At 42.9% G+C, this 72,089-nt stretch overlaps 1 protein-coding gene across 2 annotated transcripts; it reads left to right on the top strand.

Annotated features, from left to right (window-relative positions):
- Window positions 1–17,065: 17,065 nt before the first annotated feature.
- On the top strand, window positions 17,066–50,614 carry IP6K2 (inositol hexakisphosphate kinase 2). Of its 2 annotated transcripts, none has more exons than XM_084634014.1 (6): window positions 17,066–17,152; window positions 41,623–41,922; window positions 44,139–44,361; window positions 45,296–45,471; window positions 47,656–47,831; window positions 49,824–50,614. In XM_084634014.1, exons 2-6 carry the CDS (start codon window positions 41,721–41,723, stop codon window positions 50,319–50,321), a joined length of 1,275 nt encoding a protein of 424 aa, XP_084490140.1. In that variant the 5' UTR covers window positions 17,066–17,152; window positions 41,623–41,720; the 3' UTR covers window positions 50,322–50,614. The 2 variants fall into 2 exon arrangements, with proteins under 2 accessions (XP_084490140.1, XP_084490141.1); XM_084634015.1 differs by lacking the exon at window positions 17,066–17,152 and adding an exon at window positions 41,456–41,470.
- The last annotated feature ends 21,475 nt before the right edge of the window (window positions 50,615–72,089 follow it).

Below are 72,089 nucleotides of genomic sequence, written 5' to 3'. Positions count from 1 at the left end.
CTTTTTGTTTCATAAAATGACTGCATTTTACTTCTAGCTTTCACTAAGGGATCTCAGCTCCTGCTGATTTCTGTCCGTGGAATCTTAGTGCTTTGAAGCTACACAGAGGTGACCTGCAAAGGATTTGTTTAATACAAACAAATATTTATGTCCATTTTGCTTCTTTCTAATGGATGAATAGGCCTGTCATGATTGGGGGATGATATTTTTTCCACAAAGAAGTTTTTCCTGCTTGTTTTTTTACCTTTGAAATGTCAAGTCCTCATTTCACTACTTCTCCAACCACCATAAAATCTACCTGGATAGAAAAGATGTGAATTTGTAATGTAAAAAATGGAAGACTCTTTCAGGGCTTCTCTGCTCACAAGATAAGAAGCAAGGGGCGGGGGGAAGCAGCATGAACCCTTTTCTTATCCTTTGCAGGCCACCTTTTGACGACAAAGCTCCCTTTGAGATACCATAGTTAATACACAAAACTTTGTGGGTCATCTTCCCCGTCACATATAGTAGGATTTTCTTTTCATGCTTCCATGGGCCCCTCTTACGCTGGTGCCTACACAGCAGCTTCAGAGAGAGAGAGAGAGAGAGAAAGTTGCGTTTTTAGCCTTTGGACATGTTTACCATTGCAAATGCATCAGCAGCTGATAGCGAAATGAGGAAATGAGCATCCTAGCTGGTAGAAATGAGGCAGCCTCAAGCTGTCAAGTGCAGCAGGCTCTGTGAGTGGATGAATGCACACCAGACAGATATACTTGAGCTGCTGCCTGTTTGTCTAGTGGCATCAGTGCATGCTGTTGCGTTGCACTAACGTGGCGTTGTTATGTGATGATGTCCCACACTGATGCAGCATTATGAGGTGAGGCTGCTATATCACAACACAGCTCTGCATCGCCAGTTACTCACTTGCTTTAATTGCCCTGCAAGCGACAGTTGGGGGCATAGCACTCTCGCCTGTATTCTGGGATGGCTGTAGCCATCACTGAGCACTGCCGTGCCTGTCTCTGCAGGTTAATAGAGATTATTAATAATACTCCTTTATCCTCTGTTACTACTTTGCATTGAGAAGCTCCATGTGGTTTACAAACGTGAAAGAATTAAGCCTCTTGACTCCGTTATGAGAATGGAGAAACCCAATGTCAGTCCTTCACCACTTGCTCATGTAAGGATCTGTGCACATGCCAGCTGCTTTGCCCATCCCGTGCTGTCATGACCCCGTTTCTCGCATGGACTCAACTGCTGTGGTTGGCGGGATTTTCGTGGGCTTTCTAGTTAACCTTGGCCCAGCTGCAGTGAAGGCAGTTTGGTTTAATAATCTCTACACAAATTGCTCAGAGGAGGGATGCTTGCTGCAGCTCTGGGAATTGTGAAGAGAAATCCTCATGACTGATATTGGAATTCCCTGCATAGCTTTAGTGCCACTACAATAAAACAGATAATTAGTCATATGATTGTTCTTGCTGATAGATTCAGTCTAACAAGAAGGTCAGCTGCACTTGCTCTCGCAATGGGGGCTGTGTGTACGTGTGTGCGCACATGTGCTTGCTTGTCCTATTTTAATCAGGAGCAGAATATCTTCTCATAGGTCAGTGATGGCTGCTAGCAGCACCATCCCCACTCTGGGTTTTCGACTTAAAGAGAAAATAAACAGATTGCAGTAATTGGAAGGCCTTTGACTATTCATTGTTGCCACTTTGGCCTCAGTAATTTAGGAGGAATCAGTTGAGAGCTTGGTAATAAACAATGGGTCAGATCCTCAACTGGTGTAAATTGGCATAGCTCTGTTGAATTCAGTGTAGCTATCCCAATTTACACCAGCTGAGGATCTGGCCCTGATGATTGAATCCTGAATTTGGCTTTTGCTGAGCCCTAAACTAATATGTGCTTTCATTCTGTATGTATATATAACCCTCACCTTCCTTCCTTCCTTTTCCTCCGGGCTGCCCTATTGAGCCTCCCCTGGCAGTGGCCTTGTGCATCTCATTTCCCCCCTGTGGATGTGCGAGCAATGCATTTTTTGGCTCATAGCTTCCAACCTGTTCTCCGTGCATCCTGCTGACATGACAATGGAACTTTGAAGCCATCATGAGCTTATTTTCTACCGCTCAGACCCTTCGACTCCCTAACGTTTCAAACACCTTGATTTTTGGTAGGCCCCTCAGGGTATGTCTATGCTGCAATTAGACACCCTTGGCTGGCCCAGGCCAGCTGATTCAGGCTCAGGCTAAGGGGCTATTTAATTATGGTGTCGATGTTTGGGGTCAGGATGGAGTCTGGGTTCTAGGAACGTGCAAGGTGGGAGGGTCCTAGAGTCTGGGCTCCATTCTGACCCCAAACATCTACACCACAGATAAACAGCCCCTTACCTGCAAGCCTGAGTCAGCTGGCACACGCCAGCTGCTAGTTTTTAACTGAACTGTAGACATATGCTAAGTGCATAGGCACCGCAGTGATGGGTGGTTAGGAATACGTAGACAGAAAGACATCACTTTTCTGCTATGAACATGGAACATTCCATTTTTATAGTGATGTGGGAGGTTGGAAGTCAATAAAGATGTACCAGAACCTACTTTGGGGAAAGTTGGCTTTATACGACCTTTACACCTCTGGGATTCTGGAACCCAATTCAAGCCCCATCATAAGCTAGAGCAGCTCTGGGTTTGCTCTAATTTACACCCTCTCTGAGGGATCTCATCTAGCAGCCCAGGAGAGCCAGACTGTAGAGGTGCCCTACTATAGTGCACCCTTTCCTCCTTAATACAATCTTGAGCTCAAGGGGAGGATTGGTGTAGGGCCTTGATGCTGGCTCTGTGCCACAGGGGGAATCCCACTGTACCAGGGGCAGTCAGGTGAGAAGATTTAGCTGCTAAAACCCAGAATCAAGTCACTATTTCCCAATTCCTATTGTTCTCTCTGTACACAGTTCTGTAGCTGCAGTTAGAGCAGGGTGTGGCTGGGAGAGGGAGAGCAAAGGAATAAAACTCATACCAGCTCAAAATGAAAAGCAGTCCCAAAGGGATCTGTAGGGTTACATAACTGAGTGTAACAGCATTACGGTAACCAGCGAGGAATTCTAAACTCTGTCAGATTAATGGGCATCCAGTGGGCCTGCAATGAAGATCCACTGGCTGTCCTGACTCTGATTCGGAAATTGTATCCATTACACTTTGTGAGCTGTGCCAGAGCCCTCCTAACATGAGGAATGGGGGCTTTAGTTAGTGACTGACAGGATTCCCAGGCATGTAGACAAGGCACTTGATGAAAATATACACCCAGCATTCCATACTGATTAGGGATGTCTGTGGAAACCTACTGACCTTGGGGAGTTCTCTTTGCCTCCAGCACCAAACGGGCCCCAAAATACCAATATGTAACATCTTCCCAAAGGGGCAAAATGTAATCCCTTTCCACTTGGCTGTGCTTGCTGTCTCACAACCAAAACAATCCTTACATGTGTCCAGTGAGTTAGAATATACATTGCCATGGCCCAATAGTCAGAATCTGTCACTAACCTATGTTTTACTGGCTGAGGTTGTGTAACCCGACATGTAACCTCCTCTCCTACAAAGCCCGTGTTCCTGAGCTATTGTGTTCCTCTTTCACTCACTACAGTTGTTATTCCATAGTGTATTGCATATTAATAACAATAATTAGTACTTTCTACAGAAATCCTCCTTCTTCCAGGATCTCAAAGCACTTTGCAAACCTCACAATCGCCCTGTGAAGGAGGTCCCATTACCTTCCTTTTAAAGAGAACAAACAAAGGCTTGGAGAGGTTAGCTAACTTGCCCAGTGTCTCACAGCAAAGCAATTGTAATATTTGTGAAATTACAGTTTTCCTGACTCCTAGTCCCTTGCTCTCACCACTGGACAGCAGTACCTCCTTCTTCTGTGTATTGGCATTATCAAGATATTCTTTGTTTGTTCCTACATCTATTCCATGTGTTCCTCTCCTGTGGCAGATGTAGCATATTTAATATCTGGAAAGAGAATCCTACTCATTCTAGTCCCTATCAATCCTTGCCAGATGATGCATGGAGCAGCCACAATGCTAATCCGCTTGCTTAACCATTTAGGCCTGGATGGGAAAGTGCCACCAAGGTGGTCAGCCAGGGTGAATATCCCAAAGGAAAGGGATGGGGCTTTGCAAAAGTACAGGTGCACACGTCCCCCTAGCTATTGGCAAAAGCAGAACATTAAAACAGAGCATACCCCACGGGGGCAGAGAGGGGTTTGGGGAAAGTAACTAGCCTTGTACCATGAGTTGATGGCACCAGCAATCATACAGCAATTTCTGGTGGCCTGTACAGCCACATTCTACCTTGGGAAGAGAATACCCACATTTCCATTTCTTCATCCCAGATACACAAGAAGATGATGTCCTGCAAAACAAATGAGGAACTTGCACTTGCTGGCAGGTCAGTATTGAGAATTATTCATCCCTGTCTCCTCTCTTTAAATAGCACTGACATCCTCAGATGATCAGTGGGGAGTGGTCTACTTTGATGGAAGTCCAAGCTTTCCACAAGCAAGTGGAAGGGCTTCCTGAGTCAACCTGCCCTTTTTCATTCATTAGTGTCTGGCAGAGCTTTTCCATTAAAATTGGACGGGGAGAGGGAACCAAAAAACCTAAACCCTGCAAAGGTAAAATAAATGCGGTAGCTATTGTGATGTCAAAATGCTGCAGTCATATGCTTTCCCTGGTGGCTGAATCAAGGATCAGCATTATTGGTGGCCAGTCTGGAGGGAACTAGAAACAGCAGAGGACAAGATAAAAAAACTAGGAGGAAAAACCTGTCCAGAGGGAAGAGAGAGGAGGCTCTGTCCATAGAAGACACAACAGCAGGTTGACAGAGCCCATCTGCAACAAAGAGTACAGAGTGATCTAGTTAGTAACTGCGGGGAGAGCTGGGTCTGTGCATGCTGGAATGTCTCTTTCACTGGTTCTGAACATCAGCGTCACAAACACTTTGTCTGTGGCTGGTTGGCTGCTGAAGGGTTGGGTTAAATAGGGTACAGTATTGTCAAAAAATGTCTATTGTTGTGAATGGGAGTTACATTTAATTTCTATAAACAGAGACCACATGCTGCATCAGGGAAGATGTAACATACATATCTCAACACAAATGGGTTGTGTACTTGTCTTTGCAAGTGAGTTGTCATGAACGAAGATAAATGTCCTGTGGGACCAAAACTCTTCTGTAATGTGTGCAACTTGTGCAATTTTAGCTCCTTCCACATTTTTGCAGGGATATATTTCTCATTTATTTTATTTATTGGATCAAAATCTTACAACCCTTAAATTGGCTTAACGGGGAATGGAAAGGTTTTCAGTGGAATCCAGGACTTCACCATTGGTGAACCTGAAATGATTCTGGGAGTCTGATAAACAGACAAATGTTCAAATGCTGCTGGTGGTCCAAATCATTTGAACTTTTATTGATCTGGAAAATGGGCTGAAAAACTTGCAAGAAATGTCTCTCTCATCAGATTTCTTGCTGGATGAACTGTTCTGCAGGAACAGCCTCACTCTTGGGATTTTGGTGCATCCGCTTCAGGACGAAACCAGGATGTGCCATGAAAATGACTCTACCTGGTGCTGCTTTGTGACCAGGAATAGCATTGATTGGCCCTGTCTTGAAGAGCTTATAGTCAGTGTCTCTGTGTTTGTACACTGCCTAGCACAATGGTTGTTCCTTATCCACTACTGTAATAAATGTAAGACTAATAATGCCTCATATGGCCTGATGGTTCATTCCAATGAAGAGACATTCACTTAAATTGCTGTCCATGTGTACATGGCCATGCAGCATGGAAGGGCATTCAATATCTTCATAAATGATCTGGAGGATGGTGTGGATTGCACTCTCAGCAAATTTGCGGATGATACTAAACTGGGAGGAGTGGTAGATACGCTGGAGGGGAGGGATAGGATACAGAAGGACCTAGACCAATTGGAAGATTGGGCCAAAAGGAATCTGATGAGGTTCAATAAGGATAAGTGCAGGGTCCTGCACTTAGGACGGAAGAACCCAATGCACAGCTACAGACTAGGGACCGAATGGCTAGGCAGCAGTTCTGCGGAAAAGGACCTAGGGGTGACAGTGGACGAGAAGCTGGATATGAGTCAGCAGGGTGCCCTTGTTGCCAAGAAGGCCAATGGCATTTTGGGATGTATAAGTAGGGGCATAGCGAGCAGATCGAGGGACGTGATCGTTCCCCTCTATTCGACATTGGTGAGGCCTCATCTGGAGTACTGTGTCCAGTTTTGGGCCCCACACTTCAAGAAGGATGTGGATAAATTGGAGAGAGTCCAGCGAAGGGCAACAAAAATGATTAGGGGACTGGAACACATGAGTTATGAGGAGAGGCTGAGGGAGCTGGGATTGTTTAGCCTGCAGAAGAGAAGAATGAGGGGGGATTTGATAGCTGCTTTCAACTACCTGAAAGGGGGTTCCAAAGAGGATGGCTCTAGACTGTTCTCAATGGTAGCAGATGACAGAACGAGGAGTAATGGTCTCAAGTTGCAGTGGGGGAGGTTTAGATTGGATATTAGGAAAAACTTTTTCACTAAGAGGGTGGTGAAACACTGGAATGCGTTACCTAGGGAGGTGGTAGAATCTCCTTCCTTAGAGGTTTTTAAGGTCAGGCTTGACAAAGCCCTGGCTGGGATGATTTAACTGGGAATTGGTCCTGCTTTGAGCAGGGGGTTGGACTAGATGACCTTCTGGGGTCCCTTCCAACCCTGATATTCTATGATTCTATGATTCTAAGGGGTAAACCTGAAAAGGCCTGCATTCTGCCTCTCAAAAATCTGTGTGCTCCACCAGATTTCAGGCTATCTGCCTTCTGAAAAGACAGCAAGTTTTGGTCCCTGGGTTTTATATATTTATATTTGTCTTCAATGGGACTGTCTGGGATAATCTCGTGGCAGTGCAGTGGAAAACACAGATGGAGTCACAAGATCACTCCTGGATGGAAGGTGCTGGAGCGGGAGTGTATTCAAAGCCTAGACAGGGAGTGAGCCTCTGCTTTCCAGAGGTTCTTTCAGCCCACTGAAGAAGCCAGGTTGATGCTGAGCTCTGGAGGAAGCAAAGTCCAGACCAGCCCTGCTGGGTTGGAGAATCTCCAAAACATGGAGCTTTGAAGGGCGTTTGGAGGATCATTATAGGCGGAGCTTGCGGTGTCCTTTATGGCTCCTATGTCTGTAAACCTGCAAAGGAAACGAAGCATGTTTGCAGAGGTGGTACTGCTCAGGTCTGTTAGTGAGAGAGACAGAGCGTGCTTTTTAGCCCATCATAAGAGTAAATCCAACACTGGGTGGAACACTCATTCTTCTGTTATTAAAGAGCAGGTAAACGGTGCTGAACTGACAGCCCTGAAAAATTAAGTCTTCTAGGCCATGGAGCAGACACAGTGCAGGCAACAGAAGGGGAAGGTAAGTTTTCCCCATTCTGCCACCTGCAGATCTCCACCAGAGGGAGCCTCTTCAGGGCAAGAGGAGAGTATAGTTGTCAAGTTCGGAATGAACCAGGCCTTCTTGTCGGGAACCTTCACTATGAAAAGTGGGAAAAGCTGAAAACTCAAAAATCAAAATCAAGAAGCAAAGTCCTAGTGAGCCAGGAAGCACGCTCAGGGGTGTGCTGCAGCGGAGGTGTGAGGAGCAACAACAGGAAGCTCAGCCTGGTTGCTCTTTCCTGCTTCAACAAAGCCGTAGATGCTGTTCTGTTAACTCTTTCTCATTTCACTAAGCAAAAGCACCAAGCCGAGAGGAATGAACAAAGCTGTTCCCAAGAGGAAACAATAAATTTGTAGATTTTCTAGTTTTTTTCCCCTATTATTATGTATTCATTTATTACACTGTGGAGGAGAGTTGTGACTTCCCAGCTCTGTTCAGGCTGCAACAATGGTGCTTGCTGGGTTGGGAACATCTGCCCACTGGTAGCTGGACTGACCCCCACATTAACAGGGTACCAGCCTAACACCCTGTATAGGAATGTTGAGCTCTTCTGTTCAGTCATCCTAGGCTTGGATGCTAAAACACTGTTAACATTTGGGGTAATTACTGCTGATCATTGCCGACAAGTGAGTGGAGTTAGCTACAGCCAGGGTACAAGGGGAGCAGGGCATGTCTCTTTGGATCAGAGGAGGAAGCTTAGATTTAGATTTTGTTAGTAGTTTTGATTTACCAATAAAGCCAAATCCCAGGAAGAGGGTGAGTTTGGACACTAAACGCAAGGTCTGTTGAAGCTGGGCTAGGGATTCAGACAAAACAGCTAGTAGATGGTAACTATTATAGAGGAAGTCGGAAGCCACCCCTCTGTTAGGTTGTCTAACACTTTACATTATAAAAGATTCTTGCAGCCTTTTTTAGAGAAGCTCCTGTCACAGTTCAGGGCAACTGCACCTGTATTTCCCCACAGTGGCCCAGCAAGGGCACCCACTCTTTGGCTTCCGGCTTCCCTGACTGTCACCTCTTGAGTGGATGTTTGCGTCTCTCTCTCCCTTCGTGACTGGAGTATCTCCAGGCTGAACAGTTCCCTGCCTTCCCTGTGTATTTCCCAGCAAAAGACAGACTGCCTATGCAGATCTGCTTGCTTTCTCCTCAGACATTAATAACTGCCAACAGTTAAGCTGCCACACAGCTCTTTCCAGGAATGCTTATTTAGTCTTAAGGTGTAGCCTGATCTATAGATTATGAATAAAAAATCCGTTATCACTTTGAGGGCTGACAGGTTCTTGTTCCAAGCTCAGGCCTAGTATTATTAAAATTATTATATAGTTGTGAACCCCGATGTGCACAGGTGCAACACACACATACTATAGGAACACTTTTATATTTACAGATAAATAATTTATTAATACATTTAGCAAAGTCACACACATACTCTAACTCAGTAAGGTAGATAGAGATAATACAGAAAGTACATCCGAACATTCATACTCACACCATCCCTTGCGGAACAAATTGAAATGTTAGCCATCATCTTCCTCATCACTGTCACCTTCCTCATCTTCACCAGTGACCATCATCCTGGGCCCTCCCAAGGGCTACATCTCTTTCCTACTGCCCCCAGGCTGGGATGCCACTTTTATAATATGTTACGCTGACGTTACCATGTCGAATGCATATTCAGTAGTGGTTTCTCCTCTCTTTCTTAGTAGTATTTCTTCCCCTTACCAATGTCCTTCTATAGGTTAATGTATTTATGATTTCACCCCATTATCATTTACGTCAATTCGTTGCCATGGCACTCTTGCGGTCGGATGTTCCTTCCAAAAACTTCCAGAAGCTGGTGTTAGTTCATGCTCTGTGGTTGACTGATGTCATTATGGACAAAATTCCTTCCTACACTCTACTTCCAGTTTCCCAAAACTTATGATTTACCTAAGTTTATCTATGCCAAAGTTCGTAGGCCTCAAGTCTCATGCTAACTGCTGAAGCCAATGTCTTGCAGGATACAAGCCTGTAGGTTCCTTGCATTACTGCTGAATATAATAAAGCAGAATATAATGTAAAGCAGAGAATAGAATAGAGGCAAGCAAACCCACTGGACTACAAAGGTAAAAGCATTACAGAGAAACATCAAAAACAATATAAGAACCTATATGCATGCTAATAAGCTTACCAGAGATCACCCCAATTCCAACATGGGCTCTGGGAGGTGATTGGTCCTTCAAATCCCACAAAGGGGTCTCTTCTGTGATCACAAGTTCATAACAGCCTTAGCTCAGAACTAACACACTCAGGAAAAGTTTAGTCAATCCTTTGTATAGGTCAGGAGTCTCCGATCTGGAATCTTCAGGAGCTAGGTGAGTAGACAAGGTTTTTTTCCCCTCCAGGGTGTAGTTTCAAGAGGCTTCCCAACTACTTTACATGTATTGTCCCAAACAGTTCTCTGAAGTTTCTAACATTTCCCCAAGGTTTACATTAGTCAGTCTCCTGGAAAAATTACATTCAATCCTACAACAGTACACAAACACTTGCATTTTTAATACAGTGGACCCCAATGATATTAAAGTTAATTCAATAATGTTTAACTTAATTCAGTAAGTTTTATCCAAGATATTGCAGGAAATTGCCTTCTGTCAACACCTCCATTGTTTGCCATGGGCCAGATAGGTGCTTTTTTTTTCTCCTACCAAATTCTCTTTCAATCAAATCTGAACAGAAACTTCTGAAAATCACTATTTCCCTTCTGTTGCTTGTGTTGGCAGTAAAATGTTGGCAGCATGCATTCTAATCTAAGGGCTTGTGTACCTGGGGAAACTGAATGGCAGAATTATAGCAGCATAATTACACCACTGTAGTTACACCAGTATAACTGTCCATATAAATATTGTATTTTGGAATAAAAATGATTTTATTTCACTCTAATTATTTTGCTTTGGAAGTCAGTTTCCTCATGTGGACAAAATCCTAAGATTGAGCGCATGCACTGGCCCAAGCAGCAGCGCACCTGGTACTGGGACCCCTAGGAGCAGATAGCTTCCTTCAAGTAGAGAGAACCAGATCAGGTTCCCCTTGCCTACCAGCATGTGTCCCATCCTCCCCTCTCCCCGGGACACCACATGCGGAAGGAGCTCCCCTTACACTAGGGGGTGGGGAGCGGGACAGCAAGCACCAGGCTGGGCTCCCCATGACCACCCTTTCCACCCGGTATAATAGTCTTCTTCTGCTGCCCAGCTAATGTAGCTAGTCTTGTTCAAGTTGTGCTGAAGGTTCAGGGTTCACGCCCTACTAGTTGATGCAGGCTGGGGAGTTGCTACAGTTGCAATAACAGAATTTGTTTTTATCTTTTTAGTTTAAGAAAAATGCCCTAGGAAATTCCATAAAACAAACAAAAACCCTATGTTAAAAGAATGTTATTTAATGAGGCAAGGATCCTGGGGCAGAAATAGTGTGCGATCATGGAGCTGAAGACTACCCTTGTACAGAGGGGGGTTGAATTAAGATGCATGAGACACTTAATTCTGACATTTCCTAACTTTGGTGTGTGCTTGACTTTGCAATCTAAATAATGTTCTTTTAACACATTTTTATATGTAATTATTCTTCATATTATAGTAGCACCTTGGGCCAACACTGTGACAGGCATTGTACAAACACTCAGTAAGAGAAAATCCCTCCCTTAAAAAGCTTGCGTCATAAATAGACAAAATTTGGAGAAAGGAAGTTGTATTCTCCCCATTTTACAGATGGGGAACTGAGGCACACAAAGACTTTCACATATGAGCAGGCTGGGTTGGTGTCATGGGCTGGCTGGTCCTTCAGGCAATCTGGGCTCAGCCTTCCTATGCCTTAGCAGCTATCCAATGGAAGTTGGTCCAGTAAAAGAGATCACCTCATCCACCTTGTCTCTTTAGAAGCTATCCCTCAGCCTCAGTCTTGAGCTGGCAACATAAGGGCTAATTAGTGACCCTATTTTGGTATAAGGGGACTTAATTAGAAAGAATGATCCCAAGTCTGGTGGTGAAGCAGGGAGTGTGCTACTTAAATAGAGCTGGGAACTCAGCAGATAAAGGAAAACTCTGGCTGGAGGAATAAGGAGCCATGCTCTCTGGGAAGAGCTTGAGGAAGTCAGGCTGAGTCATCCACTGGAGTAGAGTAAGATCAAGTGGAAGGGAAGCCCTGAGATAGGGCCTAAAAGGAATAAGGAGATCCTCCAGCAGAGTCCCTGGTGAAGGGAAATAGTAGGGGAATCCAGCTGGGGAAGAAGCAAGATAAGAGAAACTCTGCAGGTCCAGGAGAAGGGGCCACGAAGCAAAGAACTTTAGTGGAGTCTGAGAGCAGTAGAAGATCTATTAGTTTGGGCATTTGATTTAGACGTTAAACTGGATCTTTTGTTACTCTGGAAGGAGAGTGAACTGTTAACCTGATTTGGCTGGAAGGCTGAGCCACAGAAAACCCAGGAAGGGAGTCAGGGGAAGACACCAGCAGGGACTGGCTATCACAGCCAAGGAAGTGGCCACCAGGACAGGGAGGGGTACAAAAGGTGAAGTTCCCTGCAATGCTGCATCCAGGCATGAGGAGGCACCCTAAAACTGAGGACATTTCCTCTTACAGCTTGATATTAATTAGTGAGCAAGAGAACCAAGGCTCCATAGTTCAGTACTCTGCTCAGTCAGCCAGTCTTTCTATAACCGCCTTCAAAAGCGGTGTAGACTTGAGGCCTCCAAGCTTTTCTGGATCATAGCTGACAAAATAAACTCTTAAATTGCACATTATGGATTTATTAGTGATTCCCTAGATCAGATCGCCACAATTAAAATGAGCTTAGAGTGGAGTACATATTATCCATTAATTACAGCTCCTGGCAGAAATGATTCACCTGTGATTCCTCCATGCCCTACCTCATTAAAATGGCAGCTGTCTGCCCACCCACTTCTGCAGCTTTAGAGAAATCCCAGTAAACAAAGGCCTGATGTGCACCATCCACAACTCATTCATTAGGTTGTCATTGCCCAGGCAGCTGTCTTTGCTTCTGATTTGAAGAGAAATTAGTCTTTCAGTCATTATTCTTTTTCCAGTGGTTTTGTTATAATTATTATTTCATGACTCTGCCAGGGTTGAGAATAGACTTGAGTGCATTTCTACCACACTCCATTCTAAACTGCCTCTTTACAGCACATTAGAGAGACAAGGTAGGTGAGGTAGTATCTTTTTAGTGACCCAACTTCTATTGGTGAAAGACGAGCTTTCGAGCTACACAGAGCTCTTCTTGACAGCATGGCACTGTCAATCTGTCCTGGTGACTAAAACATGTGCTGTGCTCCTTTTGTGTAGTGAATCAAACACAGCCCAATTAACCCTCTCATATCTAAGAAGAATTTGTTTGGAAAACAACACAATGTGCATCAATCCAAGCCCCAGAGAGCAAATCACCATGAATGTTGTGCTAGCCACACCCTGTAGCTAGAATAAGGGTTTTTGGGAGACAGGGAGGATCACATGATTAGGAAAGCACCATAACAACATTGATTTGGTGAGCAGGTCCATGTATTTTATTAAGGCTGCCATCTTGTGTTGCAGAATCTCAGATTTCATTTTAAAAAAGGCTTTAAACCTAAGGTCTGGTCTACACTTAAAGGTTAGGTTGGCAGGGCCAGTGCTTAATTTGTAATGAAAGAGCAATTAGGTGCCACAGCTCAAGCAATTTTTTTATTTTCATAACTGATGCAGCAAGCCCAGAGGTGCCGGGACTATGAACTGCCAAGCAAGCCCAGAGGTGCTGGGGCTCAGCCCTGGCACAAATTAAGCACTGGACATAGCTACAGTGTTTCAGGGTAAATTCACAGCTCTGAGCACCATAACCTAATCCCTGTGGTCCATCAACCTAGCTACTGTTGCTTGGGGAGGTGGAGCTCCTACAATGATGGAAGAGGTTTTACAACAGCATAGCTATTTGCCCTGACTGTGGCAAAAATAACCTTCAGATAGTGAACTGAATCTATCCTCATCTGATAGGTCTTTACTGCTGTATATAAAGGGAGTGGGTTGTAATGCCTTGATTTTATGTGCTATAAGACCCCCCATTAGCATGATGCTGCCTTTTGTTAAAAGAAAAGGAGTACTTGTGGCACCTTAGAGACTAACCAATGTATTTGAGCATAAGCTTTCGTGAGCTACAGCTCACTTGCATCCGATGAAGTGAGCTGTAGCTCACGAAAGCTTATGCTCAAATACATTGGTTAGTCTCTAAGGTGCCACAAGTACTCCTTTTCTTTTTGCGAATGCAGACTAACACGGCTGTTACTCTGAAACCTGCCTTTTGTTGACAGTCTCAGCAGAGAAGCCAAACACTGAATGTGCATGAACTTCCTGTTAGAGGATTTTCCCTTTGGATCATAGATGAGGCACAGTGGGGAAACAAGAAGCTTGCTTTGCAGCTCCCATACTGTATCAGTTCTGTGGGTGAACTGAAGAGTCTTTCGTTTCCACAACTGTCAATCTGGCACTTTTCACCAGCTCTCAAAGAAAAGGTAGGTGTTTGCAGAAGCAAAATATGGTTTGTTTTGTGAGTGTGCCACTCCGAGAAGCAGACACTTTTAAGATTGTCTGGATCAATAAAATGCCTCAGTGCTAATGCTGTGTACAAGGTGCATCTCCCTTGTTTGGGCAAGAAAATCATTTTCCTGGAGCTCTTGCCTTCGTATAGAGCTAAATGTCTTGTATACAATGACAAGAAAGAGCCCAGGGTGAGTGTTCAAAATAAGAATTATGGGGTCACCTGGAGTGCCAAGCTACCAAAGGATCGATCCAGTGGGGTCACATGCAGGGCCAAGTAACTAAGGCACTGATACTGGATCCATGTCTCAAAATGTAACCAAGTCATTAGCTAATGACAGAGCTGAGAGGTGCAAGGGGACTTGGAGAAGGAGGCAGCTGTTTAGAAAAGGAACATGAGAGCAATACAGCAATGAAGGGAAGTGTGGGGACTGAGAGGTGAGACACAATATTGCACCTGCCAAATGAGGCCTGGTGTCAACATCTTAGTACAGTCATAAACTGTATCAGGGAAACTGATCATAGGAAAACTAGATGGGTTATGGCATCTAAGGGACCTCTATACCTGAACTCTGCTCACAAGCATCTACGTAAGAAGGGCAGAGAGAAGTGCAATCAGGAACAAGGTGTGAGGAAACCTAATACTGCCATTAATAATATGATAATATACTCACCCCCCTGGAAGTATAACAATCATCACACATAGGCAATGGGCTCAAAGGGCTGCACTTCTGCATCAACCACCCAGTGACAAGTAAACACAAATCAGTCATGCACTTTGGGGCAATTCCATGATTTCTAGCGCACCCCTGCCCACGTGAACAGTAACTAAAATAGGTTTCAGAGTAACAGCCGTGTTAGTTTGTATTTGCAAAAAGAAAAGGAGTAGTTGTGGCACCTTAGAGACTAACCAATTTATTTGAGCATAAGCTTTCGTGAGCTACAGCATCCGATGAAGTGAGCTGTAGCTCACGAAAGCTTATGCTCAAATAAATTGGTTAGCCTCTAAGGTGCCACAAGTACTCCTTTTCTTTTAGTAACTAAAATATGCACAATTTACTAAAAAAAATGTTGGCCACAATGAGAAACTGCCAATCTAACAAGCTATGGTCATACTCCACAGCCACCCATCCCAGGCAAAGTCCTGAGAGAACAGAATTTATAATAGAATCTTAAAGCATCCAACAAAAGTCACCAGTCTTGGGAAAGCAAATTCCAGAGCCAAGGGCTTCTACTGAAGATAATCTGCTAGTTTCCAAACAGACAACTCTGGAGACTCTTAACAGAAGCCCTTGAGCTAATCTCACTATTGCTGCAACATTAAAAAAAAAGGAGGGGGGATGTATTTGAGGTTAAAAGAACCCAAGGCCTATAATTATTATTTATATCGTGCTGCCTGTGTGGATGGTGCTTTTAAAACAGATACAGCTGAAAGATCCCTCGCCTGTAGACCTCATTTGTGAAGTGACACTGCATATTTCCAAATAGATAGCCACTAAGGAACATTTGCTCTTTGTTGTATGCTTGAGATAGGAATTCACAGGTCAAATGTGGGAGGTGAGATGCGTGCCATTCCATAGCATGCTCCGGCTGGTCACAGCAGTGCCACAGCATCTGATATCTAGGGATGCTATAAAAGGTCTAAGCATTGCTTTTGGTACAGATTTCTTTACTGGGTGCTGTGTGAGACGAACTCACAGTGGTTTTTACCACTTTTAGCATCCTGACCTTTTATGTATTTAAAATTAGCATAAAATGCTAGTTATTTATACCTATGTGGACATGTCTGATCCCATGACTACATTAGGGCTAACAATTAAAAAAAAATCCCAATTAATCATGAGTAAAAAAATAGTTGTGATTCATCACAGTTTTAATCACACTATTAAACAATAAAATACTCATTTAAATTTATTAAAACTATTTTTGGATTTTTTCTGCATTTTCAAATATATTGATTTCAATTACAACACAGAATACAAAATTGGTATTCTATTATTGGTTAATAGTGTGATTAAAACTAATTAGATTTTAAAAATAGTCACAGTTAATCCATTTGTTTTGCATTAATTGCAGGCATTAACTGCGATTAATTGACAGCCCTAAACTAAACAGATGGCAGAGGGAGTCTGTTGCTTACTAAACTGAACTGCAATAATCTTATTATTTTTCGCAAAAAGAAAAGGAGGACTTGTGGCACCTTAGAGACTAACCAATTTATTTGAGCATCAGCTTTTGTGAGCTGTAGCTGTAGCTGACGAATTGGTTAGTCTCTAAGGTGCCACAAGTCCTCCTTTTCTTTTTGCGAAGACAGACTAACACGGCTGCTACTCTGAAACCTTATTATTTTTATTTGGTTTTTATAGTCTTTCCAGGATGGCAGCTCTACTGCCATAGGTTCATTAATGGGGTTGCAGTTGGGCCCCATCGTTGTGACTTCAAAAAGCATTAGGCCTAGGGCACGTTTTACAATAGGGTGATCACCCAGGTTGAGTCACAGTAAGGATCTGAGGAGGGAGAACAGGAATCAATGTTCCCTAAAGGTTTAGGAGGAATGAGATGGGATTTTACCAACATAACAGGAGCAAAAGTGGGACTAGAAAGTAAGATCATCTTTACGTGTTCTGTATGACCCTGTTCCAGCTTCTGCTTCAGCCGGCTGCAGATGGGCTCTCAGAGGGGCGGTGGAGACAGGAACACTTGCACCTGCTGGGGGATTGTAGCACAAAGGCCCAGGGCCCTGTGAGCGTTGTGACAGCGCAGGCTGGAGTGCTGGGTACTGCACCTCACCGTTATGTACAACGTGGGAGCTAGAAGCGGAGCAAGCGAGTGGAAACCAAAGCGGGGGGCTGGCTAGCCACATCCATTGCCCACCGGGGCACGCTGCGGCGGCATCTCCCTGCTAGCCCGCTCAAAGCCCAGCTTCCCCCAGCTCTTCCCCCTCCCCTCGGCTCAGCCAGGTGGCCCTAGCAACAATGCCTCTCGCGGGCACCCAATCAGCGGGCAGCTGCCTCCGCCGAGCCAATGGGAAGGCGGGGGACAAAGGGGGGGGGCAGGCCGCCGGGGGCTGTCCTCCTCGGCGCCGCCATTTTGGCTTCAGAGAAACAAAAGAGGCGAAGCGGCTGGCCGCGGGGATCTGATACTCAGGTAACCTGTCTCTCCCGCCTCCTTCGGGCCCCACCGATCCTTTCCACCCCCTTTCCGGCAGCTCCCCTCGGCTCCTGTGGTCCTGAGTCTCCCCCCACGCCCGCCCGGCTCCTGGGCCCAGCCCCTCCCAGTCGCTACAGCGGTTCGGGCGGCCGCGCCCGACCCGCCCGGACCCGGAGGCGCTGGCGAACCGCTCGGTAGCCTGCGTAAGCGGGGCCGGCCTGTGGAGGTTACGTTCCTCCCATGGGGACCCGGCTCCGAGCCGGGCCGGGCCAGCTGAGCTAACTAGATCCCTGTCCCCTCCCCCTCCTCCTCCTCGCTTCCCCCTCTCCCGGTCGGGCTGGTCTGGGCTTTTGGGGTCCGGGTTCGCAGAGCCCTGCATCACTGCTGGGGGCCGTCCAGGTCCTGCCTCCCCGTGGGACGCGGAAATCCCCAGTAGGCTTTGTAGCCCGCTGCCTAGTTTTCCCCCCCGCTCCGCTCCCGACTTCCCCTCGTGCGGCCGGCGTTGGTGCCGTGCCAGGCATACGCAGAAGCATGGGGCTGCCCCGTCGTTGTGTTTGGCTGATGCACGCACAGGGGTCCCACTTCCACGTCCCTCAAAGAGGTGCTCGTGTGCCTCTGTTTCTTTGCGTGCGGACTGGCTTCATGTTGCACCGGGTTCTACTCAGTTATTGCATTTTTCTCTGTAGGGGCTCGGGAGGAATTTATAACTGTGGGGTGGTGGGAGCACTTCTAGCACCCGAGCATCATGTTCCTTAAGGAGAGCATTTCTCTTCTCTCCCTTTCCTTCTCTCCCAAACAAGTGTTCAGAAATTTGGTGCTAGTTTCTGGATGTCCTCAAATAGTGAGGTAGCCAGAACTTCTGAGGCAACAAAACCAGAGTTTTACAAAGGGTAGTTTTATAGTAAGAGTAAAAGTGGATAGTTTTCCATTCCTTATTCAGTGTTCTTTACCCATTTTAAAACAGTGTTGCTTACCTGCTTAGATAGTGGGGGGAGAAGGGCTGGGTTGTTTTTTTTTTGGTACGGTATAGTGGATACAAATTAAATTTAGTATTTGCTCCAAAATCACTGAAAAATTACAGAAATGGAAATAAGGTAATTACATTTCTTGTATAAGGAAACACTTCTTGATTCAATAAATGTTTGTTAATCATAGTTCCAAAGTACTACACTGCATGCAGTAGAAACCCTGTTCTGCAAATGTTTTGTAAAATCAAGGGCTAATAAAATTGAGTGTGCATGTGATAATGTTCTCAGGCACAGGGACAAAAAGGCATTTTGGATTAAGTGAGGTTTTGTAAAATGTGGTTTCTGTTGTATTAACATTGCTGCCAAAATAAACTCCTGTTGTAGTTGTCCCAAACCATCCTGTTTTGGGCCTTGCATTCTCTAGAAAGAAATAACCTGTTACCTAACACATGTTAAAGTACACCTTTCTTCTCTAGTGTAGTCATACACTGAATCACCATATAGTGATGGGTTTCAGAGTAACAGCCGTGTTAGTCTGTATTCGCAAAAAGAAAAGGAGTACTTGTGGCACCTTAGAGACTAACCAATTTATTTGAGCATGAGCTTTCGTGAGCTACAGCTCACTTCATCGGATGCATACTGTGGAAACACATATAGTGATGGGCTTTCTTCTTTTTCTTTGATACAGCAACCAAATATATTCCACGGTTATTTCAAAACCAGTATTTTAATAAACGAATCTTGTGTTCTTATCCTTTAAATAGTCCAGAAAAGCTTTGAGGAGAACTTCTCTAAAGAGGCAGGAGGCTTTTTTTGGTGCCTTTTTCTTACGACAAACATTGAACATAAGAGGTAGTGTTTGGCTCAGGAGATTAAAATTAACGTGGGCATAAGATATTTTTTAGTTTAGAAAGCTTCAGACACCGTTTGATTTTGAAACTTGATTGATCTTATTCAGCAATTATGTAGCTATAAACCCACTGGAGAGCTGCTGCTAGGAATATGTGGGAGTTGTGTGCTGAATTTGAAGCTTAAAAAGAGAAACTAAAAAGAGGATCTTTGAACTGAGTCCACTCTTATATACTCATATAAAATGTATGGGCATTTTTGTTTCATATAATTTAGTTCTCACCCCATTTACAAAGTTATTTAAATTGAATATGTTGCCGCTTTAAAGTCAAACATATATATGTTACTTCTGTGTATCTTGCTTTGTTATATTTTGGAAGTATTAAAGTTGGAAACTGGTTAGGAATACATATGATGGGTAACACAATTTCCTCCCACACCAGTGGAGAGGAGAATTTCAAATTTATAAGACACCCATGTGCTAGAGGTTTTGAAAGCCCATTTTGTCTTATGGGTGTAATTCATAAAGTCAAAAAGTTTGTGGACTTGAAAATTGGATGTAGCAGTCCGTGAATTCCAGTGATGATTAAACCTGGTGAAAATCTAAACAAAAGGAGCTCTCAGCCATGCCTGTAGCTGTTCCATCACTTCACACTGACTCAACAGATATTCTGAGCTTCAGTGTGACTCTCAGAATGACAGTCCTAGAATCTTATTAGGTAGATGGAGACCCTTGAGCAGGGTTGAGGAGCACCACTCTAAAAAGAATTCCAGCACTGGGGTGAGACGTGAGCGTCCCACTAAGGCCCCTATGCCTAGACCTTGCTGTTGTACCTCCTTATTTTTGTATCTTCCTCTGCCCAGTAAATGTAACTTAAAAAAAGAAGCAAAAGTGTTTGTCTGAGATAGCCTTGGTATATTGGTTGAAGGGGCATGGGCAGCAAATGTCAGAAATGTTACTGTTCTGTGAATACACAGAAGGAAAATGTGTAGTCATTTTAACCCAAAAAAAAAAAACTAATTTAACTAGGACATAGGAGCCCCAAAGGGATTTCATATCTAGAAGGGCAAGTTAAATAATAGTATTGGCTGTTTTTTACAGGTTTTTAAAATATTTTTTACACCATTATATTTAGGAACAAAAATATGTGTAGACAACATTAGTGACTAGGATAAGTAAGACAAGGCTTGTACAGAAAGAAGTGAGTTGCAGAAATTTATTGGAAACGAATATTAAACACCCAAATAACTTTTAAGTTATGATGGTGATTTCATATAGGCAAGTAGACCATTCATTTATTTAAACAGGCCAGTTTTCTGTAAGGCCACATCTATGTTAATACTACGTTAGCATCTAGAGGATCCGGCCAAGACTGGGGTCCAAATTGTGATAGTTCTTACATGTAACATAGGATGTTCACCCTGTCTTGAAGAGTTAAATACAAGTGGTGGGAGGGGAAGTGGAGGCACAGAAAGGTGAAGTGGTTTGCCCAGTGTCACAGACAGGTAGTGGCAGAGCTCGGAATGGTATCCTGAATCACCATCTTATGGTCTGTCTGTCTGCTAGAACACACTACCTCCATTTTGTTGCCACTGGTTCACCTACACTTGTGGTAGCAGCAGTGGGAGTATTAATGGGCCCAGTGCTTTCCCACAAGCATTTTAACCACTGTTTCATCTAACCTTGGTAAGAACAGGTCTAGAATACACAGTGTCCGAAATCATAGCATCTTAGTTTAGCTTATAACAGTGAAATGGACTTGGTAGCTATCATGGGAAATTTTAGGAAAAACATCTTGGTGTACACAAGGTCTGAAGATACAGTTTTTGTTTCATTTAGTTGTAGTCCATTGTAATTAGTTGCCATCTTTAACATTAAGCCAAGATATAAATTAAATATTTTCAGGAGATTGTGAGAATTGATAGTGAAGTTCATCATCTGCATTTGATTTTTATTGCTTTCTCTCACGTATAACTTGTTCTGTAGCTAAGAATATGCTCACAAAATTCAATTATCTGATCAAAAGGTTAGAATATAGCAATATTTAAATGGTAATTCATTCTTTGTTGCAATGCTGTTAAAAGTGCTGCCTTGGTAATTCTACTATTTTCTTTAATTCTGAGTTAGGAATACAGTTTAGGAGATTGACGTTATACTACCTGTTGTTCTGTTCATAATGTTAGGGTAGGAGCAAAACAGGCTTGTGCTTCAGAGCCAAGGTGATTTGAGACTAATGACTATTGTGTTCCTGTTGATTATTGTGGCTAGAGTTTATCAGTATTTTTCCATTACATTTGATGAGTTTGCGCTAAATCAATTTTAAACAAACTGGCCCTTTCCAGGTTAGGCTGTGTGATTTTTTCGTTCATGTGCAGAGGAACAATGGAATAAAAATCCCACTAATTTAGTTCATTCACTTGTCCGTTGTTTCATTTGCTGATGGTTAGTTTGTCTCTATTGGCAAAAGGGTGTGATTGGTATCTAGGCAACCCAAGTCCTGCTAAGCATCTCTGCAACCTGCTTGAAGAGATTAAAATTTTCCATTGCAGGGGAAGAGGATTTTTCCTTTGTACTGGAATTCCTTCATCTGGCTTGCTGTTTTCTGTTCAAGGTTAATGTATTTTTGTAACTATGCAGGAACCATCTGTAAAATACACGATATAACCACTTAATTACAATAATTTTTCTGTTAATAGTTTTAAGGTATGATTAGATGTATATTACAGATTTTAGTTAGAAACATCTCATCAGAATTTTTTGTCAGGGAATTTTTGTTAATAGAGGAAAAGCACTTCATTTTTCTTCGTTTAAAAATTGGTCCCTCTGTCCTATTCTGTTACAAAAATACAATTATCAAGAGACAGCACGATATGTTTAACACCAGTGGACATCTATTGTAATGTGCTTTGGGAGCTAGGTACCACTTTTGTTTGCCAGACAGTGATTTAAAATTCACTACACATCTTGAAAGCGGAAGAAAACAAGGTTTGCTAAAATTAAAACCCTATTAAATGTCTGTAGTCAGGTGCTAGCTACGTGTCTCTGGAGGCATTGAGTTGACGGCTTAACCACTTAAGTTTTTTTTTAACTTCCTGTTTCGTGCAGCAATGGGTTTTTATGTCATGAGTATGTCTAGTTGTGTTAGAAAGATTGGGGTGGATCTAATGTGATAACACTAATCCTCAGAATGGATGTGGGCAGTACTCTTGCTTTGTAAATAGATGTAGATGGATTATTATCCTAGATGTTTACTACATTTATCTTTATTTAATAAGCTAAAAGACCTTAAGAACTTCTAGCTTAAGAAGCATCAAAACTGCACAAGCTAGAAAAGCATGTTTGTTCATATTGTTTAATTTTTTATTTTAAAAAGTGCTATTCAAATCAGTAATGGCCTTCAGAGCCAGAGTTATCTGAATAGAGGAAAGTTCATCCTTTCACAGAAATAAAGTAGGTTTCAGAGTGGTAGCCGTGTTAGTCTGTATCAGCAAAAACAACGAGGAGTCCTTGTGGCACTTTAGAGACAAACAAATTTATTTGGGCATAAGCTTTTGTGGGCTAAAACCCACTTCATCAGATGCATGGAGTAGAAAATACAGTAGAGACTGTATTTTCCACTCCATGCATCTGATGAAGTGGGTTTTAGCCCACAAAAGCTTATGCTCAAAGAAATAAAACAGTTGTCATTTTGTGCTAGTCTGCATTTCAAGCTGGAAAGTTCAGGTCTGTTCAGTAGACTGACACTGATTTTTCTTCCAGTCTCAATTTCTTCATGGTCAGGATATAACACACAAAAGAGTCATTTTGGTTAAAGAGAAAAGACCAGGCAGTTTAAATTTTTTATAAGACAGCGACACAAGATTTGCTGCTTGTAGTCTGGTAGATGGAAGAAGTAGATACATTACAATAGTGGTTACATAGATTTTTAGGTAGCTTTTTAGCTAATATGGAGCATCTCAGTCTCTCCTCTGGCCTCCTTGCCTGTCATCCACTCTGTCCAAAATTCTGCTTCTTCTCATGCTGCTTATTGGTTTCCTGATTTGCCACTTCAAATACAAGTTCCTTTGCCTCATCTTCAGGGCCTTACATCATCTTCCCTCTCTGCTCTAACTTCCTCCTAGCTAACTTTCCACTTCCTGCCCTCATCCCAATTCTTTTAGGTTGCGTCTGGTCTATACTTAAAATTTAGCTCAACATACCTGTGGGTGTAAAAGGTCCACCCCCAAGAGTGCTGTAGCTATGTTGACCTAATTCCTTGTGTAAATGCAGTTAAATCAAAGGAAGAATGCTTCCGTTGACCTCACTATCATCACTTGGGGAGGTGGAGTTCCTACAGCAATGGAAAAACTGCTTCCATGATTGTAGGGGTGCATCTACGCTATGGGTCATGACCTGTGGTGTAGATATAGATATAGACTATATAGTCAGTTTTACTTGTCTTCATCTCCTTTGTATGCTCTCTGCTTTGAGCATTTCTGTTGTGATGACTCCATAATGAATGGTCTCTCTTGCGAGATATCTTCTCTCTTTTAAATCCTTCCTCTTTAAACAGCCCATTCTCATCATTAATAATCCTAGCATACGCCCTCTCCTGATCTTGTGTTTAGACTATACATTTGTCAGAGAACCTTTTTTTGTCAAGTGCTGTGTATGCTGATTAAATGGGTTTTAAGAACTTTTTAAAAATTGAGCTATTAGGACTTTTCTTCTTCCTTAGAGCAATGTCTCCTATTGCAATCTCTTTTATACAGTCCTCAGTCTCATTCTGTGGCTCACATGACTGAGAACCAGCCTATATAGCATATATAATGATTAAAATCAGACTTTTAAAAAATAAGCTTCCTCCACCACCACCACATTTACATTGCTAAAAATATCCAGGATATTTAACTTTTTAGCTTTATTAAGCCTTCTACCAACTAGAATTTGTCATTTTTCCTATGTTCAATTTTAGTCTGTTTTCATTATACATAGAGGGACTTGACCAGAATACTTAAGTAGCTATGCAGTAGTATGATGCAGAAAGCTTTTACAGCATCTGAGGTTTTTCAGGAAGTGTGGGTGAATCTTTGTTTCATGCTCGTTTGAAAAAAAGGACTTTCTTTTAGCAATTGCTCCTGTTTTGTGTTTGTATCAGTTCCAAATGTACAGTAAATCGTCTATGCTCTATTTGAGATATTTAGACGGTATTGTGGTCACAGATTTTCATTATGACATCAATCAGATTAACACAGCTCCTGGGTACAAAGGTGAGAAATACTATTGCTGACAAACTGCTTACCTGCTTGTTTTATGTTTTCTGAGGCCGTGTCTATATGAGAAAGTTGCATCAGTTTAACGTAAGTTGTTATTTTAAACTGATTTAGTTGAATTGGTGACAAAGGCTATATTCCTGTTTTGGTTTAAACCAGGCTTAGGTCGGTTTAGTTTAAGCTAAATTGAAATAAGGTACTCTTAAACCTAAACAAGCGTGTCTATGCAGGGATTTACAGTCGTTTAACATCACACCTTGAGGGTATGTCTTCACTACCAAAGTTGAAGCGTTGCTGTGGCAGCACTTTAACATGGCTGTGTAGTCTCAGCACCAGTGCTGGGAGAGAGCTCTCCCACTGCTGTAAAAACCCATCCCCACGAGGGTGCACTGTCTACGCTGCCACTTTACAGTTTTTTCACACCCCTGAGCGAGAAAGTTTCAGCGCTGTAAAGTGGCAGTGTAGACTAAGCCTAAGTTTACACTGGTGCACTTTTCTTGTGTAGACATGGTCTAGGACTCAAACCTGTGAAGAAAGCAAAGTCATCAAACTAAGGGTAACCTATATTGTCTGATGCTACTAGCATTAGTAGATACTATTGTTTCTTTATTTAAAAAGTGGGAAGCTTTTTAAACAAGTAGTTCCTGTTGTCTGATTCCTTGTTAAAGGTAACTTGCAAAGGATGTTTAAAAAACTGAATATATGCCTGTCTTTGTGTTGTGCTTTACAAAAAAATGCTCCCCCTCCTATTTTTTACCTCAGTTCCCCCACTTTGAATCTTTTTGTGATGATTATCATTTCACTAGATCTTCAGTCAGTCATAGTCTTCGAGGGTAGGAAAGGCCTGAATTTCTAAAGTGTAAAACAAACAGGAAGAAACCAGCAAACTTGGAAAAATAAAGACATGAAATAAATAAAAAACAAACGAACCCTTTCAGGCCTTTATTACACATCATAAAGAACCCAAAAAAGGCACTGGCCCAGTTTTTCACCTTGAAACTGTTAGGAGATTTGATTGAAGAAAGTTGCATTTTCCAAGATTTATGTTTATCCTAGAGTAAGTGATAGTTGGTACTTGGAACCCTGTTTTGAGAAAGCTGGTGATGTAAATTTAAGGTCACTTGTATTGGGTTTGTACTGTTTTATGTCTGCATTGCTTTTTTGTTTTAGCTATATAGTTGTCTCTTTCTCCTCCTGACATAGGCATTGGACTCAGTATGTCTTGTAATCAAAACCATTTGAAAGCATTAAAAAGGTAATTCAAATGTTGAAAATCTCTTGGGTTGTGCAGATCTGTGCAGAGTTAGACGTGTTCATTTTGAGTGAAAAGGTTGGAGAACCCCTGATTTGGCATTTCACTACTACTTTGAGAAATCTGCTGATTGGTATGGTTTTGGATTGATTAATGTTTATGTATTCGAATATCAGTTCAGCGTAAACATGACTTTATACACGGATGGAATGACTTGTTTACTTTGAGAATAGACTACTATCTTCTACTTAGATGTCATTTATGTGTACACTGGATTCCAGAGAGCAGATATTAGACCTGTCGTCCTTCCCTTGCTGTGAATGTGATCCTGTAGACTTTTATAGACAGGCTGTGCCTGCTGGTTTCAACTTGCACTTGCTAGATTGCTTACCTTGTTCTTGTTTCCATGCATGTAAAACTCTTCTTAACAGAATATAGAGGGAATTAAAGCCAGACAGAGTAATTAAGATAGTCATAGGTCTTCTGAAGTTGTGGCTCACGAAAGCTTATGCTCAAATAAATTTGTTAGTCTCTAAGGTGCCACAAGTACTCCTTTTCTTTTGTGAATATAGACTAACACGGCTGCTACTCTGAAACCTGAAAATAACCTGTAATCTTGAACATGGAAAATATTTGATCTCTTCCAGCCAACATCGTTTCAATAATTTGTTTGTCTGCATGCATGTGAGAATGTAATCCTGCAAATTAAAACAAAAATCTATGGTGAAATCCTAATCCCATTTAAATCATTGCCTTCAATAGGGACAAATTTTTACCTCAGTTCATGATGCTCATACAGAAATAAGTAATCTGCAAACCATGTTAGTAATGCTGGATTCTTTTCAAGCTTCAAGCCTTGAGGAATTTAATTTTCATTGATAGTGTTCTCAAAACTTTTCACCCAGTTCATATCTGGCCTGTGGTCTCAATTTAGTGAGTCAGTTTAAATCTGCCTTTTTCTATTCATAGTGGGCATGGCAAAGCTACAAGAGATGATGCAATTCTGCTAATCGCAGTTTTAGAATTGGACCAGAGGAGGGTCAGTTTTAATTTGCACTCCCAAGTGGGAGCTAAGCAGAATGATAGCAGTACTATAGCTCTTTAAAATAAAACTTAATCTGAGTCACTGATCTGCGCTTATGCAAATTATTCAGGAGGTAATTAAATAAATTGTGTAAAAAATTTGCTGTTCTTATTAGAGCTGATTTATGTTTGGTAACCTTATGTGCAGATGTTTAAAATGCCAGGAGGTGAATCTAGTGAAAAACATGAAATTCTCCTGTATAGAAGAGGGGAAACGTAGAAAATATTATTTTGAGGATTATTGTTCCCAAAATTCATGGTGTCATAATATTCTCCTTTAGAGAACTGTAGATGAATGTACAGTTTTATTGAGGGTTTAAATAACTTTGAAGCAGTTTATCCTTTTTGCTTTAAAAAGCTTCTAAGAGCCAAGAGGTGCTTTCCCAGAATATCGAGTAGACGTGTAAATGAAATAAATTAAAGAGAACTATGCACAATTTGCTCAGAAAGTTAAAATTAAAAGGTAAAATCATGTTCCTATTCAAGACTGACCTCTAGCTGAAATTAGCATTTCTTCTGTCAAAATGCCCTTACACATAAACACTAAAACTGCATCATCTGCGGGGGCGGAATCCATATTCTTGGTCTCATTCCAGGCCATGAATGTCTTATTGGATATGGCTGTCCCCTGGCTGTGGAGAGGGAAGTAGCCTGTCAGCAACTTCCTCCTAGGGATTTTCAGTTCTTGTTTGGGTGGATGATGGGTCCTGCCAATGGCTTTTTGCCCGTGAAGTCCTATTGGACCCTCAGTTTGAACAAAGTAAACTTCGCCACCTTTGCTTGTAGTGCAGAAATGCTGATTGCTATTGTGATATATTTCTGGTAAAAAGTAACACATCATACAGGCATAATATTGATGTGGTCATCCCTCATCAGATGGGCTAATTATAACAAAATAATTATTTTCAAGTGCATTTTGGAGTTCAGGTGATGGGACCTGCCACTGTGGACCATCAGGTTGCTACTCAGGTGGTTTCACATTGCTGTTTGAATCTCATGACCTAGTTTACAGAATAGAATAGGTGAACTTCTTGGCAATTCTGGTGGATATGTTATTGACCATGTATGGTGCCCGGGAAAGCCAGCCTCTCAACACAAAAGGATGAAAAGTGTGGAATAAGTCAAATATAAAGCTTTGTGTATGTAATACATATTAGTAATGCTGTAGAGAAGAAAAAACAAGACCACCTTGATATAATTTGATTGGAAAAGTTCATTATTGAACAGTATTTAATTAGAGAAAATTTTGTGGTTGTGACAGGGAAAGAATTAGACCATCACCTGCTTTTATATTTTACTTGAATCACAGAAGAGACAAGTACCGTAGAAAAATGTTTTCCAGTCAGATTGCACAGTATCACTAATTAAGAAATTTTGCTTACGAGACGCCCTTTTCTATTCTGCCTCTATTTATCCTGATCTGATCTGCTGTGGCTGGGAAAGATTTCATAAGAGATTGGTCTCCCTCCCCACTTCAGTGCACTGGCTGTTATGCATAATAAATGCAACTCCTGTTGACTCAGGGCAACTGTTTTCCTATGCATTCAACTATATTTTGAAAGCTCTTAAGAGGATCCTTGTTTTTTGAAATATTGATGGCTCACTGTGATGTTTTTGAAAAAGAGTACTAGTGGCACCTTAGAGACTAACCAATTTATTTGAGCAGAAGCTTTCGTGAGCTACAGCTCACTTCATCGGATGCATTCAGTGGAAAATACAGTGAGGAGATTTATATACACACAGAACATGAAAAAATGAGTGTTATCATACACACTGTAAGGAGAGTGATCACTTAAGATGAGCTATTACCAGTGCGGGGGGGGGGGGGGGAGGGACGGGGACCTTTTGTAGTGATAATCAAGGTGGGCCATTTCCAGCAGTTAACAGGAATGTCTGAGGAATGGTAGGGGGTGTAATAGCTCATCTTAAGTGATCACTCTCCTTACAGTGTGTATGATAACACTCATTTTTTCATGTTCTGTGTGTATATAAATCTCCTCACTGTATTTTCCACTGAATGCATCCGATGAAGTGAGCTGTAGCTCACGAAAGCTTATGCTCAAATAAATTAGTTAGTCTCTAAGGTGCCACTAGTACTCCTTTTCTTTTTGCGAATACAGACTAACACGGCTGCTACTCTGAAACCTGTATTGCTTTTGTAACCTTTGAAAGAGGTTCCTAACACAGGTCTCAACCAACTGTTGAACTACTGTTGAATTTTCCCCATTTAAGGGGAAATGTTACTTTTTAAAAATAAGACCTTTGTTTAACTATAGTTGCTAGTGAGCTTTTACTTAGGGCTTGTTTACACTTACCAGGGGTTCAATGCGTGGCAATTGATGCATCAGCGGTTGATTTAGCGGCTCTCCCATCAACTCCTATATGCCACCTGAACGAGAAGCACAAGGGGAGTAGACGGGAGAGCATCTCCAGTTGACATTGCGTAGTATGGACCCCGCAGTAAGTAGATCTAAGTACGTCGACTTCAGCTACGTTATTCACATAGCTGAAGTTGCATAACTTAGATGGATCCCCCCCCCTGTAGTGTAGACAAGGCCTTAGAAAGCTGTGTTTCTGGAAGCTACCTGAAGGTGGAGAGTGTTTGGGAAGCCAAAACTGTAGTTTTTATCTTATGTCAGCCTTGGAGCAGTTTATCAAAGTAAGGATGGTTGAAATTATTTTTGCGCAAAAATTTGAGCCAATTTTCATTTCACTTTTATTCTTTCTCCCCCTTTTTAATTTCTCTTTATCCCTTCCCCCTTTTTATGTAACTGGAAAAGTATGTGTGTTGGGCAGTTGTTACAAGAAAAACTTTCCCCGTTTTTTCCCACTGGGTGCGGGGGAAGGGGAGGAGAGGAGAGGGGTTTGAATAGGAGGAAAGTTTTTAATTATTTAAAAAAAAAAAAAGGGGCAAGGGGAAAGGTGAGGGGGAAAGCTGAAAAATCAAACCAGATCCTTTTTCTTCATTTGAAAAAAATTAAATGTCAACAAACAAAAAAAGTTTTTGAAAAATATTCAGACAGCTATTAGAAAATGCTATGAGTGCATTATCATAATTGTAGAATCTCATTAAAATGTTGTACACACCAACAGTTTAAAATGCATACAGTACGTGCTCAAGGGAGAGGACAGGAGGTTGGTCACAGCCTTGGCAGAAATTTCTGACTTTAATCAAAGAAAGTTGTACCTTTGTGGACAACAATGTGTGCTGCTGCCAAAAGAGCCTTTGTTAAACTGTTGTTGACTTGCAATTGAACTTAGGGCAGGAACAGATACCTGATGTATCCTCTAAACAATTTGCTATTTCCATTAAAAATGTATGAGTAGGTAGCAGTATTACACTAAGGTGACATGCTTAGCACTGGTTGTTGCCTTAAATGCATTTAATATAGTTTCTAAGGTGCACCCTTGGTACATAACCAGTCATGAACCTTATGGATAGCTCATCGGAGTGCAGGCTCACTCTGCCATGATACATCAGAAATAGGTGTTAGAGGATGAGGAAACCTTTATTTTAAATTGTAATTAATCACAAAAAGGAGACATGAATACCCCTTTCTTTAAATTGCCTTTGTATGTGACAAGTGGCTGCAGAAAACTATGTATATTGCTCTTGTTCATTACAAGCCACACATTATTAGGTTATGTGTTGATGGATTTCAGTCACTTGTCTTTCTACAATAAAAGAACACTTGTGGTTTTCATGTATTTATAAAAACTTAATTTAAGCTGGGATTTTCAAAGGAGCCTGTGGAGTTATACATCCAAATCACATTGGAAGTGAGTAGGATTTGGGCACCTAATTCCCTTAGGCTCCTTTGAAAATCCTCTCCTAAACTTAAAGTATTTATCTCCTTAAAATATGTGCTGAGACCCAGATGTGGAAGAGCAAGAAAAACATTAGGATTAGGGGGTTGTGAACTGAATATGAGTAAGAAAAAATTCTTAGTCAAAACAATGTAGCTGTTGGACAGAACTTCATAAAAAATCTTCCTGTGGGGAAATGACTAATTAGCATAATGAAGCTCTTGATACCAAAGCATGTTTTACAGCCCTTAAGTTTGAATTCATGAATTTATTTTTTGTCCAAAGGTGAAAATTGCAGAGATCACTGTGGCTTATCATGAGTATTAGATCTAATAGAATTTTATTTATTTTGACTTAGTGGACATGTTTCTATAGCAGCGTTTATTTACAAAGTTTAGCAATTTGTATAACGTTAACCAGGACTGGCTTATTGTAGAATTAAAGATTCACTCAACGCTGTATATTCAAAAATGGTAGCAACTATTCTGTCACTTTTGTTGGGAATAAAAAAAATGAAAAACAAATTAAAAGCTAATCTCAGAGAGAGGCTCCTTGTTTGAGATCCCTGCTGATTGTCCTGGAGACTTCAACACCATGAACTCACATTAACCTCTCAGTCTGTTTTAACCACTGGAAAGTAGCCCACTCCCAAATTTTTCAGAGCTTGAATGTTTTCTTAAGTAGTGGATCTGAGTTCTAGCTGTTATCTTATATTCTATACTGAAACTGTCTCTAATTAGCCATTCATATACACCATTAGTTTCTATATATATACATTCATGAGTCTCCTGCAGAAGTCAGCCATTTAAATCATCCTTCTAAAAATAGTTTTCTTGTAGAGATATTTCTCAGTTGAAATTATGTAACTGTTCAGTACTTTAACCAAACACTTCATTTCTTTGTCAAAAGATTATTTTTTTCATATCTTTTGGATGGAATTTTTAGGAACTAGTGCCCCAAACAGATTTTTTTGGTCCTCTTCCAAGAAGTTCAAGTAGTTTAGAATACATGATTTAGGGTCTTTAGTTACTATGGCAGTTATGTTCTTGGAAAAGAAATTAATTTTTCCAGGTATTATGTAACTCAAGAGCTGCATGGATCAGATGCATGTGTTCTTGTCTGAGCAGGAAAAGCTCTGTAACCTCTCTAACTTGGTTTTGTTTCACTAAAGAGAAAAAATAGAACTCAGTCATTTCTCTTTGGTATTTTATGTGTATAGGAAACAAGGTGTAAAATGATTTAGACCAAGTAGGATGCTCGTATTCTCAATATCTGAAAAGGCTACTTGGTGAGGCGATGGGTAAGCTCCAGGCAGCAGCAGCTTACTGTTACACATTGGTGAAATTAGTGGTTTTTTTGTTTTTGTTTTGTAGGTTTGTGTTTCATAATCTCCTCACAAACTGAATTAATATACTAGAGTTATTCAGGTTACCTTAGGGAATTTTTTAAAAGTATTTTGGGCATACCTCCAGAAGAGGGCCAGGGAAATTACACTCCTGTTAAATGGAAATAGAACTGGGTTAGAGAAGACAGGAATTGTGGTGTTTTCATGGAGGTGGGTAATAAAGCAAATGTTATAACATCAGATATGTCTTATAATTGTGTCCAACATTATGTACTATGATACCTATATCTGGTAATTCCTAGGAAGCAGTGGCATTTACAGTTGCACTCAGAAAGTCCTTACATTCTTGCCAGTCATTCGAGTGAGGAAGGATAAATGTAGCTGTCTTATTACCCACATAGACTTTTTTTTTATCAAAACTGTTGTTAGTGGCAACTGCTTTGGATGGTATAATTTGTTTTTTTTTTTAAATGTCTTAATTCTGACACAGAAAGCTACTGCTAGTCTATTGCTGGATCAGGTTGTATGTAAAGGGTAATAAAAACTGGAATTTAGGGGTAGGGGAAGGTGTTCTTTGAAATGGGTAATTTTGCTGACTCGGGTAGAAAAAAGATCCCTTTAGTTGTCAAATTTGTCTTTAAAATACCTTTCTATCTACCTAATGTACTTATCTGGCCCCAATTACCATAGTATCTGAGTGCCTCACGATCTTTGATGTATTTATCACCACAGCATCCCTGTGAGGTAGAGAAGTGCAGTTATCCACTTTTTACAAAAAGAAAAGGAGTACTTGTGGCACCTTAGAGACGAACAAATTTATTTGAGCATAAGCTTTCATAAAAATAAATTTGTTCGTCTCTAAGGTGCCACAAGTACTCCTTTTTCTTTTTGCGAATACAGACTAACATGGCTGCTACTCTGAAACCATTTTTTACAGATACAGAAAGGCTGAGACTTGCCCAAGGCCACAAAGGAAGTCTATGGCAGAATAGGGACTTGAATCCAGGTCTCCCTAGTCCCAGGCTAGCTAGTGCTTTAACCACTGGACCATCTTTCCTCTCCTTTCAGTGACTGAAAGGAGAGAAAGTTCAAACAATTTGAACTTTGAATTCTCATCTTTAACATAAATAATTGGTATAGAAGCTTTCTTGCTTTAATTTCTTCAATGGATGTATGGATACTTTCTACCCACTGAACATCTGTGCAGTTTTGTGTGATATAAGAATTCAAGAGTAGCTTTCTCCTCTGAAAGGACTAATATTAAAGATAATCACGGTTCGTTTTTAGCCAATTGCCTCCCTGGCAGTTAATTCATTAGGGCCACTATTTGGTTAGTTTTCAGAGTAACAGCCGTGTTAGTCTGCATTCGCAAAATGAAAAGGAGTACTTGTGGCATCTTAGAGACTAACCAGTTTATCTAAGCATAAGCTTTCGTGAGCTACAGCTCACTTCATCGGATTCTTTCAGTTTGGGAGAGGGTGTTTAAAATAGTTTTGAAGAAATCTTGTGCGTAAATTTACATGTAGCTTAGGCCTGGATTTTCTTTGTTTATTTAAAAAGAATATAAGGGATCAAGATGAGCGGTCCTCAAACTCTTCCAGATAAAATGGGTTTATTATCTATCTTCCATAGCTGTGTAATTGCTGTAGGTGCCAGCTATGCAACAAAGGTAACTCTGGCAAAGCAATTACGTTATGTCAGTGCTGCTATTTCATTACAAGGAAGCAGTCTTCTTTATTGACATTGCAAAAGTCCCCTAGATCTTCCCAACATGGGAAAAAATTATTTTAATCTTCTCTTTTTGGACTTCTCTGTGTCTCTAGGCAGTTATGCTGTGCTCATCACCAAGGTATCTGATGCCCTTGGGATTTACCAGTAAGTGCTAAAGTGAAAATTGTTTTCATTTGTGCGAGTGACTGAGGGACTGTACATACTTCAGACCTAGGAGAGTAAATTTTACCTACCAAGGTATCTAGGATTTGTGGGAGTTTCTCGATGAAGATCCTTTAGAAGACTTCATGTTAGGTATACAGGTGACTTAAGTTGTCAAGACAGTTTTAAAAAAATCAATATGCTGACTGATGTGATGCAGAAATGCATAAACTAAAAGAATTATGGAGAAGGTTCTACTTCAGCTTACCCTTATCTTCCTCTTCTTACTTGCTTTACAAGCAACCAAAGGGCACTGTTCAGCACCGCTGTCTGTATTTAGAGTTGCACCTGGCAAACCAGGCAACATTGAGTATAATCTTAGTTTGGATATTTTCTTTAAAATTGAGCTGCGTCTGACAGATCTACCGAGTCTATTTCCAAACTGCTGATGTGGTCGATATATTTCTTGACACTAAACAAGGTTTTAAAGGGAATGCAGCAAGCAATACACTATGGTAGATTTTTTCCCCACTGCAGCATTCTGTCATTTCGCTCTTGCATTACTTGTTCAGTTTCTTTTTCTCAAGCAACAGCATACTTGCTTGTTTTTCCCCTGAGACTGCTGCAAATCATTAATCCTACTGTATTAAACTTGCATTATCAGCTAATCTTGACAATCCCGAACTTTCTTGCTTACAAGAAAGAACCCAAAATTAGTAAAATAATTGTGTTTTAGTGATCAACGTTAGTACATTTTGGTAGTCCTACAGCGCTAATAAACACTGTTCTTTGCCAAAATGAAATGTCTGTTTCCTAATATTAATACAAAAAAGCATTGTTAGCAGAAATTTTAAAGTTTATCTTTTAGGGTACAGTGATGAGTATATGATTATGTAGTCTTCAGCATGTATATCTCAAAAGGGATAACATTTTAGAAACACACAGAAATACCGTTTACATTGTTTTTGATTATTTAAAGGCAATCAAAGTTGTATAGGCGGTACAGAAAATGAGTGGTGGAAGGTGGCCTTTCACGCTTTAAAGAGAACAGGTCACTTTTACTTAAGAGCTATAATGGAAAAAATGGAAAATGGGAATCAGTTTTGTGCGACCATTTGTAATGAATGGATTTTCTGTGAGGACTGAGAAATAAAATAGTGGGTAGTTCATCTCTAAAGTTTAAATGATTAGTCACTTTTGTTACTGATACTATGTTAGGACAGCTGGACAGACTGCGAGATTAAATTGAATTAATGATCCAAATTGAATAAACAAAAACTAATATGAAAGATTAAGTAGTTTCTTGTGGGAAGGGATTTATATGTGTCATTAAAATACTACCACAAATAAAAGTTTCTTGGAGGTTCCTTTCAAAATGTAAACCTATAATTTATTATGCAAGATCTCTAGCACGTAACTCCTGAATACTGCCCGAGTACATCCTATCTATTTCTAGTACTGGGTATACATTTACCAACTTGATATATTGACTGTAGTCTCTTTGGAAGAGAAATTACATTGGAGAGTTTAGGCCAGTTTTATAATGCAATTAAAAATGTGGAATCAAAACATTTCTCAGGCAAACTCGTCCACTTTACTGTCATACATAACTGTTTTCCATGATAGAGTTAATGTGAGAGAATTTGATCTTAATGTGCTGAATAAATCCTGATGCCTTGAATTAAAAGGAAGGGTAAGTTTCATTTTCTACTGCCAAGCACCTTGTTTTTATCTTGATGGCTCTACATTTCAGCTGGCACCATTATTTCAGCAAGATGATTTCAGATAGAGGCCATCTTCAGGTTTTATTCCTTAAATAAATGTAAACGTTGTTTTTGTAAGTTACATACACAGTCCTGGTAGAACTTTCCCTGGCTGAACACTTACCAGGCTGTTGTGTAGGGCTTCACACACTGGGCCCTTGTGCTCTTGAGTCTCCCATGGACTGAGAGAGGCTGCAACACTGTTTCTTTCCTTGGCCTCTCAAGCACGTTTCCTGGGCATATGCACTCTGTCCTTTACCCGTCCATGGAAATGGGAGCATACAACCCAGTTGCCCTAGGCATCAGGACCAGTGTTGGCCGGCTCCTCAGTAGCTTAAGCAAATTCTGTCCCAGAACTCCAACACTGTGAGTGCTCTGGGTTTACAGTTTTTCCCTTTAGGGTTACCTAATAGGTGAAGCAGGCAGAAACACAGGTAGGTTCCCTGCCTCAGTTTCCTCACCACTCTCGAGTACTCTCTGGGCTTAGGACAGAGGCTTCTGGTGTGTCCAGATCCTTCTTCTGAGCTCTTGGCACCTGCTCAGGGTGGACTGATTTAAATCAAAGTGACTTAAACTCCCTTCTTCGGTTCCTCCTAATTTTCTCAAACAAAATTAACTTAGATGGAAATTGTCTATTTGTGATCTTAGCTCAAAGGTATCGCACGTGTGTCTGTGTGCTCAAAATCTATTTAGCCAGTTTTGAGTGATGGAGAGGTGGGGGAGAAAAATCATGTTTCTGTATGCCACGAATTTACTAAAAGCGTGAACATTTTTTCCCTCCATATATGGTTCATTTTCTAGATCTCCCTGAGTTCTAAGAAGCATCTTTTATGAGAAATGTTTGCTCGGTAGGTTGTGCTAAAATGTTTCGTTTCCCACATATGCAGTAGGTTTAGATTTTTTTTGTTACCTTTCCCCATTCATCTTAAGGTGTTAGTACAAATTGCAGTTACTTGTGCTGCTCTCTTGAAAGCACCTAGAGAGAGCCAACTCCTGCAGCAAAGCACAAGAACATGTAGCCTGTTCAGCTGAATGGCAGCAACAGCTTAAAATAAAATCTTAAAAGGCTACAGCTTTTTCAGAAGGCAGAGTCCAGGGAGAGCTTGTTCTCCCATCCAGCCCCTAGCAACATGAAATATCTTTGGAATATGTTTGCAATGAACTTCTCTGATCTTGGACTCTGTTGCATGCCTATATCAGCCTATTGACATAAGTAAAAATAATTGGTTCTAAATTAAATCTTTCTGTAATTCATGGGCTCCTGGACTGTGAGGGAAAGGATGAAAAAAGTGGCAAGTTGGAGGTAGGTGAAGATGTTGCTGTTACACTGAGAACAGGTAGGAATAAATATGAAAGTTAAAAGAGAGGCAAAGGTTAAGTCTTCATGTTGTATGTTTTGGTTGTAAATTATTTGACTTGCGGGCCTTGTGTTACTGTCTATAAACTGCCATGCACATCTGTGGGACTATTATAATGAAACAGGAAAGGGAACTCTCTTGAGGAGCGTGGTGGAAGTGGGGTATATTTCTTGTCTTATACAAGACATTCATCACACTCTTAAAGAGCATTGAATTCCTGCTCTTAAGACACATTTTTTTCTCTGAATCATTAGGGCCTATAGGCATTTTCCTTCTCGGTGTATAAGGTGTTCAATGGAATGACTGGAGGGTAGGGTAGCTCTTCAGCTTTTCTGCTGAACAGATTCTGTTCTAATGAATTTGTTCCATTGACGAAGTTAGTGTCAGTTAGACATAGGCGCAGTGCAAGCAAACCTGGTGAAATTCTCCATAGATTGCTTTGTGTTTAACGCCTATGATTAATAGAAATGATTAATCACCTTATCAAAACTTAATCCAGACTGATATGCTTTGGCTGGTCAGCTGGTCATGTGAATGCCTGTGAGAATAAAATTAATGCATTTAAATATAGTCTCCACTTGAGATATTCTTGAGTTTCTTAGGAACAGAGATTCCATGTGTCCTTTTTTTTTCTTCTGTCTTTACACTTGACTATCCAGAAGTGCTAGTATCTTAATAATGACGTTAAATTATTTGTTGGGTTAGTTTTTATTAAAAACTATTTAAAAGCAGAGCTTACATCCAATTCTTTAAAGTTAAATCCCTCTGACTTTCCCCTTTTGAAATGTATGGTATAAGTAAAGAAGTATCCTTTAATGCATCCTCTGTTTATCTTTGTCTCTTTTGCTGACTGGAGTTAGCAAAAGATGTGCTAGAGAAGCAGTCTAAAACATAGCAGATACAGAGAATGCTACTGGGAACCAGGAACTCTTCTGAGTCCATTCCATCACATTAACTCAATTATGTCAGTGACCTTGTGAAAGTCACTTAATCAAACTGTTCTTTCTGTTTGCTTTCTTACCTAAAGAGTCCTGAGAATTAATTTATATTAGTACAGCACATCTGGGGGACAGAATCCCAGAATTATCTAACACTCTCACTGGGTGAATCCATTATAGTGTTAGGCAATCAGTCTAAATCTGAGTTTGGGTTGTGAGGAAGTAGAACCAGGATTTCTTACAACAAAGTCTGTTCTTGAGAATAAAGCCAAGTTCCAAACTGAGTTTTGTTTTCTGAGTGCTTGTCTGCATAGTGAAGTGTACGAGCATAATTACACTGCTATAGCTATTCTGGCACTCCCTGTGTGGAGATTCTTATTCATGGAGAATGGGTGGCTTTTTCTAGCTTAGTTTATACTGGTTCCGAAGTGAAATACACTAAACCAGAAAAAGTTATTGTGATTCCAGGTAAGTGTTCACGTGGAGAATTAATTATAATTATAGCAGTAAATTTCCCTATGTAACCCAGCCTTAAGATTTTAACAGCATTAGCTTTGTTTGATAGTGTAAAATGAAATCCTCAATGTGGCACATTCCTAAAGCACATTCCTACATCAATACTTTGAGAACACAGATGCAGAATATACACATTATTTCATTAAATCTGGTAATATAAAAATATAAGGAGAGCTTGCATAACACAACCACAGTGAAAGTCCGCTTCAGTGTTGTTTTTTTCACATTACTCTGAAGGATTTGTATTTACCTCTCGCGCTTACTCAAAAAGGGACCTTTTTGCAGGTATCTCCGTGCTGATGATCCCAAATCCGCGCACTGAAAATTTTGCCTAAATATGAAATAATAAATTTGATAAAATTTTGCATAAAACACAGCAATTATGAGAACATATATATGGCTTAATTCTGATTTAGCACTTGCATTAGATAATGGCATAATAGATAAGGTTCCTTTATTAAATACAGATTTAATGATAAAAGTATTAGGATTTTTTTCCTGTTGAACTACATACTGGCTAATATCCTACCCAAGTGACTACTGTTTTCTAAATACACAGTGCGCAAATACCTTATGGACCATTTGGGTCTATATGAAAGAAAACAAGTTGTGAAGTTACACTGAAGAACTAATGAGCTCACTGGGGATATGAGGGAGGGGCATGGTGTGTTTTTTCTCAGATGAACCGTGTCTTTTTGGCAGATACTTATTTCCTTTCTGTAGTGCTAATGATAAGCATACTTTTCAATATAAATTCTGCTGTTCTGACACAAGTTTAGGCCTGGTCTCTACACCGATTTTGTATCGGTACAACTAAGTTAAAGAGTGTGACTTTTCTTTTTTTAATTCATTTATTTTTGTTGAAATAGCTATCCTAGTATAATCTCTAGTGTGGACACAGTTATGCTGGTATAAAAATGCGTATATTGGTGTAGCTTATTCCCCTTCACGTACTGGAATAAGCTATTACTGGTATAATGATGTCTGTATGAAGTGGTGATGTACTGCTTTTAAATGTACCTTATAATTAAATCGGTACAGTTTTTGTTTGTAGATAAGGCTTTGTTATCTAGGATTGAACAAAGTTTCAGAGGGCTGGAGTTGTTTGCTCCAGGAAGCCTGATTAAGTCTTTGGGGGTTTTAAAATTTGGTTGAAAAAATGTATATAAAATGGTTTTAGTGATGTGTGCAAGCAACCCTCAAAACAAAACAAAAAGTTGTCCATTGAAATGTATCTGTCTCTTAGAAGCACATTGGAGTATCTGTTTTTAAATGGACTTGTGTGTTGTCTTGTATCTCAGAAACTGACAAGTAGAGTGGTGCTTGACTATTACAGTCTGGGTAGAAGGCAGCATAGTAATATATTTTCATAAGGTGGGTAGAAATGCAGTAGAAAAAGTTCAGAGGATATATTCTGTAATTTTTTGCAACTGAAAAATACTAAGAGTGCCATCTTCTGGATAAGACAGCGTTGCTTACTTTGACTGGATCAGTTAGTATTCATGAGGTAGGGTGAGGACAAATTTCAGTACCAGAAAGTTCCAGACAAAAAAAAAATCATATTATAAAATGCTTGTATTTTAAACAGGCTAGTTCCAAATAAATATTAAGTCTTCAGTTTGTATTTGTATAGGTCCAGCTAAAAAGTAAATGAATTGTTAGTATTTCTGTTAATGCAGATACATTTTTCTCTTGCCAAGTAGATTTAGTGATTGTATTCTGAAAAATATTGGGAAATCCATTTAGATTGGGAAGGGTCATGCCTCCCCCAATATAAAACGTAACTAGAATATCAAATACAATATTGCACAATTTGTTGAGTCCATTGTTCTAAGTTAGGTGTTAAATACCTTTGTTAGAGAATTGATTAAATCGATAGATAAATTTTCTTTTGTTTCTCTAATTCAATCTTGGTATAAAAATCTAGTAGTTAATTTTATTGCATAGTGTGTTCTCTATACTTGGGAAATTTGGAATTTTTATACATTGTTATCTTGTGTGCCTGGGAACAATTCCACTGACAGGTGTCTTAGTTGAAGGTATATTTTCCAGCAGTCAGGATTAAATTGGTTGACCTGTTGTTTCTGGTAACTTAAATTAGGCAGATAAACAACTTAATGTTCTTATGTATGAAAAAGCACATTAGATATTTTTAGTTGTATTAACATCGTTGCCTGTCAGACCTGTCATCACTGCCATAAGCTTCTAGTTGTTTAGTTTTAAAGGTAAGCTAAAGCCGCTAAATATCTGAGAAGGACAAACAAAAATAGCCCTGTGACCTTTAACACTGTAGTGTCTTTGAATTAAGTGCCTTATTGTTCATGCAACATTCTTTAAGATGGAATAAAGGTGTCAGTTCTTTTTTTAGATACTGAAGTTAATCATTAAAGCTGAGTCTCAAATTACTATTACTCAGCCTAAATTTGCTAGTAAAATTTAGTCTTTGTGTGATTTTTCATTCTGTACTATTTTTATCTGTAAAATGAAACCGTAAAATAACAGGTAACTGAAACTGTTGAATGGGGGTTGATGTGCAGCCTTCTGGGTGCTATTTGTTATCTGGAGGCTTTCTACTAAAGATTCTCTGCCTTTAGCTATGCAGTATAGTACATTCGAAAATTGCTTAATGATACAAAAAATTAAACTGTTTAAAAGTTTAATTACTGTGATCAATATTTTTCACAGATAGCATGAACAGTGCATAGCATATTTCTACAATGTATTATTTCAAAGTAATTTAGAACAGAAAGTTGCTCAGGTTGGATTTTATAGGGTTTTTTTTCCAGTTCCTGGAAAAGATGATTTGTCAATTTAGTGGGAGTTTTTAACTAGTCTTTCATTCTTTATAGCTTGTGTTTGTGTTGAAAGTTAGTAAAACATCACATGCATTAAATGGAAACTTATGCATGGATTGACAATGATTGATTTGTGTAGTTCTGTAAGTGTTCATTATAGTTTATATGTAAAGCCTAACTTTGAACTAAACTCTGCTTAGTCTCTAATATGAGTATGTAGAATAAAGTGCTAAAACATGAAGTTTTATCTTCAGGTTTCCCTATGGGCCTTTCTGTTGATAAGAAAATGCTGTGAGGGCTAGTAACGAGAACAGCTGAGAGAAGCAGTATGTTTATTACCCTTCCCTTTTGTATCGCCTCACCTAGTTCCCCTCCTTCAGTTCCCCTCCTTCATTGTGGGTCTGCGTAGCAGCTAAATGTAATTCCCATTGGCTGAGGCTTTGGTGGGAGGGGTAAGTGGTTTTGTTTTTCTCTGCCTGTATGATCTCACTCTTACTTGCCTCTGAACTTAAAGCTGTAGGTTCTTTTCAGTTTCACCTTGCATAGAGGATTGTTTACATTCAGTTTCCTTTGCTGTGCCTTATGAAAGTAACTGTTAGCTTTGGTTGCTCAGACCTCAACATACAAAGTTATTAACACAAAGGATTCTATTGTATTTGTTTTAACAGACTTTTTTAACTGGAATAAACAGCTTTTGGGAGACAGATCTTCTACTTCTGAACTGCCTTCACCATTGCCACATTGTTTTATCTAATGTGCTACAAGGATGAGCCCAGCATTTGGAGCTATGGAAGTGGAGCACTATGCCAAGGGAGTCCTGCTCGAGCCTTTTGTCCACCAGGTTGGGGGTCACTCCTGTGTCCTCCGGTTTAATGACAAGACCATCTGTAAACCCCTCATCCAGAGGGAACACCAATTCTATGAGACTCTCCCAACAGAAATGCGTAAATTCACTCCACAGTATGAAGGTATGTTATGAAACCTTAGAAAGGGGTTGGGCTTTTTCTCTTTTGTGAATCCAAGTGTGCTCTGTTTCCTCTAAAATCTCTTCTGTGCGGAAGAGATTTTAGGGGTTTTCTTTTCATGTATTTTGATGTTGTCTGAGCCAGGCTGTGGAGATGCAGGGTGGAGATGCTTGCCAGTGGGTCTTTGGGCTGACTAACACAGCATTAGAGTAGAGCAACTCTGCTGGTGACAGCCCATATATCTCCCTTAGGCACAGACAGGTAAGTAGTTAACAGCTTGTAAATGTTCTCAGTAATACTTTCATTTTTATTTCTGATTTTAATTTTTTATTATTATTATTATTTTGTTGCCTCTTGTTTAATGTGTGTCTTCAGGGGCTGGGTAAGATTGCCTGAATACATGTTTTGTGGAAGTTTAGCTGTATTGTTTTGTGTTTTGGGTTGTCCTCTAACTCTCCTATATTAATCACTATATCTAACGTCAGCATAGCAAAGAAAGTTGAAAAGTATCTTGTTAAACATTTGCAGTTTGTTTCTGCCCTTAAGGAAACGAAAATTCCTGGCATTTAGATAGGCAAGGATCAAGTAGCCGTGATGAGGCTGAGTCAGATGGTATGTAGGAGTGGAAATTCCAGTTCTTTTAAGCATTGCACTAGTTAAACAAAATGCTTCTCTCTCTTTGTGGGGTATTCCATTAACTGCTGTCTGGTGATTAATTGATAAAATAAGTCTGAAGCATTTATTCATTTTGAATTGCTTTTTAAAGCATTTTAGACTTGAACACTGAGTAAGGGTGGCCAAGTGTCTTTCGATATTGATTGTAAAATTGGAGGAGGACTTCAGAGAAGATGTTTCAAAGTTATATTGTTTCAATGTTCACATACTTGCTGAGAGGTTTGAACACATCTTATTAAAAGCTCTTTTGGAATTGTTGAAGAAAATGTGGTCTATAAATGATACTTTACAAAATGTTGTAGAACAATTGTACTAGTATATGTGGTTTTTCTTTTTTTGGGGAGTGTGGGAGGGATTTAGGGGTAAGGGGGCCTCATTTGGTCCATCTCTGTTGTTTTTTCCAGGATAAAGCCAAAGGCCATTTGCTAGCTGGCTCCCCCATTTTTTCCTGTAGTCCTTTCCTATGTGGCAGCAGGACTGTCAGTCAGAGCTTCTGCACTCCCTACCCCAGCTACTGTAGGTCCCAGAACCGCCTGCCCTGCTCAGAAGTGCCAATCTCTCGCCGAGAACTCTCCCCTCCGGCCGAGTGATGTGCTGCAAGAACTGTGCAGATTGATTGATTTGAGGATAAAGAGAAAGGACTGAGAAAAAAAATAAAAAAACATTCAGCCAGTTGTTACGGCTTCTTCGATAATCATTGAAACTTTCTAATATGGCACTGGGGGCAACCCTATCAGAACTTTCCTCTAAGACTCTTAATATACAATGCAGTGTTCTAGAGACGTTTGAGATGAGGAGGAAAAAATGCTTTCGAGGTTCACCATGTTTCTATGTACTACAATCAGATTTGCTTTGTATTGCTTTTTGTTCTTTATTTCACAAGACTGCTGCATAACCAACATCAATAAAATATATACCCCAAAAAGGGGGAGGGGGGGGAGTGTAAAATTAAACGTGGTGATTCTAAGTGGAAGCCTTTGAACTAGTATCTGTTGTAATGTGTGACGTTTTTCTTGTTTTGCTCTGCTTGCAAGCCTTTCCTTGCCCTTGGAATCTATTAACCCGCAAAAAAATCTGGATAAATGCTTTTTGCTTTGCTGTCATGCAAAACTTAAAGCTTTTGGTGTTTCTATGCAGGTTATTTTTCACTGCAAGATGTAAATATAAAATGTTTTACATCTCTCCTAGGGTCAGACCAGTCAGACTTTTTTTTAAATTAATAAAATTTTTCAATAATTGAAATCGTCTCCTGTTATTATTTGATTCCTATTTGACTCTGTGCATCAGAGAGAAAAAAATCTCTTCTGTCACTATTGTTTTGTCTACATGATAAATTGTCTTCTCTGTGAGGTGTCATTTTGTCTAGATGTTTTGATATTTGTTAGGTTGACAGATGAGTTTTGGCCTGTGGCAAGATAAAAACTAAGGACCTGGGTAAGAGAAAAACCAAAAGTTGCTATATTCTTTGTGTAAAATCATGTTGCATAAAGTGTTTGCGTGTCATTTCAATGATTGCTAACTGGTCATCTCCTTTCTTTCCCCAGGCGTGGTGTCGGTGAGCTTTGAAGAGGATGAAGATGGAAATCTGTGTCTAATAGCCTATCCATTAAATGGGGACCATGATAATTTGGAAAGCATAGATAATTCTGACTGTGAACCCAAAAATAAGTTGTTACGGTGGTCTAACAAAAAGACTGTATTATTAGAAAATGACAAGATAACTAAAGAATGGGTCCGACAGCACAGGAAAGAGGAAAAAATGAAAAGGTAGGTCAAAAGGAAATGAGTGTAAAACTTTGAAACATAACCTCCATGTGTTTAATTTTATTCATATCTGTTCTGATGCAGATATGAATAAAATTAAATACATGGGGACTATGTTTCAATGCTAGTATGGAGGTTTTTATCCAGTCTTTCTGTTTCTTCTGCCATATGTCTCTTTCTCCCACTCTCATTTGTTTGTCTCTTCTTCTTCCACTGTGAAACACTTTCAGTAGCAGAAGTGGTTTCCATTCAGGCGAGTTTCATTTGAGCCCCTTCACAATTATATCTTCTCAGTGGTCAGTCGAGGAAGGTTCTAGGATTCTGGTTATTTTCTAACTGTAGTGTCTGCAAAAGCATGACTGTGCAAGAGAAAAATTCAGCTACGCTGAATGAGTCTACTGGAATCTTTTGCATGGGTGAATGAGGAAAAATGCAATTAGAGGTAAAGCAGGATTCCTGGAAACCTGTTCCCAATTCAAATCCCCTGATCTGTGATATACTGTAGTGGCAGTTACCAGAGAGCTGTAACAAAATGGAAATCTGGAAAACTTCTAGCTGTGCCCTGCATACTCTATCTAAGTAGTACAAGCAGATGAGGTATTCTGTAGATCTCATTACTGTTTGTTTCATAGGGTCTGTTGAAGTCTGCAAATATAAATTAGCATATAGTCAGATTGTGGAAGCAGATTTACAAAGTCTGAAATATCAGCAATGGGAATCTTGCCCAGACCCATGTATAATGAAGTAATGGATTTTGCCAGCTGTTGGTAGAAGTATTTTGAGATACATATGAATGGGCTAATTGAAAGCATTGAGTGGTTGAGAGTCAGCAGTGTATAATATGTAAAGCTTGAACAAATTATATCTTTTCCTTTTGAAAGTAGGGTACGTACTTTCTCCATTTGGCTTCTGACTTCTTACTTTTTTTGTTTTCTAGTCACAAATTAGAGGAAGAATTTGAGTGGCTGAAGAAATCTGAAGTCTTGTATTACAGTGTAGAGAAAAAGGGGAATGTCAGTTCACAGTTTAAGCATCATAACCCTTGGAGTATGAAATGTCACCAGCAGCAGTTACGGCGGATGAAGGAAAATGCAAAACATCGGAACCAATATAGTATCCTTTCCTGAAGTCTCTCCCACAACAGCAGAACAAGGAGGGATTCTGCTTTTCTTTTCTTAGCAAAGCCTCCCCCCCCCCCCAAAAAAAAAAAAAAAAAAGAAAAGGCCCAGCCCAGACTCTGTAGTTGTAACACTGAGAATGGGATTATCTGAAACCATGGTTTGTCAGATAGAAGGTGACTATGAAGGGATCGTTACTCTGCCAGAATTTGGGCTTTCCCAACACTTAAACACATCTGTGCTGGGCAACTCAAGGAATCTACTTTAGTATGAGTCTCTGTTAGTGGAAAAATTTCCAGCATCCTAGGTGAAGTGATCACTGACTAGACAGGTTTACTAATGCATGAGTTTAGAGGTGTGGAGTTCTGCTGCTTCTTTCCTTGGCATGAGCAGTTATGAGATTTGTTGCATATATTAGGATGATGTCAAAGGATTTAGCCTCAACTCCCCCACCCTCACAATTCCAAAAATGTATCTTCTCAGATTTTTTTTTTAAAGTATGAGGGGATTGTTTTTTAATTAAAGTAGTCAAATGTGGAACATTTTGATTCCTTGAGTGAGAAAATAGCAGTACTTTTGAAAACTTTTTTTATACAGGCTAGTCCTTTGCTGCCAGCAGCTTCCTAATTTCAGCTAATTTTTTAGTGAAAGCAAACTGAACCTAAAATATTATCTGGGTTTATAACTGAGAAAAGATGAAAATCCTTAGTAAATGCAAGCTCCTAAAAGCAGAAGCAGATTATACTAATTGGCTCTGAGAATGTAGGATTGATCATGTGATGGAAAATGAGATTTCCTTGTTCTGTTAGTGCCAGTGCAGCCATCAGAGCACGCACTCTTAACTCTAGTAAAGACAAAAGGAGTCTATATGCCTGTGAACCTTTAGAGAAGTGGTAGACAGCCCGCTGGTCGGAAGCCGCCCATCAGGGTAATCCGCTGGCAGGCCATGAGACAGTTTGTTTACATTGACCGTCCGCAGGCATGGCCACCTGCAGCTCCCAGTGGCCATGGTTTACCGTTCCTAGCCAATGGGAACTGCGGGAAGCGGTGGCCAGCACATCTCTGTAGTCTGCGCCGCTTCCCACAGCTCCTGTTGGCTAGGAATGGCGAACCGCAGCCACTGGGATCTGTGGGTGGCCGTGCCTGTAGACGGTCAATGTAAGCAAACTGTCTCGCAGCCCACCAGTGGATTACCCTGACAGGCCACAGGTTGCTCACCGCTGCTTTAGAGTGATGTTGGTTCTCTTCCATAATAAGGCACAAAGAACCTTGAATACATTCTGCTTGCAACTGGCACGGATGCTGTAAAGATCTTAAGACCTACATGCTTAGGGAAGGGAATCTTGTATGTGAAGAGTTTGGGTGATTGGATCACTAAAAATGTGTATGCATAAACGTAATTAACCTGTTAGAAACATGTAGAACGATTAATGCAAATAGAATTCTCCCAGGGGTTAGCCTCACAAGTGCTAAGTTCCTAGCTAGATAATTTAATGGGCCCCTATTACCATAGTATCTGAGGTCTTCCCAAATATTTATGAATTTATCCTCATAACCCCTTTGTGACACAAGGAAGTGTTATCCCCTCATTTTAGAGATGAGGACCCAAGGCACAGAGAATTTTAATGACTTTCCCAAGGTCATGAAAGGCAGAGCAGGAAATTGAATCCATATCTCGTGAATTCCAGTCCAGTGCCTTCATCACTAAAACGTTTTTCCTCCCTTTATGGAAATGGTGTCTGCTAGGTTTACTCAGTCCAGGGACAACTTAAAATTAGTCTGTGGATTGCCAGAATGTGGCCAGCCTTGTAAATAATGCAGCCCGTAGTGATTTTCACCTCTAATTTGGAGGTGCTTGTAGAGTGAGAGAGAGCAGTGCAAGTTGGAACCTATAGTCTCTTTGGACGTCGCATCCAGTGAAAGACTAGGTCATGTGCAGTCTACTTTGTTTAATACAAAGTAGGTGTATCCTTTTGGTTCTTGCTAAGTTGCTAGCGCAGTCATGATTGGACAAAGGTTGGATGCCCCTACTTTTAGCCGTTTCTCAGTTTTATTTTTTTAACTTTTGCTGACTGCTAAGAAACGCCACCACTACCTCCACTTGGAATGGGGCTGTCAGAATGCTTTTTAAAGCATTTCCTTATTTCTTTATTGTAAGGCTTTTTCCTTAACAAGTCAGAATTTATCTTGCTGGAAAATCTAACCTCCCGATACGAAGTGCCATGTGTGTTGGACCTTAAAATGGGAACCCGGCAGCATGGAGATGATGCATCAGAAGAGAAGAAAGCTAACCAGATCCGGAAGTGTCAGCAGAGTACTTCAGCAGTTATTGGGGTCCGAGTGTGTGGCATGCAGGTGAGTCTGAAATGGATTGCGGGTAGGGATGGGAATCAAACAGGCTATATTTGAAGAGACATTTTTTAAACACTTTCTACTCGTACCTTTTGTGGTTTGGTACTATTAGCAAAGACTCTAACTTTCTTCTGAAACAAGCCTTCATCTGCTCAGAATTGAGGAAAATATCTGCTTCCCAGAGTTACAAGTGTGATTCACTGGTAATAGTGGGAATGTGAGCTCAGTAATTTTCCAGCCAATCACAAACAAACTGCATTATCTTATTAAGATGGCAATAGGAAAATGAATTTTGTTGCTTTCTTAATCCATTGTATTCTTTGTATTTGTAGTTTTAGACATCTCCTTATTATCCAATCATCCCACTTCATGCCCCTACCCTTGAGAGGTCCTACCTTTCATTCACTTTTCTAACTGAAGGAAATTTGATGACTTTCTTCAGAGCACACCAGTGTCACTAATCAATCAGAGGAGCGACTGCATAGCAACCTGCAGCTCTCCCTCTGCATCACAGTGTGTTTGTCCTGTGAGCTGGAGATCAGAAAACAAACCTGTCTGTCTTCTCTCACTGTGCATGGGTCTTACTATTTGGCTGTCAGAACAACAGCAACAACTCTTATAGTTACTACTATCCTGGAGACTTGGAAAGTCTGGATTCTTTTCACTGCCGAAAGTAAACTTTGTGTAATGTGTAAACAAGAAGTTGATCATTAAATATGAGTGATAAGATTGCAGTGCAGATACAATGAGGGAGCAGCTTAGGCTTTCATTTAAAGTAAAACCCTGCAGCTTGCATATCTCTGGCAACTGAGTGACTTGATTGAGTCCTAAGAAATGCCTTAACTGCTTCACTACAGCTCTAGTGGTGTTGAAGAGCCACCACTGCTGCTGTGAAGTGGAGTGAGGACTGTCCATTCTTCTCCTTCCAGCTTCTGTGTGGGAGAGTTAAGCCTCTTTCCATTCATCCGTAGATGTTGGCAGAGAGAGGGCATGTTTTTTTTTTCCCAGTGGCCTTAGTAGGTGGAGAAAATGACTTCTCTACCCACTGCCATTCACAAATGTTCTGTATGGCAATGGACAGTTCTGTGGGGTACTTCCTTTTCCATCCAGTAGACTCCCCCAATGCCTGATGTGTTCGCTCAGCACTTCCTGCTCTGTTCGGGAAAGTGAGTATTCCTGTGACTGGCACTCGGCTCACCTAAACTCATGTATCGAGAACAGAGAACCTGTCAGCAGAGATGGACGGGGAGGAGTGCCACATTTGTTCACCACCATATTGGTGCTCAACTAGGATAAAGGTTCTGGTTTCTTGTTGCAGCCCATTTAGCGTGTGTGCCCTTCAGACATAGAGGCCTCTGCTGGAGAAACATACAGAGCTGTGGAGGGTGGTTGTTCGATTTACAGGTCTCTGCCCTGTAAATATAGACTCCACCTGATTTGTGGGTTTGATGTAAATGATGTTCTCGGTTTGTAGGAAAAAGCAATGATTACTATTTGCTTAAAAATACCCTTTTCTTCTGTATGGGAGCTTGCTTCAGTGTTTCATATGGGAAATTGCTGTCATTCAGACTCCCAGCAGTTCTGGGAATAGGTTTGGTAAGGCTGCCAGCAGAGGCATGCAGTAGTTGCTAATGGAGTGAGTGATATGGAGTGGCTGCCCTACATGTTGTAACTTGACTTCAGAAATCTTGGCCTCAGCCTTCCTAATCTTACTTAAACTCTTCATCCGTTTTTTCAAAATGGAAAAGCTCAAGTCTAAGCCGGAGGAATTTTCAGTTTCCTTTGTGACTAGCAATACCTCAGGTATTGGTGGGCCTGTGGTGGCTAGGATGCTTTCCCCTCGAACTGCATAAGAGCTGTTTTAAGAGACAAACACATCATCTTGGTAAAACTTTTTTTCTCTGCTGGGACATTGTTAATTTTTCTGGAGTATGATTCAGAGTTACCATTGCTGGCAATCCAACCATTCCTTTTGTTCCTCTCTCTCCTATACAGGTCTACCAGACAGGCACTGGCCAGTTAATGTTCATGAATAAATACCATGGGCGAAAGCTTTCAGTCCAAGGATTTAAAGAAGCACTTTACCAGTTCTTTCATAATGGCAAATACCTGCGCAGGGAACTCTTTGAACCAGTTATAAAGAAATTGACTGAACTCAAATCTGTCTTAGAAAAACAGGAGTCTTACCGTTTCTATTCCAGCTCCTTGCTGATAATTTATGATGGCAAGGAGTTGCAGGAAGTGACTGTGGACTCAGACCCAGAGGACTTAGAGGATCTCTCAGAGGAGTCTTCGGATGAATCAGCTGGAGCATATGCGTACAAGCCCACTGCTAGTACTGTTGATGTCCGTATGATAGACTTTGCCCACACGACCTGCAAGTACTATGGGGAAGATAGTGTGGTGCATGAAGGCCAAGACACAGGTTATGTTTTTGGACTTCAGAACTTAATAGGTATTATTAAAGAAATAAGAGACGAAAGCAGCGAATAAACAGTTTGAATGCACATCAGTAGAAAGCACTATAGTGACTCTTTGTATTCCAAAATTATTGGCCACTTTCTAGTGGTAGGAATCTTTACAGACTCTGTTGGGTTGGTCCCAACAGAGTCAGACTTGTTCAGCGGAGGGCATTTACTTACAATGGTGCTGGACCTAGCACTGGCAAATCTTGGTATCCTTATTTATTTTAACTCTTTCTTAAACATTCCATATTTGATTATTCAAATACCTCTGTTATCCCGGTGTGTATATGTTCCAATAAAATTCTTTTTGTTCATTGTAAATGATGATGGTGTCATTGCTGGTAATTAGGAAAGAGAATCAGAGTTCCCAGATCTTCCCAGTCATATAGTACAGAAACTGGATTTGATCACTGGATATTTAGGGGCAAATAATAAATTATCTTAAAAATATCCAAATAATTGTTTTTATAGTAATTCAGGATCTCATTACTATAAATCTCGTGGGGGTAAATAGCCCCATTTGGATAGTTTGTACAATATTACCATAAAGATAAATTGAACCAAAGCATGAATAAGAACCCCTCAAAGGATTAACCTTCAGCTTAGTTTGAGTTCAGTCACAGCTATTGATGGATTGCTGCACAATATGAAAACCCATCCCCTAAAGGGCTTAAAATCTAATTTGAGACAAGATGCAATAAGCAAGTGTGACGCAGTGAGGGAAGACGAGGGGAACAAAGATCACCCAGTTTCAAATTAGCTATTGCACGATCTGATGATGCCAAATCATCTTCAGTTTTTAAAAATACATATCCGCTTTCCCCAGTTATGTACAATCAAACCGTCACAGATTGGCTGATCTATCGTACATGTCACAGTAAAGGTGGCTCTTGAGGGATTTGAGGAAAGAGAGGGTAATGGCCTTATGGATCGATTCATGGACAGAGTCCCATGCACAGGGGGCAGCATGGAAGAAAAGGCTAAGGTGTTTATGTGGAAGCAGTTGACATACGTGCAGGTGAAGCCGGCATTGATGGCAGAGTAGATGAGGTGATGTGACAAGAGACAGAGCAGACAAGTGAAGAGATTAAACAAAGGGAGCGATGTTGGCAGAATGGGCCAGGAAGATGATCTTAGCAGTTGTATTCAAATGCATCAGAGGGGAGTGGGATGTATGTATTGGGGGAGAGGAGGATGTTGCAGTAGTCACGATGGAAGATTGGTTCTGCTATTCTTTGGTCTCTTACTGACACATTGATTTCCAGGCAAGGTGATTTCCGGGCAACACATTGAATCCCTGGGTGATGTTATGGTCCGCTATTCAAAGCCTACAAGTTGCTGATTTTCTTCTGACCATACTTACCTGTTTAAGGTCTGAGGCTGCTTAATATTCTGACAATGCTATTCTAAGTCTATTATAGAGGTGTACTAAGTCTTTCCTGTCAGTTGTTCTCATAGTTTTGGTTTCTTATAGTGGACGTCAGTTTTTGGCAGTAGTTACACATCAGTTCACGTTAAATTCCAACATGCAATTAACTTGTGGAACTCACTGCTACACAATATTATTAAAGCCAAAAAAGCTTAACACGGTTCAAAAAAATTAGCATTTTTTACGTACAATGAGAATTCACACTTAGATGTGATTAAATAAAAATGTGTTGGATTTTAGGGTGTAACCCCTAACTATGAACTGCCTATGATTCAGGAGCAACTTCCCTGATGGGCACGTTAGTCCATCGTTCACTACTGCATTTCTTGCATTTTCCTCTGAAGCATCTGGTACTGGCCACAGAAGAGATGCTGGATGTGATGGAGCACTGCTGGGCTGGTATAGGCCTCGCTGTTTCTGTGTAACTACCCACGACATCAGCGTGAATACCAGATAAATGAACCCTAAATAACCTTTGCATTTTTCAATTTCAAAATGCTTTATAAGAATTAACCAATGAAATACTCCTCCACCTCTGTGAGGGATGTGAGAAAATAACGCAATGAGTTGAAATACCAAAGTGGGAGAGGATGGGTCACTCACTGCAAAGTGTTGCTGGCTTTTCAGCTTCATTTTTAATAGTGTTCTCATGTCTGTTAACAAACCAATGAAAAAGCTCTCTGCATGTGTTGCAGTCACCTGTCCTTGTGTATAATCATGCACCTTCTGCAGGTGTCATACTCCGCAGCCCAAGTTAACCTTGTCTATGCTCTTTCTAAAGTATGCAAGGTGAAAAGGAATTGGTAATGATTGACATTTCAGTCTGCTTTATTATACATGGACCTTACTGTGAACAAATATAATAGGTTCCCTCTCAAAGGAGTTGGGTCTAATGTAACTCAAGCATTTAGTGACTCCAGAATGAGCTTCACTTCACTTCAAGTGAATTCTCCCATGCTTCACTTCAAGCCAATTGAGGATCCCAGGCTGGAGACAAAAATGGTAGTGCACTAGTTGGCGATTTGGGTTCAGCTTTACTTGGATTTCAATGGTCTCATTTGACCACCACATGGCCAACAGTCTCCGATGAAGGGAGGCTTTGGACCTAATGTAACAGGAACAGTGCTGGTCAGAACTGGAGTACTTTGGCGGTGGGGAAGTGGAAAGGATCTCATGTAGCACCTGCCTGTAAGGTAATAGTGCTATTAATCCATCACTTTTATCAGTGTCACCTGTCTTATGGTTATATAGATAACATACCAGGATTGCAATGCAGACAAAACACAATTGGAGGAGGAAATGCAGATCAAAGGAACTTCCTGGACATGAAGGAATTGTGGGTGGGCGTGGAAAATGGCATGACTAACACCTGTGTCATTTTAAAAGGCAAAACCAGAGTGTCCCGAGGGGAAAAATGTATTCTACAGGTTTGGTTAAAAAATATATAGCCAGTATATTGAGCTGGACATCTCCTTTTGGGATGGCTGGAAGGGGAAGACTGTGTTACTCACTTTTTTTAATCCTAAATCATGTTGCTCAAGGATTAAAAGACGTAACCTAGACAAAAGGGGGAAGAGAGCTGAATGACAGTATTATTTAGCCTAGCAAGAAAGCCTGCATTTTGACCCCTGCCATCTTGTTCAGAAGTTCCACCTTGCAGCCTCTTATGTTTGAACAGTGCCAGTTACATAACTGCCTCCTCAGAGCTTCCTCATGTAAAGCACTGTCTGTAGGTGGGAGCACAGAGTGTGATTTCAAATACTGTGTCCACAGTCCAGAAATTGTCACTAACTGACCCCATTGTTGGGAGTCCCAGAAGAGAGACTAAGGCTGGTACAAGTCATGAAAACTGGGTACCCACTTCCAGTCAGAGAGAACCCCTCTGGATGAGGGCTGGGGCAGTGTGTGGGGAGCTGCCCTGTTGTGCCTGTTCTGTGAATACAGAGCACTTCATCCTCCAGGCTGTCAGCACAGGATACCCCAGTGCAATAGGCACATTTTTGCTAGGAAGATGTGAATGAAGGTAGGAAATGCCACCAACATGAGCTGACAAATAGGGCCTGGCTTTTTTTCCCCTTTTTTCTCTCCCCATGGTTATACAAGGGAATGTGTGGGGCTGGTATGACCTTAATCCCAGCAGTTAATCCCATCACCTTAATCCCATCAGACAGGCTGAAGTCACAGGGACTCTTTTGCAGACACTCCAGTGATATTCCTGTCAGTTTTTTGGCAGCAGCTGGGGGTGATGTCTCATGCGCTGAATATCAGGATTTTTGTAGCCCGTAGTTTGTGTCAAGGTGCCAGCAGCAGCAAATGCTGGGGAGCATGTGCAATGAACAAATGGTGGGACACGCTCACCATAGAAATCTGTGTTTCCTGTTCCATTGCTGCAGGCTACTATCTCCTCCATTGATAACTGCTCCCTAGACACTCCACGAGCAGTTTCCAAGGGCACCACAAAAGGCAGGTTAAAATTGCTCTAATCCTTTCACTAATGCGTGAGTCACTGCAAGCATTAGCTGGGAGGCATGTAACTCAGGAAAGACTTTTGAAAAGGTCATTTGAATGAAAAATTCTCATCAACACGGCTGCCAAAGACACCAGAAAGGCCTAAGGAGAGGTTCCAACTGCATGGTGAGGGGACGGGGTCTAGATGTGGGGAGGTACTCGCTGTCCTGGCTAATTGGGTGTTCTGCACTGCAGGTCTGGATGCACAGACCCATAGGCCTAAGGGTTGCCCCCTTAGTAGCCACAGACTTCCTCTGTGGGACTTGGCGGGTGGGGGGGGGGCATGCAAAGCTGCACAGGCATGGACTAGCTGAAAAAGGGAGTGTGTTAAGACAGTAGCTGGTCCAGAAGTGCAGAGCAGGAGATTGCCTGTTCCACAGCAGAGAGAACTGCATGCCTTGATGAGGCTTCTCATATGACCTGTGTGTCTGGGAAGGTGCCACGAGGACTTTGAGATATGACAATTGTGATGGTCTCTGACTCTGCTCCAGCAGCTGTTGTGCCTGGCTAGGGGTGCCTCTCACCTCACGCTCAGAAATTTGTAGTCCACTAAGGAGTTGGGAGGTTCTGTACAATCTCCCTGAGCAGTAGGGCACAAAGGGATGATGGGTATTGGTTGCTGATGCAGGAAATCCTGTTCAGTAATTTTATGGTGTAAGCCTCTCTCTCTTTTTGTTGGAGCAGATCTCAAACACCTGAGCTAGAATGAGGGACTTCTGCTCTGGAGACAGCAGCTGCTCCATGCCACCAGCTGCAACCCTGGCAGTTAGGCCAGTTTGCTGCGTGGCCTCCTTGGATGGCATGCACTGACCAGCAGATCATGTGCTGGCATTGGATGCATTTGTACCAGGCATTTTCCATTTCTGTGCTGCACTGAGAGAGCCTGCCAATGAGTAAACACATTTACTCACTTAGAGCGCTCTCCCTCTCTCCATAGCAGATAAAGCAGCTGTTTGGCTGCTGATTATGGTACTTTGTACACTTCACTTCTGTATTTCCCTGGGCTGTTTCTTGCCCAAGTTGCATAAAAGGGAAGAGTCAGCAAATACCTGGCCCTGCACGTTCAAGATCCAGCCAAGGGAGGTGACGTGGCCACAGAAAAGCCGATACATGTCTTCAGAAATCTGCCTGAGCAGCAGGGCCACCAGTGATCGCACTGATGAGAGACTCTCACAGATGGTCACTGATATGAGTAAGTCCTCTCACACACCCGGAGGTGGGTAAAGATAGCGAGACCATGGCAGAGAGCTTCGATGACTTGACCAAGGCTACAGTAGGAATTGATGGAAGGAGCTCAGCAGCATTTGACTTCCAGCCCTGAGTTAGACCAGGCAGCCGCTTCTCTCGCTCCCATTTAAGCTGATAACTGCTTGGGTTTGTTTTACATTTGGTGACGCAGGGTAGGATTTTTCAAAGCACGTAGGTGACTTAGAAGCACAAGTCCTGAGTGGAGGTCCTGGGGACATGTTACCCTAAGTCACTTACGGTATGTCCGCGCTGCAATGTAAGCCCAGGGTTCCAACTCAGGTTCAAGCCGCCCCCCCGCTCCACTTCTGTCTACATATAAATCACACTAACCCAGGGCTTGCACCCACGGTCCCACAGGAAGGGAGGGTCCAAGCCTGACTCAAGGCAGGACCCAGTGTTCAAGCCCTATTGCTTTGCAGTGTAGACTCAACCCCACTCGACTTGTGCTCTGTAAGTCTGTTAAAAATATCCCATAATCCAACAGGCCAACCTTCTTAGTCCTCTGGACAGTCAAGTTTGATGGACAATTGTGTTTTCCCATGCTGCACCACAAACAAAGGGCTAAAGTAGCCTCATTTTGGGAGGTCGGTAGGAGTCTAGGTTACAGACAGTTTGATGCGGGCCCGCATAACACAGCGTTCAACAATTCCTAATGTGGCTATACAAATAAAAGTGTAGACACACTCAAGCCCCAGGTCCACAAACCCAGGGTCTGCCAACTCGAGTTCTACTAATGCTGACCTTATGTTGCTGAGCCCTGGTCTACACTACAGGGTTAGGTCGAATTTAGCTATGTTAGGTCGATTTTTAAAATGAATGTGTCTACACAACCAACCCCATTCCATCGACCTAAAGGGCTCTTAAAATCAACTTCTGTACTCCTCCCTGGCGAGGGGAGTAGCGCTAAAATTGACCTTGCTGTGTCAAATTTGGGGCAGTGCAGATGCAATTTGACGGTATTGGCCTCCGGGAGCTATCCCAGAGTTCTCCAATGTGACTGTTCTGGACAGCATTTTGAACTCCAATGCACTAGCCAGGTACACAGAAAAAGCCCTAGGAAATTTCATTTCCTGTTTGGTCAGCCTGGTGAGCTCAGCAGCACAGGTGACCATGCAGTCCCCCCAGAATCGCAAACAAGCTCCAGCATGGACTGAAAGGGAGACACTGGATCTTATTGCTGTATGGGGAGAAGAATCTGTGCAGGCCGAACTTTGATCAAAGAGAAGAAATGCTAATATATATGCCAAAATCACACAGGGCATGGTGGAGAGAGGCTACAACAGGGACACACAGCAGTGCCAAGTGAAAGTTAATGAGCTCAGGCAAGCCTACTAGAAGACAAAGGAGGCAAACGGTCGCTCCGGGTCAGAGCCCCATATGTGCCGCTTCTATGATCAGCTGCATGACATTCTAGGTGGGGACCCTACCACTACCCTACCACTGTCTGTGGACACTTGCAAGAGGGGAGTCTCATGTGACAGGGAGGAGGATTTTGTGGAGGAGGAGGAGGAGAATGCGCAGTAGGCAAGCAGTGAATCCGTTCTCCCCGGCAGCCAGGATCTTTTCATCGCCCTGGTGCCAATACCCTCCCAAGGTGGGATCCCTGACCCTGAAGCCGGAGACAGCACCTCTGGTGAGTGCACATTTGTAACTACAGTACAGGGTTTAAAAGCAATAGTGTTTAATGTTTGATTTTCCCTGAAGACTTGGGATGCAGCCACAGCCAGTACAGCTACTGGAAAAGTCTGTTAATGTGTCTGGGGATGGAGCAGGAATCCTCCAGGGACATCTCCATGAAGCTCTCTTGGAGGTACTCTGAAAGCCTTTGCAGAAGGTTTCTGGGGAGGGCTGCCTTATTTCGTCCTCCACAGTAGGACACTTTACCAAGCCAGAAGCAAGTAGTCTGGCATCATTGCAGCACAAAGCATGGCAGTGAATGGTCCTGGGTTTTGGTCGCATTCAAGCAACATTCGGTCTATATCTTTTTGTGTTAGCCTCAGGAGAGTGATATCATTCATGGTCACCTGGTTGAAATAGGGGAATTTTTGTAAGGGAACAGTAAAAGGACCCCGTTCATGCTGGGTTGTTTGCACTTGGCTAAAAGGGATCATCCCCGAGAATAGCCATGCGGCGGGGGGAGAGGTGAAGGGATCATCCCAGAGACTAGCCATGTGGTGGGGTCAGAGAGGTGTGTGCTGCACATCTACCCGAAAACCGCAGACCCTCCTTTTAAATGTGAAACCCAACCGGCATTGCTTGCTATGGGAAAGGATGGCGCTGCAGTTTGAAACCATTCCCATATGTTATGAAGGTGTAAGAAGCCACCCCCATGTACCAAAAGGCTTACCATGGCTGCCTGGAAACCGAATTCTGTTGCCCAGCCGTTTGTGATGTGTCACCATACTGGCAGGCACTCAATATAACAGGCAAAATGCGACGTTGTACCTAAAGCACATGTGCTGCCTGCTGTGAATTGCTTGATTCACTGTGAAAACAGTCTCCCTTTTGTTCTCAGAAATGTATCATCTTAAATTTTACTCTCCCTTTTTCTCTCCCCCCAGGTGCAATCTATACTCCCCCTATCATCTCTGTCCCTGAGGTTATCACAGATTAGAAGGCGAGAAAAAACACACTCACGATGACGTGTTTTCCGAGCTCATGCAGTCCTCCTGCACTGATAGGGCACAGCTTAATGCATGGAGGCATTCAGTGGCAGAGGCCAGGAAAGCATTACTTGAGCGCGAAGAGCAGAGGCAGGAGGCAATGCTGAGGCTAATGGGGGAGCAAACGGACATGATGAAGAGTCTGTTTGAGCTGCAGGAAAGCCAACAAGAGCACAGACCCCTACTGCATCCATTGTATAACTGCCTGCCCTCCTCCCCAAGTTCCATATCCTCCTCACCCAGACGCCCAAGAACACGGGGGAGAGGGGGAGGCTCCAGGCACCCAGCCACTCCACTCCAGAGGATGGTCCAAGCAACAGAAGGCTGTCATTCAAACAGTTTTGATTTATAGTGTGGCTACAATAAGCAATGTGGCCTTGTCCTTCCCTCCTCTCGCACCCCACCCCACCTGGGCTACCTTGTCAGTTATCTCACTTTTTTTTTTAATTAATAAAGAAAGAATGCGTGGTTTCAAAACAATAGTTACTTTATTTCCTTTGCCAGCTGTGATTGAAGGGGGGAGGGTGGTTTGGCTTACAGGGAATTAAAATCAACAAAGGGGACGGGTTTGTAGCGAGGAGAAACATACAACTGTCACACCGTAGCCTGGCCAGTCATGAAACTGGTTTTCAAAGCCTCTCTGGTGCGCAGCACGCCTAACTGTGCTCTTCTAATCACCCTGGTGTCTGGCTGCTCAAAATTGGCCACCAGGCAATTTGCATCAATCTCCCACCCTGCCATAAACATCTCCCCCTTACTCTCACAGATATTATGAAGCACACAGCAAGCAGAAATAACAATGGGAATGTTGGTTGCGCTGAGGTCTAACCTAGTCAGCAAACAGCGCCAGCAAGCTTTTAAATGTCCAAAGGCATATTTTACCACCATTCTGCACTTGCACAGCCTATAGTTGAATGGCTCCTTACTACTGTCCAGGCTGCCTGTGTACGGCTTCATGAGCCATGGGAGCAAGGGGTAGGCTGGGTCCCCAAGCATAACTATTGGCATTTCAACATCCCCAACGGTAATTTTCTGGTCTGGGAAGTAAGTCCCTTCTTGCAACTGCTCAAACAACCCGGAGTTCCTAAAGATGTGAGCGTCATGCACCTTTCCCAGCCTACCCACATTGGTGTCGGTGAAACGTCCCTTGTGATCCACCAGTGCTTGCAGCTCCACTGAGAAGTACCCCTTGCGGTTTACGTACTGGTTGGCAAGGTGGTCTGGTGTCAAGATAGGAATATGTGTTCCGTCTATTGCCCCACCGCAGTTAGGGAACCCCATTGCAGCAAAGCCATCCATATGACCTGCACATTTCTCAGAGTCACTACCCTTGATAGCAGAACATCAGTGATTGTATTGGCTACTTGGATCACAGCAGCCCCCACAGTAGACTTGCCCACTCCAAATTGATTCCCGACTGACCGGTAGCAGTCAGGTGTTGCAAGCTTCCACAGGGCTATCGCCACTTGCTTCTCAACTATCAGGGCAGCCCTCATCTTGGTATTCCTGTGCTTCAGGATGAGGGAAAGCAACTCACAAAGTTCAAGGAAAGCGGCCTTACGCATGTGAAAGTTTTGCAGCCACTGTGAATCATCCCATACTTGCAACACTAAGCAGTCCCACCAGTCTGTGCTTGTTTGCCGGGCCCAGAATCGCATTCCACTGTATCAACCAGCCCCACTGCCACCATGATGTCCCAATTGCCACAGCCCGTGCTTTCAGGAACGCCTATGTCCATGTCCTCATCACAATCGTCCTTGGTATCTCTTAGCCCGGGTTCTGCACATACTCCAGGATAATGCATGAGGTGTTGACAATGCTTGCAACAGCAGCGGTGAGCTGAGTGTGCTGCATGCTTGCCGTGGTATGGCATCTGCATGGGTAACCCAGGAAAAAAGGTGCAAAACGATTGCCATTGCTTTCATGGAGGGAAGGAAGGAGGGATGAGACACTGACGACATGTACCCAAAACCACCCTCGACAATGTTTTTACCCCATCAGACATTGGGAGCTTAACCCAGAATTCCAATGGGCAGCGGAGACGGCAGGAACTGTGGGATAGCTACCTACAGTGCACCTCTCCGTAAGTTGATGCTAGTCACGGTATTGAGGACACACGCCGCCGACTTAATGCGCTTATTGGGGACATACACAATCGACTGTATAAAATTGATTTCTAAAAATCGACTTCTATAAAATTGACCTAATTTCATAGCGTAGACACACCCATAGACTTTCCCTTAGACCCCTTTGAAGCCCCCACCCAGACTGGGTTATTAAATAAAAGCTGGAAGGGCCATTGCCTGCCCAGAGCAAACCAAGACTGAGGCAGAAACCGCTAAAATCAAAACTGCAACTCGTCCTAAGGGGAGCTGTGCAAATTCGCCCCCTGGAGAGGGAAAGCCCCTCACTAATAGACCCTCTACAAGGACCTGTGCTTACCTCTCTGAGTCAGAGGCTCCACTTACGAGTATTCTACAAACCATGTGTGAGTGTGGAGAGAACAGCAAGGAAACTGCCTGAATGACTAAGCCAAGTGTTTCTACCCCTACCCTGGCCTAGATCAAAGTGTGGAGCTTTCTGATGACACTGGCTGGAGTCCTCGGGGGGGCCAGCTTTTCAAAAGAACCAGCTCCCGCAGTCACAGGCAGGCTTTCCAAACGGTGCTGCTTGTGTCACAGTGAGAGCGGTAAAAAGAAAAGGAGTACTTGTGGCACCTTAGAGACTAACCAATTTATTTGAGCATATTTATTTGAGAAGCGGCAGGTACTCAACAAGTTTGAAAACCTCACCCTGATTTAGAAGCTTCCCGTGGGATCAGCTCTTGGGTCAGAGTTTCCCATGGGCTCAGCGCTGAGAACAGTGCCCCACGCGGGCTCAGCGCTGAGAACAGTGCCCCACGCAGGCTCAGCCCTCAGACTGACGACTCCCCCCACCCTCCTGCCAGGCTCAGCCCTCGGACCAGCGCTCCCCCACTCCCCCCCGCGGGCTCAGCTCTTGGTTTGGAGCCTCCCAAAGGCTCAGTTGTTGGATTTGGCTCTCGGAGCGTGGTCGTTTGGGATGTTTCTCCCTCAGCACAGTGGATGTGGTTTGGCTGGCGATAGGCTAGAGGAGACCCCCCAGGTCCTGCCACTGAATTCAGGACAGTTCTGAACACCTTGCTGAATGGTGGGGTTCTGACACCCCAGGGGACTGAGCCAACCAGCACAGAAAGGGCTTCTATTCCTCTCCATGGGACTGCAGTTGGGTCATGTGCTCTCCACCTTTCCAAGTTGTTTTTTCTCATGCTTCTAAGTTTTGTGGCTGTAATGTCAGCCATGAAATCAGAGCTGGGAAAGCCCTATTGGTCATATTCTTTCCCCTGGTGACACCTCCCAGGGGCCAGTACACTCTGTTCTCCAGGGCTCTCTTTTATCTGACCCCAGCAATGGAACTTTCCTTAGGGAGCCTGGTAGATTCTCCCCTCTGATAGGCTTTTTCTTGCCTGGGGAGTGTGTGCCTGGGCAGGCGTGGAAGGGCTGTAATATCTGTGCTCACTTCTGTGAGCTAAACTTAGACCCTGCTTGGCAACTGGTGGTGGTGCTAAGCCCTTGGGCACATAGCTGAGCCCGGCTTGGAGCCCTGAGCTCCCTGCCTGACTGGTATTTAACCTTTTGCAGAGGCAGGAAGAGTGGGAAATGCCCCTCCTCACATAACTTCCTCCTCACCCCCTAGCACACAGCTTGCTGTAGCCAGGAGCTGAAGCCAGAACCCCCAGCCGGCTGCTGCAGTTTCTGGGGCTGGATTGAATTCCCAGAGAGAGCGCAGGCTCCTGACAGCAGCCACGCAGGCGCAGGGCAAGGTGTCATCAGCTCATTAGCTGGGACTTGGATGTGAAGCCCAGCTGAGGCCTGCTGTGCCTCAGACATGTGGAGCCCTCGCTGCTGCTGGGCAAGTGGTGTCCCCTGCCGCAGCACCTGTGTCCTATGTTAGGAGACTGAGGCAAGGGCAGGCAAATGGGGGCTCTGAGGCTTTTCACATGCCCGCCCCCCAGTCCCAAGGGGAGCGCTGTGCTCTGCCTCCCCTGGGCAACGGGGCAGACTGTGTGTGTGACCTAAAGACTGCGCTGCGCTTTTCAGTCAGGGGACATGTCAGCCAGACATCATTTAATCTGAGCAATGCAGGCCCGGGCAGTGAGGACCCTTCTTTCCAGCGGGGAATGCAGGCAGCTCGAGTGCAGGAGCAGAAAAAACAGGGAGAAAATGGCTCACTAAGGTAAGTGAAGCCAGGGCTGGCTGTGAGCATAGCCGCTCTCCTGCGCTGGGCAAGTCCTGCACTGGAGGGGGGACAGAGGGAGAAGCGCTCGCAGCCACATCTCCCCCTGCCGGAGCTTGGAAGCCTGCTCTAGCTGGAGGCCCCAGCATGTCAGGCCATAGCGAGGGCTTGGCTTTCCGTGGGGTGCGGGAGGGGAATGGAGGCAGTGCAGGCAGTAGGGAGGGGGGAGTGCAAGGGGCGGGGCAGGGTCGTGCCCCTTGTCCAGGTTAGGCTGTACTGAAGGGGTGCAGGTCGCATGGGACAGCCCGGGGAGGGTGTCTGAACACCCAGGACTGAGTATCCAGTGGCTGAGGAAAGATGTTAAAGTGCAGTTCTCCTCTGACTGGGCCCTTCTTACTCAGGCACCGTGCTGCTGGTGCTGTTGGGCTCAGAGCCTTTCTTTCTCCTCCCCGCCTCCTTCCCAGTGCTATCAGGGTCAGAGCCATTCCCTCCGCCCTGGCAACTACCGTCCTCAGAGCCGCTGCCCCCCCAATTCCACTGCTGGACTCAGAGCTGGTGCCTGGGGTGCTGCTTCAGAGCCACTGCCCCCTGAACCCCAGGCACTAGCTGACTCAGAGCCACTGCCCCTGGGCACTATGGAGTCTCATTTGTGACTGTAGAGACTAATGTGAGTTTTCAGTCCCCCTAGCTCTGCAGAGCCAACTCAGCCCCAGGGAAGGGAGCTGGAATCAATTCCTCCTTGTGCATCATCAGCAGAATCCCAAAGCCAGTCCCTTACCGCGCTGCAAACCCGCTGGCTGAAATGTCCTGCACAGGGGCAGCTGAAGGTGAAAGCAGCTCTGAACCCGATAACTGGGCCTGTAGGATCTTTACTGCTGCACTGGTGCTCAGGTAGGAATGAACCCCGACGACTCTCTGATCCCCAGGTGAACTGCACGCTGGCAATTAGAGAATAACTTTCCCTTTCTTTGGAAACTGATCTAGAGTCACTGAGAGTCAGTGAACACAGGGCCCCAACTGAAGGGAAAAGCCCAGACTTGCAGATGGAAGCAGGACTGAGGAATTCTGAGGGGAGACTGGCTTAGGAAAGTGGTCAGTGGAAGCATGTGACTAAAAGAACCAGCAGAGGAAAAGATGGGCTAGTGAAGGAGAAATAGAGCTCAAGAACAGGTTTGCGGAGTTGGAAAATGAAGAAGGGGCTCAGCAGATAGTCACTGAAGGTAGAAGGGCAAGGGAGAAGAGAAGAGCAGCTAGTCCTATAGGGAAAGGGGAAGAGTCAATGGAGACTACACCAAATATGAGCCCCAGGAGGATACAGGATGGGTTGAAGAGGATTACAAGGGAGGTCTATGTGATCGGGGACTGTTTACTGAGAAGAATAGACAGGTCTGTAACTAGAGCTGATCCAGAGAATAGAAGGGTATGCTGTCTTCCAGGTGCTAAGATACAGGATGTAGACCTGAGGTTGAAAAGGATCCTAAAGGGAGCGGGAAATAGTCCCCTAATTATCCTTCATGTGGGAACAAATGATACGGCTAGATTCTCGCTGGAAAGTATTAAGGGAGACTATGCTAGGCTGGGGAAGACGCTTAAGGAAATAGAGGCTCAGGTGATCTTTAGTGGGATTCTGCCTGTTCCTAGAGAAGGTGTGATAAGATTATGACTATCAACAGATGGCTTAGGCAGTGGTGCTATAAGGAGGGCTTTGGGATGTATGGCCACTGGGAGGCATTCATGGACAGAGGACAGTTCTCTCAGGATGGACTTCATCTGAGTAGGGAAGGAAATAGACTTCTAGGATGGAGGCTGTCACAACTGATTAAGAGAGCTTTAAACTAGGAATTTGGGGGAGATGGTTGGGGGATGTCCAGGTAATCTCCATGCCAGATTTTAGCATTGAGAGGGAAGAAAACAAAGTAAGAAAGGATACAGCCGTGGGTAGGAGAATGTATATAAGGAGCAAGGGCAGTGTGGATACCAGTCTAATAGGTTATACTGGCTGTAGAATGTCCGTGCCTCATAGGGTACAGAATGTGAGCGAGGCCAAACAGCAAAAATTAAGATGTTTGTTCACCAATGCGAGGAGCCTGGGTAACAAAATGGAGGAACTAGAGCTACTGGTGCAGGAAGTGAAACCAGATACTATAGGGATAACAGAGACCTGGTGGAATAGTCGTCATGACTGGACTACGGGTATTGAGGGGTATGTGCTGTTTAGGAAAGACAGAAATAAAGGCAAAGGTGGTGGAGTAGCACTGTATATCAAGGATGAGGTAGAATGTAAAGAAATAAGAAGCGATGGAATGGATAAGACAGAGTCCGTCTGCGCAAAAATCACATTGGGGAAGAAAACTATTAGAGCCTCCCCTGGGATAGTGCTTGGGGTGTGCTATAGACCGCCGGGATCTAATTTGGATATGGATAGAGCCCTTTTTAATGTTTTTAATGAAGTAAATACTAACGGAAACTGTGTGATCATGGGAGACTTTAACTTCCCAGATATAGGCTGGAGGACGAGTGCTAGTAATAATAATAGGGCTCAGATTTTCCTAGATGCGATAGCTGATGGATTCCTTCATCAAGTAGCTGCTGAACTGACTAGAGGGGATGCCATTTTAGATTTGGTTTTGGTGAGTAGTGAGGACCTCATAGAAGAAATGGTTGTAGGGGATAACCTTGGTTCAAGTGATCATGAGCTAATTCAGTGCAAACTGAACGGAAGGATAAACAGAAATAAATCTGCAACTAGGGTTTTTGATTTCAAAAGGGCTGACTTTCAGAAATTAAGGAAATTAGTTAAGGAAGTGGATTGGACTGAAGAAATTATGGATCTAAAGGCAGAGGAAGCCTGGGATTACTTTAAATCAAAGCTGCAGAAGCTGTCAGAAGCCTGCATGCCAAAAAAGGGGAAAAATTCATAGGCAGGAGTTGTAGACCAAGCTGGATTAGCAAGCATCTCAGAGAGAAAGCAGAAAGTATACAGGGAGTGGAAGATGGTAGGGATCAGCAAGGAAAGCTACTGTATTGAGGTCAGAACATGGAGGGATAAAGTGAGACAGGCTAAAAGTCAAGTAGAGTTGGGCCTTGCAAAGGGAATTAAAACTAATGTAAAAGGTTCTACGGCCATATAAATAAGAAGAAAACAAAGAAAGAAGTGGGACTGCTAAACACTGAGGATGGAGTGGAGGTCAAGGATAATCTAGGCATGGCCCAATATCTAAACAAATACTTTGCCTCAGTCTTTAATAAGGCTAAAGAGGATCTTGGGAATAATGGTAGCATGACCAATGGGAATGAGGCTATGGAGGTAAATATTACCATATCTGAGGTAGAAGTGAAACTCGAACAGCTTAATGGGACTAAATCAGGGAGCCCAGATAATCTTCATCCAAGAATATTAAAGGAATTGGCACACAAAATTGCAAGACCATTAGCAACAATTTTTAATGAATCTGTAAACTTAGGCGTTGAACCGTATGATTGGAGAATTGCTAACATAGTTCCAATTTTTAAGAGAGGGGAAAAAAGGTGATCCGGGTAACTACAGGCCTGTTAGTTTGACATCTGTAGTATGCAAGGTCTTGGAAAAAATTTTGAAGGAGAAGGTAGTTAAGGACATTGAAGTCAATGATAAATGGGACAAAATATAACATGGTTTTACAAAAGGTAGATTGTGCGAAACCAACCTGATCTCCTTCTTTGAGAAAGTAACAGATTTTTTAGACAAAGGAAACGCAGTGGATCTAATTTACCTAGAATTAAGTAAGGCATTTGATACTGTGCCACATGGGGAATTATTAGTTAAATTGGAAAAGATGGGGATCAATATGAAAATTGAGAGGTGGATAAGGAATTGGTTAACAGGGAGAGTACAGCGGGTCCTACTGAAAGGTGAACTGTCAGGCTGGAGGGAGGTTACCAGTGGAGTGCCTCAGGGATCGGTTTTGGGACCAATATTATTTAAACTTTTTATTACTGACCTCGGCACAAAAAGTGGGAGTGTGCTAATAGTTTGCGGATGATACAAAGTGGGAGGTATTGCCAATTTAGAGAAGGACAGGGATGTCATACAGGAGGATCTAGATGACCTTTTAAACTGGAGTAATAGTAATAGGATGAAATTTAATAGTGAGAAGTGTAAGGTCATGCATTTAGGGATTAATAACAAGAATTTTAGTTATAAGCTGGGGATGCATCAATTAGAAGTAACGGAGAAGGACCTTGGAGTATTGGTTGATCATAGAATGACTTTGAGCCGCCAATGTGATATGGCCATGAAAAAAGCTAATGCAATCTTGGGATGCATCAGGTGAGGTATTTCCAGTAGAGATAAGGAGGTTTACCATTATACAAAGCACTGGTGAGACCTCACCTGGAATACTGTGTGCAGTTCTGGGTCTCCCACGTTTAAGAAAGATGAATTCAAACTGGAACAGGTACAGAAAAGGGCTACTAGGATGATCCGAGGAATGGAAAACTTGTCTTATGAAAGGAGACTCAAGGAGCTTGGCTTGTTTAGCCTAACTAAAAGAAGGTTGAGGGGAGATATGATTGCTCTCTATAAATATATCAGAGGAATAAATACTGGAGAGGGAGAGGAATTATTTAAGCTCAGTACCAATGTGGACACAAGAACAAATGGATATAAACTGGCCACCAGGAAGTTTAGACTTGAAATTAGATGAAGGTTTCTAACCATCAGAGTAGTGAAGTTCTGGAATAGCCTTCCAAGGGAAGCAGTGGGGGCAAAAGACCTATCTGGCTTCAAGATTAAACTCGATAAGTTTATGGAGGAGATGGTATGATGGGATAACATGATTTTGGTAATTAATTGATCTTTAAATATTCATGGTAAATAGGTCTAATGGCCTATGATGAGATGTTAGATGGGGTGGGATCTGAGTTACTACAGAGAATTCTTTCCTGGGTATCTGGCTGGTGAATCTTGCTCATATGCTCAGGGTTTAGCTGATCGCCATATTTGGGGTCGGGAAGGAATTTTCCTCCAGGGCAGATTGGAAGAGGCCCTGGGGGTTTTTTGCCTTCCTCTGTAGCATGGGGCACGGGTCACTTGCTGGAGGATTCTCTGCACCTTGAAGTCTTTAAACCACAATTTGAGGACTTAAATAGCTCAGACATAGGTGAGAGGTTTATTGCAGGAGTGAGTGGGTGAGATTCTGTGGCCTGCGTTGTGCAGAAGGTCGGACTAGATGATCATAATGGTCCCTTCTGACCTTAATATCTATGAACCTATGAAACTAGTTACGCTACAGAGAAAACCCTTGAGATTTTCCCCACTGTCTCCTGCCCCATTTCCTCAGGTCCCACCCAGCTCATCCACTTCCCCATGCAAGCCTCCTCCAGTACTGTCTCCTGGTGTCACCCTTTTGCTACCAATAGATGGCTGCCCCAGTTGCCAAGTGGGTCAATGCCATGCCGACAGGTGATGGTCACCCCACAACACACACACCTGCAGAGAGAAATCCCACCTCGTACACAGGCTGTAGATCCCAGTACTCTGGGGCAAGATTCCCCACGAGCATGGCTTTGGCATGGGTCACTGCCCAGCATGGCTGGGTTACTGTCAATGCAATGAGCAGCTAGAGGGAGGCTTAAACAGGCAGTTTTATGGACTGCACTCTCTACTCTTGCGTCCTGGCCCAACTGGCTCTGGGCTCAAGATAAAGCCTGCCAGGGATCGTCTCCTCACTGGCTGCTCCTGAGCCTTGATCAGGCACCTCCAGGCCTGCACAGTGACATCCAAGCACTGCTGGGACATGGGACTTCTCACAATTGAGAAGAAATGCAATGCAATGGAATGTCACCTCCTTGGCAGGATCCTCTCTGTGGACTTCTTACCATAAACCCTTATGGGGCAGCAGGAATGAACTTTGCATTTCCAAGAGCACTTGTGGCTGTCTGCCCACTGTGAGAAGCCTGGCAGAGGCAAGAGGAAGCCATTGGATTTTACTTCTCTGCTTTCCTAAATTCTTCTGGTTCTGAGCTGAGAGCCAGGGTGGGGGATGCACTGTGTGGAGGTTTAATGATACTGTCTTTACCCCCATCTTTGGTCTCATAATACCACATGTTCTCTGTACCACCTCAAATTGCTCCCTGGCTGCTCCCCATCATGGAACTGGGTCCAGCTGGTCTGGTTTTGCTGATTTGGCTGGAGAATTCCTTGGAGGTCCCAGAGCAGGTGCCTGCAGTTCTAACACCTTAATTCAAGGGCAAGGGCTTTGAATCTTTAAAGGAGATTTGCCTTCTCCAAAACATTTAACCTGCGCCCCCTCCCCCCCAAGTGTTTAAAGAGTTGGACTAAGAATTCCTTCCCTCCTCCAGCTCTCCCTGTCTTGGCTCTAGGAAAGTCCCCATTGGACTACTGTTCAAACCTCTGCTGAAACCTGATGGGTTGAGAAGCTCACAGGATTGGAGGATTGCCCGGCTCCATTGATTGGTCCAACCACACTATTTAAGCCGGAAGGAGGCACAGGAAATTGTCTGAGCAACAGGGGATTTCCTGTTGTGGCTACACTGGACCCTGCTTGTGCCTGCCTTCTGCACCCAACTCTGTTCCTCATTCCTGAGTCCTGCCTAACCCCTGCTCCCACCAGTCTTCTGGTCCATGCTTGATCTTTGTGACTTCTCCAGCTGCTGCCTTTACATCTCACTTCCAGCCACCAGTTACCAGTCATGGCTTTGACCCCAGCCTCCAACTTCTGACTTTAGCTTAACACTTGGTTCTGGCATTTGGGCTGTGACTGTCAGCTTTGAGTCCTGGCCCTGACTTAACCCTGGCTCTGGTAATTGGCAGTTGACTCTGGTGCTGACCCTTGGCTTCATTCCCCAACCTGGATGCCTGCTTTGCCCACTAGATCTGACTCCTGCTCTGACTGCTAGGCCAGGTTGCCTCCATCTTGGTCCATAACACACAGTCAGTTAGGCCTGGGAATAGCAACAATCTTAGAGGAAGACCGGCCAGCCAAGGTCTCAAAGCAGATTGCACAGCTCTGAGACCTCATCATACCTACCTACCCACCCATCCTGCACCAGGTAAAGCACCACCAAGGCTATCAGAGAGGGGAAGAGCAGCAAGTTGCCATTGACAACAGCTCTCTGCATGATCTCAAGGGGCATTAATGACTGAAACTTCATGGCCCTTTGTGCAGTAGGTGAGCCAGTATTACCCCGTGGGGGACACTGAGACACAGTCCTGAGTTCACTGGCAGAAAAGGTGCATCAAGTCCTGGGTCAAACGAGTGAACACTGGGCCTTTTCACCCAAATCTAGTGGTGGGTGAGTCAGGTTTAATCCCATGATGCTCTGCAAGGCTTGGGGCCCTAGGACAGGGCCTGAGCAGGAGTTACCATTGGGAGAATCAACCCCAAGATGAACCCCTCAGTAACACAGGTGGAAGGGATTTGTGTGTGGCCCAGCTGGAATAATGACAAGCACTAGTTTAGAGTAATTAAAAGGCAAGTCTTGCCCCAAGGACTGCATTTAGGGGTATGCCCTGGGATCAGTCTATCTACTCACATGTCCATTGCTGTGGAATCAGAATGCTAAGGACAGCCAGAGAAGCAGACCGGTCCCCTGCGGACTGTCCTCTCATCTAGAACACAGGAGGCACTTTGGGGTTGGTAAATCAATCCCTTTCCCTTCCTTTCCTCTCCTCCTTTGCCTCTTCCAGGCAGTTCTCAGGTTGATCCTTAGACAAAGCCATTTCAGAGAGACGGGGCTTATACTTTGATGTGAATGTGGCAAGATCCAAGCTCCTCCTGATCCCTGGAGATTAGTGGGCATGGCTGTGGATTGGGGGAGACCATACTGCCCTGGAGTTGCCTGTTCTTATGCTGAGTGCAGCCCACAATCAGCTTTAGATACTGCTGGGCTACAAGCATCCAGCTCTAGTCTGTTCAAGTGCATAAGGACATTTTAATTAATAAAAAAAGGATCAAGACTTTCCAGCCAAAGGGACTTAATTAACCTCCTCTGGTGAAATGATGGCTACATGAAAGCACCAGCCTGCTGAGGGTCTTGCGGCAGAAATCTGATGAGCTAGAATTGGAAAATTCCTTGAAGTTCATCTAGTCTGTTCCATGCCTTGACCAATGCAGGATACCAAAGCTCTGCATCCACTGGGTCAAGGGCAGTGCAGTGCTGGCTTGGGCTGCCATGTTGGGCTTTTGAGCCAGCAGCTAAGATCCTAGCTTGTTGTTCCAGTCAACGGGTGTTGGACAGGTTTCTGGGCCCTCCCTCAGGCTAGGAGGTGAGAGTCCAGAAGCCATGCTTTATTGTTTGGGATTTGAACCACTAGGCACCATGTCAGGGACTGCATTTGGCTGCTGTAACACACTGGGTGTGTAAAGGGCCTAAGGGCCAACTTAGCTGTCAAAGCCACCCCAGTTATATAAACTAAAGCAAAGCCTGGGTTGACAGGTGAGTGCCATCGAGACAAACACTGGCAGCTGGCTGCCTTCCCCTGTGAACAGAGACAAAAGATGCTGGAACATTGGGACTGTGTGTCACAGCACTTGGCTGCAGAGAGAGATCTTGGCTCCTCTTTCCAGTTTCAGTGGTAAGCAATAGCAGTGATGGGAATAAGAATGTCTCTGGGATAGCTCAAGGCCTGGCCAAGCAAGAGGCAGAGAAGGAGGAGACTGATGCTGGCAGGGTAGGAGTCACCTGTGGTTCTGAAACCCACTTTTATGGCACCTCACTGAATGCAGCTCCATCGATATGCAGCTCCATCCACACAAGCACCCCAGGTGCCTTCACCAGACGTACCCTAATTCATTGTCATCATCCAGATCCACCTTCCTAGAGCCATGTGAGCCAGCCATCCGCTTCATTCCTCTTCTTGGCATCACAATCAAGTATCCTCCATCCTCCTCTCCATCAAGCCCCCTCTCCTCTTCTCTATCGTCTTTCCCATTGCTCCCCACATATCAACCTCCCTTCTCATTTGCCTCCTGTTCTACACCTCATTCCTGTTCCTACACCACATCCTCCCTCAGTGTTCTGACCTTTCCCCATCCTCCTCCTTTTGCATTGCACAGCATCATAGAAGGTATATAGAAAAGATGCCTGGTCAGTTTGTCCCCTATATCAACCCTCTGCAAGTTCAGGACATGGTCCCCCCTCTAGAGACTCTATCAGGCAAAGAACTGACACTGTGTGTGATCCAGGAAGGTCCATAGTAGGGGTATGTTACATGTACCATTGTCCCGATTACCCTTCTCGTGCCATGACTATCCCAATGAAGCATGTCCAGTCCTTGGAAATGTCACAGGTTATGTGTTAGCTGATTGCTCCAGGACCATTTTCCTCCCTGTCTCTGCTGTGCGTTTGTTGCATGTCCCCTGAGGGTCTGTTTGCTGGCTGGAGTTGCTGTGTCAGGTGGGAACATTGCTAACTCTCCCAGCAGCCTTGGCCTCCTGGACTGTGGTACAGTAAGTACTTTCCTAGCAGCTTCCCTGGCTTCATGTCTGGATATTCAGGGTATTTTACTGAGTTCCTCTTTGCTGTGCTCTCTACAGTGGTCTTTGCTGGTGACACTATGGCCCGTAGGAACTGGAACCCACTCAGAGTTGCTATTTGTGGTGGTGGCTTGCTCAGAAGTGTCGCATCAGGAAGTATTAACACTTTCTGTTTCCTGGCTTCCCTCAGCTCTTCAACAAGGTGTGCACAGGGC

This window comes from Lepidochelys olivacea, assembly GCF_965140295.1.
Source record: "Lepidochelys olivacea isolate rLepOli2 genome assembly, chromosome: 7".
Taxonomy (NCBI): Eukaryota; Metazoa; Chordata; order Testudines; family Cheloniidae; genus Lepidochelys; species Lepidochelys olivacea.
This window is presented reverse-complemented; position numbering and strand designations above follow the sequence as displayed.

Bases quoted from the DNA above. Each gene is read 5' to 3' on its own strand.
- IP6K2 (XM_084634014.1), top strand. From the start codon at position 41,721: ATGAGCCCAGCATTTGGAGCTATGGAAGTGGAGCACTATGCCAAGGGA. The intron at 41,923-44,138 runs GTATGTTATGAA...TTCTTTCCCCAG, and splicing joins ATTCACTCCACAGTATGAAG to GCGTGGTGTCGGTGAGCTTT. The intron at 44,362-45,295 runs GTAGGTCAAAAG...TTTGTTTTCTAG, and splicing joins AAAGAGGAAAAAATGAAAAG to TCACAAATTAGAGGAAGAAT.